General features: G+C 42.5%; 6 protein-coding genes across 6 annotated transcripts; all 6 read right to left on the bottom strand.

The window, feature by feature from the left end:
- Window positions 1–43399: 43399 nt before the first annotated feature.
- On the bottom strand, window positions 43400–44416 carry LOC311050343 (malate dehydrogenase, mitochondrial-like; the record flags this gene model as incomplete). Its single annotated transcript, XM_084064358.1, has 1 exon — window positions 43400–44416. The coding sequence occupies one exon, from the start codon at window positions 44414–44416 to the stop codon at window positions 43400–43402; it is 1017 nt and encodes a 338-aa protein (XP_083920484.1).
- A 3352-nt stretch (window positions 44417–47768) lies between these two features.
- LOC311050020 (electron transfer flavoprotein subunit beta-like) lies at window positions 47769–48518 on the bottom strand (the record flags this gene model as incomplete). The annotated part of the gene is made up of 1 exon (XM_084063987.1): window positions 47769–48518. The coding sequence occupies one exon, from the start codon at window positions 48516–48518 to the stop codon at window positions 47769–47771; it is 750 nt and encodes a 249-aa protein (XP_083920113.1).
- A 257-nt stretch (window positions 48519–48775) lies between these two features.
- Window positions 48776–50635, bottom strand: LOC311050019 (serine/threonine-protein kinase VRK2-like; the record flags this gene model as incomplete). The annotated part of the gene is made up of 2 exons (XM_084063986.1): window positions 48776–48805; window positions 49460–50635. 2 exons carry the CDS (start codon window positions 50633–50635, stop codon window positions 48776–48778), a joined length of 1206 nt encoding a protein of 401 aa, XP_083920112.1.
- Window positions 50636–61586: 10951 nt separating this feature from the next.
- LOC311050450 (pyruvate dehydrogenase E1 component subunit alpha, mitochondrial-like) lies at window positions 61587–62750 on the bottom strand (the record flags this gene model as incomplete). The annotated part of the gene is made up of 1 exon (XM_084064532.1): window positions 61587–62750. The coding sequence occupies one exon, from the start codon at window positions 62748–62750 to the stop codon at window positions 61587–61589; it is 1164 nt and encodes a 387-aa protein (XP_083920658.1).
- A 2986-nt stretch (window positions 62751–65736) lies between these two features.
- Window positions 65737–66156, bottom strand: LOC311050811 (profilin-2-like; the record flags this gene model as incomplete). Its single annotated transcript, XM_084064975.1, has 1 exon — window positions 65737–66156. One exon carries the CDS (start codon window positions 66154–66156, stop codon window positions 65737–65739), a length of 420 nt encoding a protein of 139 aa, XP_083921101.1.
- Window positions 66157–69263: 3107 nt separating this feature from the next.
- LOC311050461 (proteasome subunit alpha type-5-like) lies at window positions 69264–69989 on the bottom strand (the record flags this gene model as incomplete). The annotated part of the gene is made up of 1 exon (XM_084064547.1): window positions 69264–69989. One exon carries the CDS (start codon window positions 69987–69989, stop codon window positions 69264–69266), a length of 726 nt encoding a protein of 241 aa, XP_083920673.1.
- Between the last annotated feature and the right edge of the window lie 2100 nt (window positions 69990–72089).

Here is a 72089-nt window from a genome sequence, read left to right as displayed (position 1 = left end):
GCTCCTCGGAGCACAGGTCTCCGCCAGGTCAGGTAGGTTATTGTGGGCCAGCAATGTTCAGAATTCGCCAATCAGGATGTAATACGAAAGATCGGATGAATCCGTCTTGATCACTTGAGTATAGAGATAATAACGTGTACCGAATTGCGTTATGTTTGGACAAAATTTGTGGGAATCATGTAAAAGAAAATGTTTTGCAAAAATCGGTGGCACTATGATAGGACAATGTTAAAAGGGTGGCATTTGTTCCTCAACATAGTGCGAATGTGTGTGCAAAGTTTCACCGCAATCGGACGCTGCATTCATGATTTGCGGAATTTTGTTCAAAACGAGCCACTCAATGTCAATCTTAGCCAATCAGGATTGAATATGAAAAATCTAACACATCTGTCTTGATCACATGACTATAGAGATCATGTGTACCGATTTGCGTGAAATTTTGATAAAATCTGAAGGAGTAATTTGACCTACTTTTTTTTGCATAAGTCGGCCTCCTGGTGGCGCTATAAAAGGCAGATGTGAAAAATGCAGGGCACAGGTTTTTCCTTGGCCTCTAGGGAGTTCACATACAATATAGCTGATTCTTCACCCCCCCCCCCCCCCTTTTTAATAAACTCATAGAGTCATCGATAATAAAATCAGGTTGCATAAACGGAGCAATGTTCCTCAAACCTCCTGCCACTATTGCTGCTCCTCAGTGACCCCTTCTCCTCTTGTCCTCCATCTCTCCCTCCCTGCACTGTCATCATCATAGAGGATTATATGTCACAGAACGACACGTTCAGCTTGAAGAACGACTAATTTTGTTTTGAATACAGGCCTGCCTTGAGATATTGAAAATGTTCTTTTAATACTGAAGCTGTCACCTTGTGAAAAGACTGTCAGAGGTAGATTTAGACCCCTGCATTAACCCAAGGAGTGTGCACGCACAGAAGCACGCACGCAAGCATGCATGCATGCACGCACGCACACAAAGGACTCAAACAGCATAAAGCGTGGACAGGACAAAAAAAGAAAAAAGGTCTTACCCTTCATTCACATATGCAATATTGGCTTTTTTGCAGATGTAATGTCCAACTCTTAATTTCCAATTCTGATATCCACCGATACCAATATATGCAGGCTTTTTTTTCGCGGGTATTATCAGACATCTCTATTCACATCCTCCAGTCCCTTATCCAACTTGTCATCATCATGAAGTGTGTTTAAAATCCCAACCAGACTTACTGTATCCTCTTCCTATCCCAATTTATTTCCATCCCAATTATCATCATCATCATCATCATCATCATGTTCTTCGCTGTCAGCATCACAAAATGTGTTATACTATTTACAATTTAGGTATTTAGCAGATGCTCTTATGCAGAGGGATTTACAAAGCAATGACCAGAGTAAAATTACAGTGTTCAAAGTAACTGAATGCCAGCTAAACGTAAAACAGCCTCTGTTTTAAGCACTTACATTGTTTTCAGCCTGAAACCAAGCCATCTAGGCTCCTGGTGAATCATGACCATAAAACATGTTATTCTGTGTACACAAATATATTTGAAAAACACAAAAAATAAAATAATAATAATATAGTATATATATATTTCTTTATTTTTAGAATGAAGGGTCGGCCACAGAACTGGACTCCTCAGAGATTGACAGGGAATGCTTGGTCCACACCATCCTTAATTTGCTCCATCTACTGTATGGCCTGATCTACTCACAAACCTCCTCTTCTCCTTCAACATGTCCTCTTCCGTTCCTTTCTTTACTTTTCACGATGTCATCATCGTGCATACATTTGTGTTCTAGAAGAACAGAGCATAATAACATGAATGAATATGTGCTCAACTTCCGTCCAAAACAGAACACACATAGTCTTGAAAGAAAGAATGCGAGCTCAACTCAGTCACAACTACTAGTCAGAAGACTTAAAAGAATAAAAATAGAAGAATGCCAACACTGACAAAAATGTACTCCAGGTACTTTTGGACGTGTGCTGCCCATGCCAATGTATACCTGAAGGACATTTCCGTGAGTGCTGCATTTTTCAGTTTTTATGGAGCATGCAGTCTCTCACCTCCATCTCCTTATTGTCAGGGTGTGAAACCCAGACAGAACCTGTTGAAATAAACAAAACAAAAAACACAATCTGCCCCACGACATTCTGTGAGCTTAAAAATATGTTCCCGATAGTTGCTCCTATCTTCCTTAAGGCTGTATTCCAAACAAAGTCAAACTTTCTTTTCGATTTCAGCAGGTCAATAAGAACAAAATGACGTCATTGCGGAGAAAACAAACACATGCAGTGCCTTATATTTATCCTATATTAAAATTGCCTTGTGGGTGGATGGTGGGTGGTGAGTGGATGGTGGGTGCCACAAAAGTAACAATCTCATTTGGGGTATTTATCTTTTTGTCACAGTAAATTTGCACATTGAAATTTGTCCTAAGTATTTACCAATCCTAACTATAGGAGCAGTTGGCGTGTGTGAGCTGTCAACAGGTGTTGACTGATTGATTGGCAGACAGACAGCTGTCAATCAGTGACTGTCAATCAGCCTGGCTGCCCAGTGAGAATCTTACTCTCTCTGCTCTTTGGATACCTCAATACATTTATGTAGAGTGTACATGGAAAAACAAGACAGCAAAAAATGTGTGATATGTTTTATTTTATTTTCCAGAAGCGATTATTTTACAATGGTCTCAATCATTCAGATATAATGTTTGTTCATGAGCTGCTCCAGCCGGCTCCATCCACTGCAATGTAATTCACCAATCTTCCGGTGCGAGTTTTGCCACCCGTGAGTGTCATGTTATATATCTAGAGAATGGACGGACTTTATGTCCTTTCCTTTCAAAAGCTTCCTTGTACCGGGTACACCGGCTCGCTGGTCGAGGCTTTTATGTTTTAGCAAAACTAAAACATAAAAGCTTGGAGATCGAGGCTACTATAACTATGACTCAGTAGTGTGGTGGAAACATTTGTTCCACTACACATGTAGAGTGTAGAGTCGAGGATGTGATCAATCTGACAAATCTTGTAGCTTTCTTATCATAGGGAGCCAGTGTTATGCCATGAGCGGATGTGTGCAAACAGCAAGGACATTATGTTATCATTCATATAGTAGGAGATACAGTATTTATATTTGTCCTCCCGTTAGAGATGATACTGATAGGAAAAATTCAGTTTCATGCCTGAGACAGCTCTCTGAGTCTGAACTGTTACTGGCAATAGTGCCCCCTTGTAAATGTGAAATAAACAATGAAGGCCATCTTTTTATTATAGCATTTCCACCACACCCATGATGTCAGATCAGTCACAACAACTACAGTACCATTGTTACTTTTTTCATCATCTCTGATGCCATTTTTGAGTTTGTTGTTCTGTGCCTTTTCTCCCCTGTCCATCTCTCCCACTGTTTTTACAGACATTATTTTATGTCCTCAGTTACTTTAAGAATTCAGTGCACTTTATTATCCCTCTGCTTTACAGTATGTGCTTACCATTGCCATGTTTGTAAGGATTCCATTGTGATGCACTTTGGAACCATATGGTTAGAGGTATAAAACAAGAAAAGAATGACATACAATAGATGTCATTGTGACTGGAGAGCTAGGACATATTATCCAATGTGAGAGTGTGTGACGCGTTGTGGGCTTGTAGATCTGCTATTTACAAAAACTTTTGACAAAATGAAATGAAAAACGTGGAATGTTTTTGCAAACATTTTTAGACCACAAATGTTATGCTGGTCCCTGGCACTAACCTTGTGGTTGGACATGGACATACAGTCAGTGGAAAAAGCATTCACATTTTTTACTTTAGTAAAAGTATCAATACTACAATGTAGAAAATGTAGAGATACTATGTTAGAAGTAAATGTCCAGAGTTAAAAATGTGCTTGAGTAAAAGTACAAAAACATTGGTATCTAAATGTACTTAAAGTACCAAAACTAGAAAGTAGGCTACTCATTATGCAGAATATCCCATTGCACAAGTTGTCAAATGTATGACATCTTTTGAAAATAGCAGATCTACAAGATCTGTGAGCTTGTAGATCGGCTATTTTCGAATGGACGAAATGTATATGAAGGTGAAGTGGTTAATGTAAGTTTTGTAATAACTAGAAGCTTGGCCCTGCTACGCAGGGCCTCACGTCTAGCCCGCGGCCACTCCCACGTAGCGCCCGCGGCCACTTGGCAGGGCATATAAGTGGCGTAGCGTCATGAGGGCCAGTGGGGCCGTGGCTCGGTCAGTGAAGACCCTGTAGCGCGGATGATATGTGGCATAGAGGGGCAGATTTTAAATCTCCAGAGGAAACATCCGTGGGCTACCATTGGTTCAGCGATGTGTGCGGTCGCCCTGCGGCCCCTCCTCCTCCACCAATGTGCAGTATTGAGAGCCCTGACGTCACAACATTTGGAGCGATGGGCACTGCACTCTGGTTGGTTAGGGTACACCTAGGGCCCAGGTAGAACCCAGTTAAAGCCTGCATGGGCAAACCCAGTTAGGACCCACCTCGGCCCCACATAGAATTGCCTAGGTGGGTCCCACCTAAGGCCCAGGTAGAACACACGTATGTCCCACAAGGGCATCCCAGTTGGGACTGAAGTGGATCCTGCTGACATTGCTGACATGGGGTCCATATGGTTTAGCCCACCTTGAAACCATATGGGAAGTATGCTGGCGTGCTGGCTGGAATGCAAACGCTGCATCATACCTGTAGTGTGTAGTTTGATGTTGTGTGTGTAACAGACATACCTGCAGTGTGTAGATCAATGTCCATATGAAAGTCAATGCCCAGCAGTGTCTTTTTTTTCTCCAGCAGAGTTTCTAGTGTCTCTATCTCTCTCTGGAAGAGGTTGCACATGAACTCTGCAGCCGCACTGAGGCGCTCCAACACAAAGACTCTGACATTAAGCTGCTTCACACAACAAACATCAGCACCACGCTGCTGTTTGTCCAAAAGACACAATATCTCCTCTCCCACCGACGTCATGTGTTCATTTATCGACAGCCGTACAGACTCCTTTTGACACATTTTACCTCGTTTATCCAGCTCTCACTGACTCTCCCCTAATACAGTGGTTCTCAACCTGTCGGTGGGGACCCCCGACAGGCCAATGTTAAAATGGTAGCACTTGTTCCTCAACATAGTGTGAATGTGTGTGCAAAGTTGACCGCAATCGGACGCTGCATTCATGATTTGCGGAATTTTGTGCAAACTTTAGATGTGAATCTTAGCCAATCGGGATGGAATATGAAAAATTAAACAGATCCGTCCTGATCACATGACTATAGAGATCATGTGTACCGATTTGCGTGAAATTTAGATAAAATCGGAAGGAGTAATGTAAAGAAATATGTTTTACATAAGTCGGCCTCCTGGTGGCGCTATAAAAGGTAGATGTGAAAAATGCAGGGCAAAGGTTTTTCCTTGACCTCTAGAGAGTGCACATACAAAGTTTTACACAGATTGGTGCAGTTATAGGTAAAAACACAAATCGGACTGTTATAGCGCCACCATGAGGCTGATTACAAAAATCTCAAGTGGAATTTCTTCCTCGGCATAGTGGGAATGTGGGTGCGAAGTTGCACGGAAAGTGCATGCTGTGTTCATAATTTGAGGCATTTTGGTCAAAACGGAGCAGTCCTGCAAACTTTGGAAGCCATTTTTAGCCAATCAGGATGGAATATGAAAAATCTGAAAGACGTTTTTTTTTAATGACTATAGGAGATACTGTGTATGGATTTGCGTGATGTTTGGACAAAATATGTAGGAGTACTGTGAAAAAATGTGTTTTGCAAAAAGCGGCCTCCTGGTGGCACTATAACAGGGCCATGTGAAAGAAATGGGGCAGAGGTTCTGAATTGGCATCCAGGGAGTGTGTGTGCACAGTTTCGCTGCGATCAAGCCAACGATGCGGGAGATTAGCTATCCACAGACGGACGGACAGGGGGTAAAACATATTCTCGCGCCATGCCTTTCGGCCTGGCGGAGACAATAAAAAAACTAAAGTAAAAGACCATTACTGCAACAAAAGTAGTCAACAAACTATACTATAAAACATTGGCCACATTGTCAAATAATATAAGAAAGAGACAAACATGTAGAAAATAGCTGATCTACAAGCTTACAACGCCTCTCAACGTGAGGCGTTTTACCCCAGCCAGCAACAACAATAAAAGCAACAACAATTCACCCCAGCCAGCAACAACAATAAAAAAAGATTGTGGCCTACCTTTCTTTGAGGTAAACTGTGAAGAATAATATTGCAAAAATAGTTCCAATCCAGTGCGTAACACACAAACAAAAACTCCTCATTTTGAGTCACGAGCGAAGAAAAAGTGTAGGCTTAATGCGTGTGTGCAACATGTGTGTGTGTTGTTGTCACGTGACTACTAGCAGCGTGCCTGCCGGCAGGGCGCGCACATACACACAAACACACACACACACACACACACACACACACACACACACACACACACACACACACACACATATACTTTTGCATGAGCGATTTTTGTAGCAAGTTGGGAGAGAATTGGCCCACTCCTGTGGCCGTGGGGGTTGATTAAAACATGTTGGGTTCCAAAAGGGTCCTGCTCTCTGATTGAGTGGTAAGGATTCGGTGCGCAACACCGTCTAACGTCGGAGCATAAATTGGTCGTTACTAGATTGATTGCAGCTGCTACTTGTGCAGAAAGATATATATACATACATACATACATACATACATGCATGCATACATACATACATACATACACACACACACACACACACACACACACACACACACACACACACACACACACACACACACACACACACACACACACACACACACACACACAATGTCGTACACTGTCTCCATCTCAGCTTTTGTACTATCACGATATCTACAGCGTCAACAAAACTGTCATAGACATAGGGATAGGTATCATGATTCCAACATTGTTCCCCTATAGACGGGTTTCCGAGCGACGTCATCACAGAGCAGAATGCGCAATCTGCGCATGCCTGGGGGTGGAAGGCGCGTTCGAAAATACAGCCCTGAGCGGCAGTGAGCGCACTGGCCAATACAAACTAATAGCCGAGTGTGCTCCGGTGCGTAATTTCCAAACGCACCCATAGGCTTCCCCCCGCAGCTGCGCGGTCATATTCCTCTCAATGTTTACTAACAGGAAACCTGTCTATACCACTGTGTGGATTTGCTTAATATGCCATTCACTTCCACCTGGCTTCCGCTGTGATATCACATACATGCAGGGACATCTGAATGTAGACCCAGGAAGCAGTATTTTACTGCCTGTCTCCTACAGTTTATAAGCCACCCTCAGGGCTTAGGCTACATGTATTAGACATACATGTCACATAACATTGCACACACAATGTTTGCTGTTAGCCCCATAAGCTGCTCACGTGTCATACCACAAATACCCTGCAAGAAAACACATTTTACGCATGCACGTACAGTAGAGTGTACTGTCCCTGCTAGCAACACATACTACAGTATGTGTTGCTAGCAGGGACAGTAGCTCCCTGTCAGCTTACATCACACGGGTTGCAGTGGCACCTCGCCATAAGGTTGTCAGCCATACCCTGCTCCACGCATTGATCCACTGAGTACCAATGCTCTTTTTTCAGAAATGCCCTGAGTGCAGTCATACAGTTATCGTTATCAGGCCCAGATTAACCATGTGTGGTGCCCCAGAGTGGTGACCTCAAGTTGAAGTGCCCCCCCCCCCCTCCCACACACACACACTTTACATGTCATTTTGTTTTACTATGGCTATAAACACCATAGATTTGCATGAGATTATAGTTACAGTACAAACTCACCAAATATGACGCCATAGCACGCACGCACGCACGCACGCACGCACGCACGCACGCACGCACGCACACACACACACACACACACACACACACACACACACAGCATTTCTCTCTATAACCACAGAGGTGTGCTGGAAGTGGTTTTCAGGGGGGGCTGGGGGCTGCCAACATACCAATGTATGTATCTGAATGGTTAGTGAGCCCGCTCCCCCTCCACACTCCTCTGTGGGCAGCACTCAGTTGGGTGAAGCTGAAAACTGAAGTTCCCCCGAGGGATGTGATAGGTATAAAAAAAGGTATAACTGTTTTTTGCACATCATACAGTAGCACCTATCTCAATGATGTGCACTCGCTATGTTTACAGCAAAAGCCAGGTCCAGAATAAACTAATACACTAACAATGTGGCACAACAACAACAAAAAGCCTGGATTAAAACCAAAACTACACAGCGGCAGATTTACAAAGGAGAAAAAAAGGCTACAGTCCTGCAAGTAGGTTAACTGCACAGTGCACAGTTAAATAAAGCCATTTCTTACCTTGCGCCAAGCATGGCCTTGTGTTCCTTTGTGTGGTATACTGTTACTTTGCATAATTATGCAAAGTAATTACACAGACAGACAGCTAGATGTATATATCTAGCCATATGTCAATTGTCCATTTCTGGCTCATCAGGTGTTAATAACGCAGCTGACATAGGGAGGCACACACAACATTCAACAAACATGTCTGCCAGCCTCATTGAACAGCGCCGGAAACGTAGTTGTCCTACGGATGTCTGTAGTTAAACCCAGGTGGTAAAGGTATATTCCGCTGTGAAACAAGTGTTTAATTCAGGTATTTAGATAAGCCGTTGTCATGTTTGTTTTAAAAAACAGACGTTCACAGTCGCCGTGATTGGTTGAGAAGGTTGTGTAAGCAAATCCCAAACCAGTTGTCCTCAATATCCTGCCATCCAGTTGCTGTGATTGGTTTAGATACGCAGACGGAGTATTCAGTGCTGGAAGCCATGCAACGGGTGATTCAAATGGTCAAAAAAGGCGAAGTTCCGATGGTTTTTGTTTGTTTTTGTTTTCTTAATCACGTGGTGCCCTCATTGGCTGGTGCCCCAGGGCACTCACCCCCTACGGCCTATGGATGATCCGGCCTTGATTGTTATGCTCACAGGCGGCTGAAGCTGTCAAATCAGAAAGCAGTCCTCTACTTTGCATCGCTAAGCCACTCCACTCCAGGGGTTAAGGGGACTCAGGGACTAATTGGTCATGGGCAAAAAATAGGTTTTATTGTTAAAGGAAAGAAAATTACTTATTCCATCCAGTTATTATACCCAGTGACATTTAGTTTGACCTTTTGAGCTTACAGTATCTTGACTTTCTCATTGAAAAAGGGACATTTAGTTTATAATACACTAAATAGAGTCTGAAAAAAACACGTGTTGTGTTACAGGAGATTAGACACATTAGAGCTGACTTTTGTAGTTTGTAGACACTTTTAAGTCAATGCTGAAAACATATGTCTTTTCTCTGGCCTTTGAGCACAGCGGAAACTGGCACCCTAGGACCCGAAACCCTGCCCCACTGTTTTCTGCTGTGTGTTTTTTTAATTTGTTGTATTAATTTGTAGTATTGTTTGTCAATCTATAATAAATAACGTTTGAGTTGAGTTTAGACAGTAGATGCTTTGGTCACAAAACTACAATCCTGGTCGTAACTTGCTTTCATTTTATTGTTGAGTGTCATGACATCTAAAATAGTTTTTGCTATTTTTGAAACCATTTGAAAAATCTTGAACATGTTTAAAATGCTGGACCCCCTCCAAAGCACATTGCGCTATTATGTCCCTGCGACATACTAGCATCATGTGGGGTGTACTTGTACATCATTGCTGGGGGATATACTTGTGCATCAAGCTGCCTCACGCTACAGAAACAGGAGATAGGCTCCTGCTCTATGGGTCACATGGCTCTGGAACCGTTGGCTCCCAAGGCAACTCACCTCCAAACAGACAAGGCTTCATGTAATGTTAACGGATGCAAAATGTTCCTGTGATCTTTGGACCCCATGTTGGGTAACACTGACGTAGATTGTCATCACTCACAACATGAGCTGACATATCGTAGCGTACAGTATATCCTGCATGCATCTTAGATTAGTTGCTTTTCTTCCATTCCCAGCGGATTAGCCTACAGAATGTCTCAGATTATTTTTTGTTTTTATTTTGCCGTGTTCTGTACTGGCCACAGCCACGCTTCTTATTTCCTCTCTCTTCTACTGTATCTCTCTGCATGCATCATGTCACACAGGGCAGTCAAGTGTTGCATGATCTTATCATATCACAATCTGCCTGTGGCTGAGCTACGGTCGTCAGAAGAGATGGAGTATATGATAGCTGAATATGTATGGCTATCATGTACGCCAGCCGTCACAGCGTATAACGTATATGTCATTCATGAAATGGGCACAGGGTAGCGTGTATGTATCGCTGGGGGGCATTCAAGTCAACCGTCACTTCACATACTAATTCATCTCTTTCACAATGTGATGTGAGGAGCAGTCCTGGCTACCAACCAATGTCACGTGAGGCCCTCAGAGACACCCTGTATCTACAGTATCTGGCCCTTTATTTATTCCTGAGGACAGAGGCTTGTTGAATGTACAGCTGCCAGTCGTCTGTTACTGGCCACCAAGCCTAATCCTACCCAAGCAATTGGTGCCTCATGGGCACCTCCACGCAAGGAGTGGAAAGCAGTTAGCAGATACTTTCCATTTCCACTTTCATGAAAAAAATAAGAAAATAAAAACTATCATAGCTCAATTACAATTTTTCCTTGAAGTCATACATGGATTATTTTAGGCAATTTATGCTTATCTTTATTTGACCCACAATGTGGAACTATTGTAATGAGGCTGTTTATCTGTTTACTCTTTCTACAAATGTGTCCACCAGAGCAACGCACGTTTAGTCTGCATTATGGGTAATGTAGTAATTTCAGATAATATCCTATTAGGTCCTATTAGGGGAGAGTCAGTGAGAGCTGGATAAATGAGATAGAATGTGTCAAATGGAGTCTGTACGGCTGTCGATAAATTAACACATGACGTCGGTGGGAGAGGAGATATTGTGTGTTTTGGACAAACAGCAGCGTGGTGCTGATGATTGTTGTGTGAAGCAGCTTAATGTCAGAGTGTTTGTGTTGGAGCGCCTCAGTGCGGCTGCAGAGTTCATGTGCAACCTCTTGAGAGATAGAGACACTAACTCTGCTGGAGAAACAAAAAACACTGCTGGACATTGACTTTCATATGGACATTGATCTACACACTGCAGGTATGTCTGTTACACACACAACATCAAACTACACACTACAGCATGACGCAGCGTTTGCATTCCAGCCAGCACGCCAACGTAGTTCCCATATGGTTTCAAGGTGGGCTAAACCATATGGACCCCATGTCGGCAATGTCAGCGGGATCCACTTGAGTCCCAACTGAGATGCCCTTGTGGGATATACTTGTGTTCTACCTGGGCCTTAGGTGGGCCCCACCTAGGCAATTTTATGTGGGGCCGAGGTGGGTCCTAACTGGGATGCCCATGTGGGCTATAAGTAGGTTCTACCTGGCCCTTAGGTGGGCCCCAACTAGGCAAGTTTATGTGGGACCGAGGCGGGTCCTAACTGGGTTTGCCCATGTGCGCTTTAAGTGGGTTCTACCTGGGCCCTAGGTGTACCCCAACCAACCAGAGTGGCCATCGCTCCAAATGTTGTGACGTCAGGGCTCTCAATACTGCACGTTGGGGGAGGAGGAAGGGCGCAGGGCGGGCGCACAGAACGGTGAACCAATGGGAGCCCACGGATGTTTTCTCTGGAGATTTTGAATCCGCCCCTCTATGCCAGATATCAGACACACTAGAGGGTCTTTACTGACCGATAGAGATGCGCGGATGGGGTTTATCGTCACCCAAATCCGTATATACATGTTCATTATCCACCCGCCATCCAACTGCGTTAATTATACCATCCTATTTCTAGATCCGCACCAACCGCAAAGAATTATTATTAATTCCTGACGTTAGTTTTCTTATAAACAATGTTACTCACCACTGTCTGTCGCGATGTAGTGACTGTAGGCCTATACAATCCATATCTATGGTAACGACAAGACGGAGTTTCATTCATTTTTCTTTCGCTTTGTTGCCATGTCTGCTTTTATAAGCGACTTTTTGGCTAATTCGGCGCTTGTTTTGGGCTTGTTTTCATAGACCTGGTTGCTTATTTCTCTCACAGAATCTGGCAACACTGGCTGCCTGCTGTTCAAATACCCCTTGCCGGTAAAGCAACGTGCTGTAGGCGGCTAATTTGTGCCTGATGTAAAATGACGTAATACTACAAACGCACGCACGGCAAGATTTCGTGCTTTTCAAAAGCTATTATAGGCCTATAGATTGATATCATTAATTAAATTCCTGCAGTATTTCACCCGCGGTTTATCCAATATTAATTAATAATTATATTTGATTGACTCAAATCCACCCAAACTGCGGCGGTTAACTGCGGCAACCGTGGCTAAAACCGCGATCCGTGCATCTCTACTGACCCCATTGGCCCTCATGACGCTACGCCACTGATATGCGCTGCCAAGTGGGCGCTATGTGGGCACGGGCACTAGAGGTGAGGTCCGCACAGCGGGCCACTTTTGGTGTTGTCACTAATGTCTTCCTCAGGGACACTTTGTCGCATACACTGGGTGCCGGAACAGGAGGCAAACTGGTGACATTCTGATTCCCTGGTGCCTTCTCTACCCACTCAGCCCTTACATACAGTATGTTGCGTTTGTTCACATTTTGTCTAAAGTCATTATAATGATACCTGACTTAAATGGATAATTGAGTCAATGTTGGCTAAACATCATGAATCAATAAGTACTGGCATTTGAATTATTTAATGTGTTGGGTTGCCTGTTGTTTAAAGTCTCTGCAAGTTGATTGTATACGGATTGAAATGAACGTGAATCAATAGCTTCCTCGAAAGCATACAAAGCTCGGTATGCTTTGGAAAATGGATAGCAATCTGTCTTCGTGTCTGGATATCTCAGTCGGTTACAGCACTCGCCTTTTGGACCACAAGGTTCTGGGTCTGTGATGTAACGTAGTAACAGCGGGCCCCAGTGCAGGCTATTTAGGACCCCTACTTCCCATATAGTTATGCCACTGTTCTGGGTTCGATCCCAGGAACCACCAACTCAGCGTATGAATAGCACAGCTTGGGTGCAGCAAGTCGTGCAGTAAGTACCGGGAGTTGATGGTAGGTGTTCCGCTCCACCTCAGCAATCCAGCTCCCAGGGGTCTGGCGTATTGAAAAGGGGTTAGACTTCTACGTTCTCAGCTGATACCGACAATAAGCCTCTCTACTCTTACTTACTTAGTGATAATTTCAAGTAGCATTGGCAGTGATGCCGTCAGAAATGAGGCACTTCACTGAAGTACTAATACTGACAGTAGAGCACACCCTCTCAGGTTATATATTATGAAGATTATACAATGGTTACAAACAAAATGAAACAAATGATCAAAATGTATTCATATTGTGGGGCAATTTAAAGAATAAGAACTTTTTCCTAGTGTTATACCTGTTTCCCTGGAAATACTATGGGGTCTGACTGAGACTATTTCTAATCCCTATTGAGTCAGGAAGACAGCTGGAGAGAAAGTTTTCTTTTAGAGATTGTATTTGTAATCAATGGCAGAGTAATATCGCATATAGTGATGAGGCATTTTTAATTTGAGCACTGCTGGAGAGCTTATTTCAACCAATCAAATGCAAAACTTACCCATTGTATAATAACAGTGTGCAGAGATCATGTTATATATACTTTTGCTGTATTCATTAACCACTTAAACCCTCTATTCTTGGTGAAAAACTAACCTGAGTTGGAACAGTACTTGGACTGCTTTTTCCTCTCTACATCAAATGTCTTCGCCAAAACATATTGCGACGCGTTGTGAGCTTGTAGAGATGTTATTTTTGACAAATTTGACAAAACTCAAGTGGTTGATAAGCATCTACACTATCTATTTATTCATTCATTCATTTATGGGTATATTTTATGCATTTTCTATGCATTTCCTCTGAATTTCTGTGTAAATGTACAATACACATACATTTGAATTTAACTTAACTTTACATAACTGTAAATAGCATAGCCTATGGTTCTCAATCTTATCTTCTCTGACTTTACATTCAAAGACAGAGCCCCACTGGGATGCCTTTAGGGCTGATGTGGAATGAGAGTGTGCTGGTTCAAAGGTCTGTGTGTTCTTCTAAGGGCATGTCAGAGTGTGTACAGAGGTCTCACTGTGACACAGGAGAGAAGGTTCTTGTGGGATTTGATCTGAGGGCAGCTGGTTTATATTGTATGTGCTGCTCCAAGCATCTTAATCAATGAAGCTCTATAGCAGTGGTTCTCAACCTGTGGGTCAGGACCCCCAGGGGGATCCCCACATGATTTTTAGGGGGTCCCCAAACACCTTTAAACCCATTTATCTGTTTTCTTTTTTTTTTCGTCGTTACTGCACACTTACTGCAGTGTAACCACAAGTAAATAAAGAAGACAATTTGCATTAGCATTCGAATAGTGTAGCCTATATACTGGCATCTCTGTTGTGCATGAGAAACTTTCCGTCATTACATTGATTTATTTCTGTTTTATACTGTACCTGTGTTTGCACATCATCGCCACCTAGACTTGGCGGAGTAACACAACACTTGATGTTACATTGAAGCACCCATGAGGTTCAATGTATACCGTTACCGGTCTTTCCAGAGAGTTAGCTATAGCAGTCACTAAATTAGATACCTTTCAGTCAAAGGCAAACAGCAATAAGAAGGCAATTGTGCACATTGTGTTTTTGGTTGTCTGTGTGTCAGCCATAAACTAATCTTCACATCCTGATCAATACTAAATCAACAGTTGATTGAGTTGATTGAAATAATGAAATCAAAAGTAGGATATAATGCACGAAACATGATCAGGTCTCAGCAGTCTATCTCTATAGAGTCATGGGAGAGAACAGTGTGTTTCTGTAACAGTAGCAGAACACAGACCCTGATGTCCACATTTACCAACTTACTAAAGGCTGATTTACCTAAAAAGGGCTAAAATAGTCGATCTACAAGCTCATAACGTGTTGCAATGCAACGTGTTGCAATGCACTGTGTTGTAAGCTTGTAGATCTTGCATGCAAGCTGCAGAATTTATATTGGGCTATGCTAACACATGTGAACACATGTGAGCCCTCGAATCTAAGATATAGACAGTCAACTATAATGACATTAGGCTGAAGCATGGGACACTATCTCTTTCTCACATGTCTGTGAGAGAGAGATTCTGCATGTGTGTGTGTGTGTGTGTGTGTGTGTGTGTGTGTGTGTGTGTGTGTGTGTGTGTGTGTGTGTGTGTGTGTGTGTGTGTGTGTGTGTGTGTGTGTGTGTGTGTGTGTGTGTGTGTGTGTGTCACGGAGCCAGTGGGAGTACGGTGGGTTGGAACTGTCATCAACTGTCACAGCAGCTGTGATGCCGTACTTACTAATGAACCCACAGGAGGTAACATGTCATTTTGCTACAAATAAACACATCAACAAAGACACGCATGCAGTGCCAAGAACGGATGCACGCAGGCACCCAAACACACAACACACAACACACACACACACACACACACACACACACACACACACACACACACACACACACACACACACACACACACACACACACACACACACACACACACACACACACACACACACACACACACACACAGGCATGCAGACATAGAAAAGTGCATGTTTGAAACATACAGAAACTCTAGGAACAAATATCGCGAGGCTTCACTTCACTTCACTGTGTGTGTGTGTGTGTGTGTGTGTGTGTGTGTGTGTGTGTGTGTGTGTGTGTGTGTGTGTGTGTGTGTGTGTGTGTGTGTGTGTGTGTGTGTGTGTGTGTGTGTGTGTGTGTGTGTGTGTGTGTGTGTGTGTGTGTGTGTGTGTGTGTGTGTGCAGTGGTGGAACAACTAAAAGCCGGGCCGGTAGGCACAGCACAGTGATCAAAACAACATTAAGAGCAGCAATCCTTGGATTGCTGCAAGAGCAGCAATCCTAACCTGCGGACCCAGGCTAGTTCACATTCACCTGGTGTCTGAGGTGTAAATTAGTCCCTAATTAGATAGAATGAATGATTAAACAAATCACCTGGGGTTACAAAATACTGCCCACATCAACCGAGAGAGGTTGATGTGGGCAGTAAGAGTTTCACTGTAATGCAAATGTGCATGCAAAGTTTCACCGCAATCAGACGCTGCGTTCATGATTTTCGGCATTTTGTTCAAAAAGGGCCACTCCTGCAAACTATAGATTTCAATCTTAGATTTCAAGGTTTTTCCTTGGTCTCTAGGGAGTGCACATACAAAGTTTTACACAGATCTGTGCAGCTATAAGTAAAAACACGAATCGGCCTGTTATAGTGCCACCATGAAGCTTGAGTGGCATTTCTTCCTCGGCTTAGTGGGAATATGCATGGATAATTTCACGTAAATCGCACACTGTGTTAATGATCTGAGGCATTTTGTTCAAAACAGAGGAGTCCTGCAAACTTTGGAAGCCAATCTTAGCCAATCAGGATGGATATGAAATATTTCGAATATTTCATTTAATGGCTATAGAGATAATGTGTACCGATTTGCGTGATGTTTGGACAAAAAAGGGGTACTGTAAATTTTTTTTTGTGTGCAAAAAGCAGCCTCCTGGTGGTGCTATAACAGGCCCATGTGAAATATCTGGGGCCGAGGTTCTGCTCTGGCATCCAGGGAGTGTGTGTGCACAGTTTTGCTGCGATTAAGCCAACAGTGCCAGAGATTAGCCGTTCACGGACGTAAAGACGCACACACACACACGCACGCACGCACGCACGCACGCACGCACGCACGCACACACACACACACACACACACACACACACACACACACACACACACACACACACACACACACAAACACACACAAACACACACACACACACACACACACACACACACACACACACACACACACACAAACACACACACACGCAAAACATATAGTCTCGGCCATGCCTTTCGGCCTGGCGGAGACAATGAAACATTGAAAACAGGTCAGAAGTATCAAATATTCCCAATGAGTAGAGTGAATATAAATAAGTTGAATGGGTAAAGAGAAAAATGCACAACCATATATAAGGTACTGTAGGTAGAATAAAAATATGTTGATGTAAATGTTTTTTAAACATAAAACGTCAGGACTGCTTCACACGTAGGCACAAGACAAACTGGTTAGGTTGACGGACAACACAGAGATACTATATATAAACAGGGTGACTTCACAGCTAGAAGGTCCTGCGTTCGATTCCCGCAGGGGACGCTGTGGGCGCTGGGGGTGTGTTCTCTCCTCCGCGTCATCAGTGCCCATACCCTAGGTGGGGTTGGTGAAAAGGCCTTTCTGTGTGGAGTTTGCATGTTCTCCCCGTGTTAGGTACCCTAACAAAAACAGGCAGTAATCTTGGTCACTATACTGCCTCCCCCTGGCCAGCCGGGGGCGCCTGATGGAGGGGAAAGGAACAGTTTGGAATAACGTGTTCCTTTAACATGCTACGTCCAACCAGGGAAACTCTCCCCTGTCAGGTGACAAGAAGGTCAGTTGGCTCTCATACATCGAAGGAGGCATGAGCTCGGCCCTGGCCTCCCTAGGTTGGCAGAGGGAGTATAGTGCCCAGGATTACATAGACAATTGGCACTGGGTGTAAAAAATGGGGTTACAAAATCGTGGGATAAAAAAAGAAAGAAAAAAAGAGGAGAGGCAGGTGAGTAACTAGGCGGGGAACGCACAAAGACAGGAACTAGCTGAACCGACAAGACAGGTGAGTATAATCAAAGATCCTTAACTTACTATCCCAGACCTTGCCAATAGGTACTAAATGGTACACAAATGGTCTCCTAAGTGGGCGAGGTCGCTCCACTTCTCCACAGGAATTAAGAGACGCTCGCAGGTCTCCTAAACCCAAGTGACAAAGATACAGGAAATCAAGTTGGTTCATCTTGGTTTCCCATTGTCTTGTCTTGAGACAGACTATTGACTCACACATGTTTCAAATGATTCCATCATAGAAACACATACATTGGAAGCGATAAAACAGTTTAAGGCAGTTTCGTATTTGCAGTCGTGTAAATAATTCCCTCTGTAAATCAAATTAGTTGAAGCATATCAAGCTTGCTGCTTAGCAGAAATGGAAATTCTAAAACATATTTTAAAGATACATATTTTTTTACATGTTTTCGTTTACGGAAATAACGAACAACGACAGCTTCCTTTGTGCCGCTTTCAGCGGGTGTAATATTATTATTATTATTTTATTTTTTTATCCCATGATTTTGTAACCATATTTTTTAGACCCAGTGCCAATTGTCTATGTAATCCTGGGCACTACCTTCCATCTGCCAACCTAGGGAGGCCAGGGCAGAGCTCATGCCTCCTTCAATGCATGAGAGCCAACTGACCTTCTTGTCACCTGACAGGGGAGAGTTTCCCTGGTTGGACGTAGTGCGTGGAAGGAACACGTTATTCCAACCAGTTCCTTTCCCCTCCATCAGGCGCCCCGGCTGGCCAGGGGGAGGCAGTATAGTGACCAGGAGTACTGCATGTTTTTGTGAGGGTACCTACCCTAGGGAACACGGAGAGAACATGCAAACTCCACACAGAAAGGCCCTTTTGCCAACCCCACCTTGGGTATGGGCACTGATGACGCGGAGGAGAGAATACGCGCCCAGCGCCCACAGCGTCCCCTGCGGCAATCGAACCCAGGACCTTCTAGCTGTGAGGCGCCAGCGCTACCGACTGCGCCACCGTGCCCCTCAGCGGGTGTAATTACCGACTCTAGCATCTGACGATTGTGTGATAGATAAAATGAGATTTATTGTATGTTGTTTTATGTTGTGATGTTTTATGTGGACCCCAGGAAGACTAGTGACCGTGTCAGCAGATGCTAATGGGGATCCGAATAAAGGAAGAAAGGAAGGAAGACTGTCTTTAGTACAACAAAACAGAATGTGACTACAAAATAAAACAGGATAAAAGTAACTGAAAGCTGACAACAAGAGAACAAATCTACAGGCCAGGGACATAACATCCTCTCCACATCAACCACACTTTTAATATAGCCTGCCTGCACTAATTTGCACCAGTTGGTGCAGAAATGACGAATGACGAACGAATGTAATTAAACACACCTGTATTTCCTTCTGCTATTTGTGCAATCCTCCTTTAAATGCAAATGAGAGAGGTGCACTTTGTGATGACATGCACTTGAAATGACAAGCAAACTACGTTTCTAGGTCAGTGTGCCTTTTTGATAAATAAGACACGTTTCTAGGTGCAGAAGACATCCGAAATTAGATGCAAAAGGCTTAACCCAGAGAGTGTATATGCATGTCCCCAAAACTCTACTCACAACAAGATGGAAAAGCAGTGCGGCACAGTAAAACAGCCATATTATGCATGAAGGCATTGCATCGATAAAACATGCTACAAAATGGAACCAAATGGACAGTGTAAAATGAGAATGAAACTCTCACAACACTCAAACATATTGGCTATTTTCAAAAAACGATGCTTTTACAGGACTTTTACTTGTAATAGAGTATTACATTGTTGCACTTCTACTTTTACATATTTCCATCAACAATGAAGGAATCTGTCATATTACAAATAATTACACATTCTTTCAAATAGAATAATTAGAAACTATGCTCAATAAAGTCTGATTTTTCATATTGTCACTGTTGCACAGAAACCTATGTACCTTTAATCTTTTGTTTCTTAAAAAATAAATTGATAAATTAATGCCCTGGTATAATTTGTCATATAAATGACAGGGAATTACCATAGATGACAGGGAGGCACCATAGAATACAGGGAAGCACCATAGGAATCACCATAGAAGACAGGGAAGCACCATAGATGACAGATGGAAGGTCCCAAAACCTTCCATCCGCCTCCATTATAAATCTCTGAACTTTTAAAGGAGTACAATTCTAAAACTACGCAACACTTCAAAGATTCCTTTTCAGGCAAACATGTCCACAGTAAGATGAACATTTTAAAGTATGAATGAGGTTACTAGGCGTAAGTATGTAGTTGTAAGCCTGCCTTTAAATGTCCATTGCCGCATCGACAATACATGGGGCGCTTAAAGTTAAATATCTCCATAACTACAAATGATTAAAAAAAAAAAGTTTCTCAAGTATGCATGTCCACAGTAAGGTGGAATTTTTTTAACTGTGAATGGAGTTTCTAGGTGAAAGTGTTTTTTAAGTTCCCAAAACCTTCCATCCGCCTCCATTCTAAATCTCTGAACTTTTAAAGGAGTACAATTCTAAAACTATGCAACATTTCAAAGATTCCTTTTCAGGCAAACATGTCCACAGTAAGATGAACATTTTAAAGTATGAATGAGGTTACTAGGCGTAAGTATGTAGTTGTAAGCCTACCTTTAAATGTCCATTGCCGCATCGACAATACATGGGGCGCTTAAAGTTAAATATCTCCCAAACTATAAATGATTTCAAACAAAAAATCTCAAGCATGCATGTCCACAGTAAGGTGGAATTTTTGAACTGTAAATGGAGTTTCTAGGTGAAAGTGTTTTTTTGAGGTCCAAAAACCTTCCATCCGCCTCCATTATAAATCTCTGAACTTTTAAAGGAGTACAATTCTAAAACTATGCAACACTTCAAAGATTCCTTTTCAGGCAAACATGTCCACAGTAAGATGAACATTTTAAAGTATGAATGAGGTTACTAGGCGTATGTATGTAGTTGTCAGACTGCCTTTAAATGTCCATTGCCGCATCGACAATACATGGGGCGCTTAAAGTTAAATATCTCCATAACTACAAATGATTTAAAAAAAAAGTTTCTCAAGTATGCATGTCCACAGTAAGGTGGAATTTTTTTAACTGTGAATGGAGTTTCTAGGTGAAAGTGTTTTTTAAGTTCCCAAAACCTTCCATCCGCCTCCATTCTAAATCTCTGAACTTTTAAAGGAGTACAATTCTAAAACTATGCAACATTTCAAAGATTCCTTTTCAGGCAAACATGTCCACAGTAAGATGAACATTTTAAAGTATGAATGAGGTTACTAGGCGTAAGTATGTAGTTGTAAGCCTGCCTTTAAATGTCCATTGCCGCATCGACAATACATGGGGCGCTTAAAGTTAAATATCTCCCAAACTATAAATGATTTCAAAGAAACAATCTCAAGCATGCATGTCCACAGTAAGGTGGAATTTTTGAACTGTAAATGGAGTTTCTAGGTGAAAGTGTTTTTTTGAGGTCCAAAAACCTTCCATCCGCCTCCATTATAAATCTCTGAACTTTTAAAGGAGTACAATTCTAAAACTATGCAACACTTCAAAGATTCCTTTTCAGGCAAACATGTCCACAGTAAGATGAACATTTTAAAGTATGAATGAGGTTACTAGGCGTATGTATGTAGTTGTAAGCCTGCCTTTGAATGTCCATTGCCGCATCGACAATACATGGGGCGCTTAAAGTTAAATATCTCCATAACTACAAATGATTTTAAAAAAAAGTTTCTCAAGTATGCATATCCACAGTAAGGTGGAATTTTTGAACTGTGAATGGAGTTTCTAGGTGAAAGTGTTTTTTAAGGTCCCAAAACCTTCCATCCGCCTCCATTCTAAATCTCTGAACTTTTAAAGGAGTACAATTCTAAAACTATGCAACATTTCAAAGATTCCTTTTCAGGCAAACATGTCCACAGTAAGATGAACATTTTAAAGTATGAATGAGGTTACTAGGCGTAAGTATGTAGTTGTAAGCCTACCTTTAAATGTCCATTGCCGCATCGACAATACATGGGGCGCTTAAAGTTAAATATCTCCCAAACTATAAATGATTTCAACCAAGAAATCTCAAGCATGCATGTCCACAGTAAGGTGGAATTTTTGAACTGTAAATGGAGTTTCTAGGTGAAAGTGTTTTTTTGAGGTCCAAAAACCTTCCATCCGCCTCCATTATAAATCTCTGAACTTTTAAAGGAGTACAATTCTAAAACTATGCAACATTTCAAAGATTCCTTTTCAGGCAAACATGTCCACAGTAAGATGAACATTTTAAAGTATGAATGAGGTTACTAGGCGTAAGTATGTAGTTGTAAGCCTGCCTTTAAATGTCCATTGCCGCATTGACAATACATGGGGCGCTAAAAGTTAAATATCTCCCAAACTATAAATGATTTCAAAGAAACAATCTCAAGCATGCATGTCCACAGTAAGGTGGAATTTTTGAACTGTAAATGGAGTTTCTAGGTGAAAGTGTTTTTTTGAGGTCCAAAAACCTTCCATCCGCCTCCATTATAAATCTCTGAACTTTTAAAGGAGTACAATTCTAAAACTATGCAACACTTCAAAGATTCCTTTTCAGGCAAACATGTCCAGGGTAAGATGAACATTTTAAAGTATGAATGAGGTTACTAGGCGTATGTATGTAGTTGTAAGCCTGCCTTTAAATGTCCATTGCCGCATCGACAATACATGGGGCGCTTAAAGTTAAATATCTCCATAACTACAAATGATTTTAGAAAAAAGTTTCTCAAGTATGCATGTCCACAGTAAGGTGGAATTTTTTTAACTGTGAATGGAGTTTCTAGGTGAAAGTGTTTTTTAAGGTCCCAAAACCTTCCATCCGCCTCCATTCTAAATCTCTGAACTTTTAATGGAGTACAATTCTAAAACTATGCAACATTTCAAAGATTCCTTTTCAGGCAAACATGTCCACAGTAAGATGAACATTTTAAAGTATGAATGAGGTTACTAGGCGTAAGTATGTAGTTGTAAGCCTGCCTTTAAATGTCCATTGCCGCATCGACAATACATGGGGCGCTTAAAGTTAAATATCTCCCAAACTATAAATGATTTCAAAGAAAAAATCTCAAGCATGCATGTCCACAGTAAGGTGGAATTTTTGAACTGTGAATGGAGTTTCTAGGTGAAAGTGTTTTTTAAGGTCCCAAAACCTTCCATCCGCCTCCATTCTAAATCTCTGAACTTTTAAAGGAGTACAATTCTAAAACTATGCAACATTTCAAAGATTCCTTTTCAGGCAAACATGTCCACAGTAAGATGAACATTTTAAAGTATGAATGAGGTTACTAGGCGTAAGTATGTAGTTGTAGGCCTGCCTTTAAATGTCCATTGCCGCATCGACAATACATGGGGCGCTTAAAGTTAAATATCTCCAAAACTACAAATTATTAAAAAAAAAAAAATCTCAAGCATGCATGTCCACAGTAAGGTGGAATTTTTGAACTGTAAATGGAGTTTCTAGGTGAAAGTGTTTTTTTGAGGTCCCAGAACCTTCCATCCGCGTCCATTATAAATCTCTGAACTTTTAAAGGAGTACAATTCTAAAACTATGCAACATTTCAAAGATTCCTTTTCAGGCAAACATGTCCACAGTAAGATGAACATTTTAAAGTATGAATGAGGTTACCAGGCGTAAGTATGTAGTTGTAGGCCTGCCTTTAAATGTCCATTGCCGCATCGACAATACATGGGGCGCTTAAAGTTAAATATCTCCAAAACTACAAATTATTAAAAAAAAAAAAAATCTCAAGCATGCATGTCCACAGTAAGGTGGAATTTTTGAACTGTGAATGTCCTGAGCTCCAGAGCTCGATGAATGTTAGGGACCAAAAAAAAAGTCACTACCAATCAACTTTAAATTGCCTGAAACGTACTCCTAACAGGTTTTTGGGGGAACAAATTTTTTTTTGGCCTCCACACTTAGTTTTTTTTCGGATTTAACTTATTTTCGGTAGTGACACAATGGTGTCACTACCGAAACGAAAAAAATAAAAACTAAGTCCAGAGCTCGATGAATGTTAGGGACCAGAAAAAAAGTCACTACCAATCAACTTTAAATTGCCTGAAACGTACTCCTAACAGGTTTTTGGGGGAACCAGTGGCGTCAGTTCAGCAAAAGTTAGGGTATGGCAGCTTGCACGCGACCTCATAAACGCGCGCGCAGCGCGCGTGCATGAGGTCACCCCTGCGCGCGCGCAATTTTTGTGCGGTTCTGGGCGGGTTGGGTTCGTTTTTTTCCAGTTTTTGGTTACTTTATTTCGGTTTTAGGGTTAGGATTCGGGTTAGGTTAGGGTTATGTTATTTAATTCTCATTTTTGCCTGATTTTCCCGATTTATTATCAAAAAAGTACTTCTTTTTTTTTCTCCCCTGGAGCCAGGGTATGGCAGCTGCAATAGCCTGCCATACCCAATTGACGCCCCTGGGGGGAACACATTTTTTTTTGGCCTCCACACTTAGTGATTTTTTCGGATTTAACTTTGTTTCGGTAGTGACACAATGGTGTCACTACCGAAACGAAAAAAAATTACTAAGTCCAGAGCTCGATGAATGTTAGGGACCAAAAAAAAAGTCACTACCAATCAACTTTAAATTGCCTGAAACGTACTCCTAACAGGTTTTTGGTGGAACAATTTTTTTTTTTGGACTCCACACTTAGTGATTTTTCGGATTTAACTTCGTTTCGGTAGTGACACAATGGTCTAAGTATGTAGTTGTAAGCCTGCCTTTAAATGTCCATTGCCGCATCGACAATACATAGGGCGCTTAAAGTTAAATATCTCCATAACTACAAATGATTTAAAAAAGAAAGTTTCTCAAGCATGCATTTCCACAGTAAGGTGGAATTTTTGAGCTGTGAATGGAGTTTCTAGGTGAAAGTGTTTTTTAAGTTCCCAAAACCTTCCATCCGCCTCCATTCTAAATCTCTGAACTTTTAAAGGAGTACAATTCTAAAACTATGCAACATTTCAAAGATTCCTTTTCAGGCAAACATGTCCACAGTAAGATGAACATTTTAAAGTATGAACTAGAAACAAATTTCCTACGAAAAAGTAAGTGTGCCTGCATTGGCTGAGGGGCTTTGCCTCTATCAAATTATTTTACTCAGTATTTATTTTTAAATATTTTTTGCTCATTTTATATACTTGTTTGCATTTTTACTAATTTTAACAACTTTTAATACACACAATGAAGTATCTTGACTTATGAGTATATGTTTAGTACAAACCAGTTTGTGTGAGCTCTGTAAAAGATCTTCCTATTTTTTCGTATGTATGTTTGTATATTCATATTGATGCTGCAGTATGTTGTCCGTTGGTGACAGTTCATGGAGACAGAAACAATCGTATAAGGTTAGCCCTTTTTAGATGGCATATTTATTAAATATAAAACATACAGCAATGTTATTTTCAGAATGCAATATATATGTCAATGAAAAGTACAAGCTTGTTGTCGGATCAGGTTCAGTTCCACAGCAGTCTTAAGGAGCGCGCTCAGCCACCAGGTCATGTCAGAGTAGGTAGAAAGAATTCCAGCCCCCCAACGATGTGCAAGCTCGTTTATACTTTGCACAATTGAGGGGTTTCACTATAATGTCTGGTCTCACAATATTGAAATAACCTCATGAGCACGTAGCTAGACATATTAGAGTTTTGATACAATGTATTATATTTATTCTAGCTTAGCGTGGTTTTGATCAATTCAGCATGCTGCCATCTTGTGGCCTAAAGTGTTATTGCAAGAATCATTGTGTGCGTGTGTGTGTGTGTGTGTGTGTGTGTGTGTGTATGTGTGTGTGTGTGTGCGTGCGTGCGTGCGTGCGTGCGTGCGTGCGTGCGCATGTGCATGTGTATCTATATATATATATATATATATATATATATCTATATATCTATATATCTAATAGATATATAGATATATAGATATATCTATATATATATTATCTATATATCTATATATCTATATAAAACATCTCACCAACATACAGACAGTACTTAAAAGCTGAAAATGAGCTAAAAATGCTATCTTTCGCTGTATATTGTTGCTTAAAGGCCTATATTTGTGAATAAAAATAGATTGGACCACGGGTTATTTTTTTCTATTTCCCGAAAAGTAACGGCTTTGGATATATACAGTTCTGCCCGACAGCAACAATATAATTGTGATACTATATTATGCTAAGAAAACATGTCATTTGTAAGAGTAAATTGGGTAGCACTTTACAATAATGACCCGTTATAAAGCATTTATAAACGTTTATAAGTAGTTTGTAGACTATTAACAAATCATTAACAACCTGTTTGTTGACATTCGTAAATGATTACTAAAACCTTTATAACTACAGTTACAAATCATTTGTAAAGTATTAGTAAGTAGTGAACTATTCATGAATAAGCCATTTATATACATCTGTAAATGATTATTAAATCATTTGTAACTGATGTTACATAATATATACAAGCTATTGGTAGCTTGTTCATGTTTAACATATGCTTTGTTAAACATTCCTAAAGTATCTATAAATCCTTAGTACATGTTATTATGTGCCCTATAGTAAAGTGAAGACAGTTCATCATTTACAACTGTCTGTTAATGTGTTTGTTCATGTTTAACATGCTTTGTAAAACATTCCTAAAATATCTATAAATCCTTTGTACATGTTATTATGTGCCCTACAGTAAAGTGAAGACAGTTCATCATTTATGACTGTCTGTTAATGTGGACTTTCTCCTTACCTGTTGCAAACTACCTGGCTTTCATGAATGCAGACACCAAACAATTACTAGAATTATCATTCATGTTAAGCAAATGATGCGTAAGACATTCGTAAAGAGTATGTAAACCATTTGTGGTGTTAGGGACCAAAAAAGTCACTACAAAGTACTACCAATCAACTCTAAATTGCCTGAAACGTACTCCTAACAGGTTTTTGGGGGGACGATTTTGGCCTCCACACTTAGTGATTATTTCGGATTTAACTTTCGTTTCGGTGGTGACCAACTTTCGTTTCGGTAGTTTGATTACAAAATGTAAGTTGTGTAAAAAATAATCTGACTATACTAAGTTGTTATTTGTTTGTTTAAATCAGGCTATACTCTACTCAGAGTCATAAGTTTACAAAATGTACTAAAGTACAGTGAACGTCTGTGCGGTTTGTCTTCATCACTGAAAATAACGTACATGTAAACTGATGTCATGTGCAGTTGGGGTGAAGAAACACAACCATTTCACTCCTAATAATACCTATTTGATTTGACATCCTGACTTGCTGCTGTAGCTGAGGCTTGAACCTGTTACCTGCGGCTCACTAGTCAGTGACTCTATCCATTCACCTACAGCTGTTTCCTTGGAATCTGTGGTTCTGAAACGTTTTGTTGTCAACCCCCCAAATTGACATGTATTTGGGCAGTGGACCCCAATGTGAAAAGATGTAGTGTCAGGGCCCCCCATGAAAAAGATTTATATTTATGCTGTAACACATTTATTTTTTTAAAGTTATTTGTCATGTGTGTTGTTCGAGACAAAGCACCAGGAAGGCTGTATTTGTCAGCCATCTGTTAGCTCAATGGGTTGAGACGCAGTATTCATGATCCAGAGGCCATGAGTTCAAATCCCATTGATGTCTTTCCTATGATTCTTTCCTTTGCAGACTGGCTTCCAGAAGATCAACTGAAAACTACCAGGAAGGCTGTACTTGTCAGCCATCTGTTAGCTCAATGGGTTGAGACGCAGTATTCATGATCCAGAGGCCATGAGTTCAAATCCCATTGATGTCTTTCCTATGATTCTTTCCTTTGCAGACTGGCTTCCAGAAGATCAACTGAAAAGTACCAGGAAGGCTGTACTTGTCAGCCATCTGTTAGCTCAATGGGTTGAGACGCAGTATTCATGATCCAGAGGCCATGAGTTCAAATCCCATTGATGTCTTTCCTATGATTCTTTCCTTTGCAGACTGGCTTCCAGAAGATCAACTGAAAACTACCAGGAAGGCTGTACTTGTCAGCCATCTGTTAGCTCAATGGGTTGAGACGCAGTATTCATGATCCAGAGGCCATGAGTTCAAATCCCATTGATGTCTTTCCTATGATTCTTTCCTTTGCAGACTGGCTTCCAGAAGATCAACTGAAAACTACCAGGAAGGCTGTACTTGTCAGCCATCTGTTAGCTCAATGGGTTGAGACGCAGTATACATGATCCAGAGGCCATGAGTTCAAATCCCACTGGTGTCTTTACTGTGATGCTTTCCTTTGCAGACTAACTTCTAGAAAAACAAGTTAAAACCACCAGGAAACCTGTAACTCTCAGCCAACAGCTTAGCTCAACTGGTAGAGCGTCTGTCCAATAACTTGACTTGAGTGGGTTCGATTCCCACTCGAGTCAAGTGTCCCCGGTAACTTGAGGCAACGGATAAATTGACTGATATCCTTAGTGATGCTTCCCTTTGCAGACTAACTTCTAGAAAAACAAGTTAAAACCACCAGGAAACCTGTAACTCTCAGCCAACAGCTTAGCTCAACTGGTAGAGCGTCTGTCCAATAACATGACTTGACTTGAGTGGGTTCGATTCCCACTCGAGTCAAGTGTCCCCGGTAACTTGAGGCAACGGATAAATTGACTGATATCCTTAGTGATGCTTCCCTTTGCAGACTAACTTCTAGAAAAACAAGTTAAAACCACCAGGAAACCTGTAACTCTCAGCCAACAGCATAGCTCGGCGTCTGTCCAATAACTTGACTTGACTTGAGTGGGTTCGATTCCCACTCGAGGCAAGTGTCCCCGGTAACTTGGGGCAACGGATAAATTGACTGATATCCGTAGAATAACTTGTAGGAGTGGGAACACTTGCCTCGAGTGGGAATCGAACCCACTCAAGTCAAGTCATGTTATTGGACAGACGCCGAGCTATGCTGTTGGCTGAGAGTTACAGGTTTCCTGGTGGTTTTAACTTGTTTTTCTAGAAGTTAGTCTGCAAAGGGAAGCATCACTAAGGATATCAGTCAATTTATCCGTTGCCTCAAGTTACCGGGGACACTTGACTCGAGTGGGAATCGAACCCACTCAAGTCAAGTCATGTTATTGGACAGACGCTCTACCAGTTGAGCTAAGCTGTTGGCTGAGAGTTACAGGTTTCCTGGTGGTTTTAACTTGTTTTTCTAGAAGTTAGTCTGCAAAGGAAAGCATCACAGTAAAGACACCAGTGGGATTTGAACTCATGGCCTCTGGATCATGTATACTGCGTCTCAACCCATTGAGCTAACAGATGGCTGACAAGTACAGCCTTCCTGGTAGTTTTCAGTTGATCTTCTGGAAGCCAGTCTGCAAAGGAAAGAATCATAGGAAAGACATCAATGGGATTTGAACTCATGGCCTCTGGATCATGAATACTGCGTCTCAACCCATTGAGCTAACAGATGGCTGACAAGTACAGCCTTCCTGGTAGTTTTCAGTTGATCTTCTGGAAGCCAGTCTGCAAAGGAAAGAATCATAGGAAAGACATCAATGGGATTTGAACTCATGGCCTCTGGATCATGAATACTGCGTCTCAACCCATTGAGCTAACAGATGGCTGACAAGTACAGCCTTCCTGGTACTTTTCAGTTGATCTTCTGTAAGCCAGTCTGCAAAGGAAAGAATCATAGGAAAGACATCAATGGGATTTGAACTCATGGCCTCTGGATCATGAATACTGCGTCTCAACCCATTGAGCTAACAGATGGCTGACAAGTACAGCCTTCCTGGTACTTTTCAGTTGATCTTCTGGAAGCCAGTCTGCAAAGGAAAGAATCATAGGAAAGACATCAATGGGATTTGAACTCATGGCCTCTGGATCATGAATACTGCGTCTCAACCCATTGAGCTAACAGATGGCTGACAAATACAGCCTTCCTGGTGCATTGTCTCGAACAACACACATGACAAATAACTTTAAAAAAATAAATGTGTTACAGCATAAATATAAATCTTTTTCATGGGGGGCCCTGACACTACATCTTTTCACATTGGGGTCCACTGCCCAAATACATGTCAATTTGGGGGGTTGACAACAAAACGTTTCAGAACCACAGATTCCAAGGAAACAGCTGTAGGTGAATGGATAGAGTCACTGACTAGTGAGCCGCAGGTAACAGGTTCAAGCCTCAGCTACAGCAGCAAGTCAGGATGTCAAATCAAATAGGTATTATTAGGAGTGAAATGGTTGTGTTTCTTCACCCCAACTGCACATGACATCAGTTTACATGTACGTTATTTTCAGTGATGAAGACAAACCGCACAGACGTTCACTGTACTTTAGTACATTTTGTAAACTTATGACTCTGAGTAGAGTATAGCCTGATTTAAACAAACAAATAACAACTTAGTATAGTCAGATTATTTTTTACACAACTTACATTTTGTAATCAAACTACCGAAACGAAAGTTGGTCACCACCGAAACGAAAGTTAAATCCGAAATAATCACTAAGTGTGGAGGCCAAAATCGTCCCCCCAAAAACCTGTTAGGAGTACGTTTCAGGCAATTTAGAGTTGATTGGTAGTACTTTGTAGTGACTTTTTTGGTCCCTAACACCACAAATGGTTTACATACTCTTTACGAATGTCTTACGCATCATTTGCTTAACATGAATGATAATTCTAGTAATTGTTTGGTGTCTGCATTCATGAAAGCCAGGTAGTTTGCAACAGGTAAGGAGAAAGTCCACATTAACAGACAGTCATAAATGATGAACTGTCTTCACTTTACTGTAGGGCACATAATAACATGTACAAAGGATTTATAGATATTTTAGGAATGTTTTACAAAGCATGTTAAACATGAACAAACACATTAACAGACAGTTGTAAATGATGAACTGTCTTCACTTTACTATAGGGCACATAATAACATGTACTAAGGATTTATAGATACTTTAGGAATGTTTAACAAAGCATATGTTAAACATGAACAAGCTACCAATAGCTTGTATATATTATGTAACATCAGTTACAAATGATTTAATAATCATTTACAGATGTATTATACATGGCTTATTCATGAATAGTTACTAATACCTTTATAGATGATTTGTAACCGTAGTTATAAAGGTTTTAATAATCATTTACGAATGTCAATAAACAGGTTGTTAATGATTTGTTAATAGTCTACAAACTGCTTATAAACGTTTATAAATGCTCTAGAATGGGTCGTTACAAATGATTTAATAATCTTTTACAGATGTATATAAATGGCTTAGTCATGAATAGTTCACTACTTACTAATACTTTATAAATGATTTGTAACTGTAGTTATAAAGGTTTTAGTAATCATTTACAAATGTCAACAAACAGGTTGTTAATGATTTGTTAATAGTCTACAAACTACTTATACACGTTTATAAATGCTTTATAACGGGTCATTATTGTAAAGTGCTACCGTAAATTGTTGACAGAGCACACCGGAGCTACAGTATTCACCCTGGGGAAACAACAAAGGATACAAACAAACATCTAATGTACAAAGTGTTCACATCCACACATCCCCAAACAGCTCATGTTTGTTGAGAAAACAATGCTGCAGCATGGTGCAGTGCCACACAGTAAAATCCTTATTGTTAATTTGACTTGGCGAGTGTATAAATGGAACCAAATCGACCCGCAAGGGTCCATCTGGAATGGATGGAATGAGAGGAAAAGTAAATGACCTGGAGAACAGAACAGAAAATAGCAGGACATAACTTTAGAGAGCGTGGCTCACCCCTATTAATCTAGGTGCCAATACATACAGTGATGAGAATGCACGCACGTACGCACACATGCTACAAACGCACAGACACACGCATGCACACACACAGACACACACACACACACACACACGCACGCACGCACGCACGCACGCACGCACGCACGCACGCACGCACGCACGCACGCACGCACGGACGCACGCACGCACGCACGCACGCACGCACGCACACACAGAGGATGTACAGTATGTACATGTCTGTCCATCTTGTGCCTTTCCACATCGACATGTGCAATTTCTCTCCTGACATGGCTACTGCAACGGCAAAGACATTTCTGCCATTTGCTGATGAAGTCGTCTCACCAATTCTCGCAATACGGCTGACTACCGCAATTGGCACACTTTTAAATGGACATGTACTGTAAATCGTTAAGATAGCAACGTTTGTGGTTCAGAGGATGGACTATACGTTGAAGAGAGGGTGAATATGACCTTCTGATGAATGCAAGGATCTATACAGGCATTTTGCGCTTTGCAGTCCAAACCTTTGGCTCCATCAAGCCAGCTTATTGATAGACCTTTATTGATCTTGTGGGGGAAATTCAGTTGTCATGGCATTACAGCAGTTAAGTACAGGACAAATCTTAGGTACAGCCAGGAGTAACAAATAATAGAAAATACAGGCTGCGTGGGCATTGGGAAAAAGCAGGTGTACTGTAGATAGTGTAAAGACATCATGGCCGATGAGCATAAGCATTTGACTCACGGTCTGTGGAATTCAAAATTAAGGAGTTGGTGAAAAATCATAATAGTTCACTTTTCATATAATAAATAAGTAATGTTCAATGTTCATCCATGCAAGGAATATCTCGGCAACAAGAACGCATTTTTTTTTTCACAAAGTGGCAGAAAATTGAACTGTATGCCAACTGGAACAGTATTACTTTGTAAGTCTATAGGTTCTGTAGTGTTTACAATCACCTACAGTATATTAGCCAAGTATAAAGCCTTATAGAACACAGCAAACAGTATTTATGAGACAATTGTTACCTGACATTAGTTACAGTATGTGCTCTTGTCTGAAATAACCACACGTGGACACAGAACCAAGCCCGTCAACGTTACATGTTACTATGTCTTTGTGGTGGGGGCCACTTGATCTAAACATACTGTATTCCTTGCAGGACCAATGATGCTTTTTATTTGTTATTAATCAAAACACTTTTTTAAATCGATGACCGGGAGTCACATGCTTACAGTACAGTATGTGACATTTTGGTGCATGACACTATCGTCCGAAGGGGCATACATTAGGCACAAGACATGTTGTGGTCTTAAGCCTGATTGATATCATATAAATGAAGCATTATGGCTATGAATATTGACTGCTACATTTTTAGGGACAATAAAATACTGAGGACTGCATAGTGAATGATGAAGCCTTTTCCCAGATAACAGAGTAAAGACAGCTGCAGGTAATAAACTTAATCATGGGCACGTTTAATTTATTGTAACACAGCAAGCATTGAGAAAACAGAAAACAGTGCTGGCTCACCTAAACCAAACAGACTTATTAATGTAATTCACTGAAGCTGCCTTTACCCTTTTATGACACATCAATACAAATGGTTAGGTTATGAAGCAATTCATGAATACATTAATGCAGAGGGTAAGACAAGTAAAAAAACACAGTCATTTCTTGATGTAGGCAGACGAAGGACAACAATGCAAATTGGCCCAGTGAATATATAAATTATGCAAATCTATATTTGTGTGTGTTTGTGTCCTTTGCGTATCTCGAAAACCGTAAGCAAATCTGTGTGTGTGTGTGTGTGTGTGTGTGTGTGTGTGTGTGTGTGTGTGTGTGTGTGTGTGTGTGTGTGTGTGTGTGTGTGTGTGTGTGTGTGTGTGTGTGTGTGTGTGTGTGTGTGTGTGTGTGTATGTGTGTGTGTGTGTGTGTCTCTCCTAAGCGCATCTTAAGAACCGTTCAACCAATCGTCTTAAAAAGTGAGGACTCTAGGGAGTGCATTGTTCAGTTCAGTCTGATCAGCGGTTCTCTACATCTATCTATAGATCTACACATATATGTGTATCTGACTGTTTGTGTGTCTATATGTCTTTGTCCCTTTTATGCCCATATGGAGATCCCTGATATTGTCAATATGACATAGTACTGATGTCATAGACTGGCCTCCATGTACTATGATAATAGGTATACTGCGCTAAATACTCTGAGAACTAGCAGGTATGCAATAGTGTTGATAATAGGAGTAAATAATGTAACGACCCAGATGGCTAGTGGTTAAAGACATACTTCCCAGCATGACTAAATACATGTTCAGTGTTCTATTGTTCTGTTATTGTGTTATTATTTGCCATGGGAATGTGTTGGGGGGGCTGTATGTGTAATTTGTGATTAATGTTGTTGGTTTATGGACATTTTACCATTAGTTTGATGTGTGCAATTTGGGGGGAAACTGTGACAAATAGTGGTAGCTGAGTGTTAGTGTTTAGTGTTGTGTGTGTGATAACGAGAGTATTACTATCAACAAGTTGCCAATGTGCTTCATTTCCATCACTCTTCACAACAGGGAGGGGGGAGGACACTGAGATCTTTCGATTTGTTCCTCGTCTTCGATGAAGCACTTTGTGACCGACAAGGAAATAAATCGCCATGCCATAATTAAAAACACGACAACCAATAAAGTGACCACATGACACCTCCGATATCTCTCCCTCTCTCCTTCTCTCTCTCTCTCTCGCTCTGTCTCACAAGATACAAATCCTATTAAATGGATAATACCTTGCTCTGTCACAACAAACATGCACACACGCACAGATGCGATATTGAGTTGATATCTGGCACAAAACAAACACACACACACACACACACACACACACACACACACACACACACACACACACACACACACACACACACACACACACACACACACACACACACACACACACACACACACACACACACACACACACACACACACACACACACACACAGGCATAACTCTCTAACTTACTGTCTTTCACTCAGGGTCCATCCCTTCACCACCACCACCACCTGCGAACAAGAAGGATGGTCAAAGCCATGAGGCTTCTAATCGGCCTGCCCATCTACATCAGAGAGAGAGTCCTCTGAGCTCCTACATCTTAATGCCATGCATTACATTCACAACAATATGTCCATCCCACGTTTATCACATTCATTAAGTCTGTCAGCTCAGAGAGTACCGTGGAGAGACGATTAGTCATGCTGATTAGTGTCTCACACGCACGCATGCATATTTGTAGGCTCAGATTTACATTATGTGCACATGCAACACCTGTTAATGGACACAACTCACAAGTAGCAGTCGGATGTTATTGCTCAACAACACAAATAGATTTGTGACCTGGTATTAGCATTATTATTATTATTATGGCGAAAAAGAGAGAGAGGAGGGAGAGATGTACAGTAGATAGAGACAGAGGAGGGGTGAGAAGTACAGAGAGAGTGAATATAATGGAGGATAGCCACAAAGGTACAGAGAAAGTGGAAGAAACATTGGGGTTGAATTACCACCCACTGTGTGCCGCCAGCTCAACTTAAACAAACTGCTGTATAACATTACATTGTAAAATCCTCTGTGTAACTTTTACCCTGAGAGTGAACACATATAGAACCATGCCATGTGCATGTGTGTTAATGTTGTATCTGTCTACCAAAATAAAGGACAATGTTCGCATCATGCACGCACACCGCAGCATGTAGCCACGCACACACGTACGCACACGTGTGTAACTGTACACAAGCTGGTACTGTAGCTAAATGGAGGCGTTCTTCAGGGGCTAGCCTCCGGGCCCTGTGCATGTGAGCATGTGAACACGTGTGTGTTTTGCTGTTGTGTGCATCCGTTGGTACAGGTCCCTGCCAACACACACACACACACACACACACACACACACACACACACACACACACACACACACACACACACACACACACACACACACACACACACACACACACACACACACACACACACACACACACACACACACACACCGAAATGTGCGCGCACATGCATGTACACAGCCAGGTAGCTGTCTGTGCCTCTAAACGGAGGCATTCCTCAGGGGCTATAGCCACTGGGCTTAGTTGAATCACATCACATTTTTCACAGTGTGTACGTGTGAAACTCTGTGTCTTGCTGTTGAACTAAACATTTTAGAATGTACTAGGTCAGTGAAGAGAGACAGGAAACCAAGGATGTAGAGAGAGGAGAGACATACTGTACGAGACAAGATAGGTGTTGGATTTGAACCCATGGGTCAGGCTCGCTAGGAGCATTATGGTCTGACAACCATTTTAATATTAAACAAATCAAATTATATGTAATGTAAACGGTGAGGTTCTCGCATAAGCCCCCCTAGGGTTTCCTACCTCACCGGCACAACAACTAAATCCTAAACTATCCCTTGGAAAGAATTAACATGTCCTGTATATGTATACAAAACATTTTGAGCAAATCAAATAAATCATGAACCAACCCTTGGGCATACGTGACCCAGCATGTGAAAAAGGGGATCATTGTGGTGCTGCAACTCTTACAGGAGAGGACAAACACTATGACATTTTGGTCAAAAGGGAGTGAAGTGCAGATTTAGAGCATAATCTAATATTTAGCAACAGTAAATATAAAGACTTAAATTAATATGAAAGCAATACATATATCATGTCAGGTTTAGTCCATGATGATATCGCAGGGGACAATGGTCAAGCTCACCACTAGGTTGTTAAATTAAAGTGCAGTAACATCACAAGGTCAACCCCATGCTCAACTACTTATTTTGTTTGCCATGAAACTTGCAGAGCATTTTCATACTCGTGAAAGCAATGTCGGTCAGTTCGGACAGCTTGGCTGTAAGCATATTCATTAAATAATGTTGAGTGATGAGTTTGAGTCCCATTAGGATGCTTCTGCAGACTCCATACCACTAAAAGATTCTGTGCCATTATGCAGTACCGGGACGAAGGGTCGACAACGGCTACTTGTCAAAATCCACATAACAACCCATCAGAAACACATCAAGGCTAGAAATAAACTTTTTTCACCACCTTCCCAAGACAGTCCCTGATGCATTTTCAAGAACTATTGCAAATGATTGCTTTTTATTTTATTTTCAATGAATATTTTAGCTACACAAATAAAAGTGGGCTGTTGGAATTAAACAATAATGGATTAAAGACGTAATATTTAGGCTTAGAGAACTCTACTATGACAATACACTCATCCTCACACAGTCTAATCCCATGCTGGCCATTAAAATAAAATAAAAAGTCATTTGGAAATGTTTAATTAGGTAATAAATCAAGTTCGGAGCAGGGTAATTTTATGATAGACTCCTATACAATCTGACTTCTTTTTGCACCAGTGTAGTCACCCCCCCCTGACCATTGGAGAGAATGCACATTGAAGTCACTAATGCATTGGCCTCAATGCATTGGTTTCAGACCGGAATCTTCCCCCTTGGATACAAGGAGACACACAGCCTCTAGGGTCCACCAGAGGGACATTTAGATTTTAGTCATGTTTAGTCACCATTTCCCCTCTCTTTTTACAGCGTGGCTCTGTAGGAGGCGAGCTGTAGAAGAGGTTTGTGAGTTATGTCTCATTTTGGTGCGAGTGTCACACTCATGAATAATAATAGTGTTTAATAGTGTTCAGACTAGGAGTTAAAATAACTTACTTATACTAACTTAAGTTACACAGTAGTATGACTTTAAGAACATTGAGGAAAATGTTCACAATCTGCCAAACTACACTTTGGTAAATTACTTAATCCATCCATCAAGCCACCTATACAGTAGTTCAGTGAAAATACAGAGCCTCAAATAAATTGCCATTGGATCCTTCCCGGGTTCAGCTGTCACAAACACATCATCAGCGGATCAATGTTTACTGCTTGGCAGACTACAGCGGGAAAAACGTTGGACACGTTCCAATCAGTTAGTGGCAACCTGTTAAAGGCACCTTGCCGGACAGGTAAAATAAACTTTTCCTGAGCTACTTTTTGCGAGTTGTTTTAAAGGATGATGCCGTTTCATTGAATGCTGGCTCCACCATGGAGATGTACGAGATGTAGATGTTTGTCCTCACAGAGAGGAGAAAAAAACATTAACTGAACCATAAATACCAAGGAAAAAGAGGGTTACTGCAGCAGAATCTATTTTGCTGCAAAGTTTACCGTATGTACACTTGTCTCTGCAATATGATTAAAACCTGTCCATCGGGTAATGGACAAAAACAAATTAAGAAAAAATCCATTTGTCATAAATGGATAAAAACAGCAGCTGTACACTGTGGTCCCTCACCAATAAAAACTAAACGCAAATTCCAAGGAGATGGGGAAGCGCTTGATAAGGAAGCCCACTTCTGCCACTGAGTAAAAATGAAATACATTCAACTTGCTTGCACTAGCTTGCATAAACTTGCACAATGACATATATAACAGCATTCTGAGTTTGTTTTCATCTCAATTGACCATCTCAAAATTGTGCGAGAAAAAACTTAAGAAAGTACTCTGAGATTATTTATTTTTTTTACAAGTCAGGCCTTTGTATTTATTCAGTGGCAGAAATGGGCTTCCAGGGGAGCCCGCTGGCCTAGCGGTCCAGGCGCAGACCATGCTGGTAATCCAGCTTGACAGCGTGTCGCAGGTTTGACTCCCGATCCCGACGACCTTTGCTGTGTGTCACCCCCCATCTCTCTCCCCATTTCCTGCCAGCCCACTATCCTATCAATAAAGGTGGAAAAAGCCCTAAAAATATAATTTAAAAAAAGAAAGAAATGGGCTTCCATAGGTTGTTGACAAAGAGTCTGGCTCATCTGTACTGAATCCAAGTGTGTTTGGTCATTGCACAGTCCAGTTGTTATGGCTGCTTGGATTAGATAATATGAGTCAGATCATTAATTCTGGCACAGACAGTCAAAAATGTAATGATTTTTCCCAACATTTGAATTGTGGAATATTTTGTGAGCAGCCTCACACTTTCCCTCTACCTTCCCCTGCTTCATCTCTGTCTCTCTCTCTCTCTCTCTCTGTCCATCTCTCCCTCTCTCCTCCTTAGGGGTGCCTGGCAGGGTCTGCTGATGTTATGAGCTCATTCAGAGATGTCCATCTGGTCAGGACCTATTCCAAGCACGCACGCACGCACGCACACAAAGCCTGCAGGCCCTTGTCAGCGTCAGTGTATACCAGCTCATTCATATTCGTCATACAACTAAACACACACACGCACGCACACAGAACATGTATGTTAGAAGAGATGCTGGGCAGTATTTTAAATCACTTTAACAAATTGACTGTATAATTGGCAAAAAAGTATCATTTTTTTGCACTTTAATTTTGTACAAAAGTTATTGTACAAAAACAACAATTAATTGTAGCCTACATCACATTTACAACATTATCTCTCTCTAGGTCGTCCTCAGACGAGCCCTCCATCGTTGCTTCCAGTCATCCCGATTCTCCATACATCTGGCCAGCTCATTGGTGCTATGGGCTCCTGCATCCTTCTTGAGCGTGTCCACGTATGTTAGTGTGGGGCGTCCTCTTGACCGGTGCCCATGTGTTGGTTCCCACAGCACCAGTTTGCTGGCTGGCAGCTCTCGGTGCCTTTGGCAGTGTCCTGCTAGTCTCATTCTCCTTACAGCAATCTTCTCGCTCACCCTTGGTATTCCCTCATACAGGATTCTGTTGGTAACATGCGCACTCTTGCTGATGTTAAGCACTGCACGCAGCATCCTGGTGTAGCACCCGTCCAGGGACTTCTCAAGGGCTGGTTTCAGGGTCCAGCATTCACTGCCATAGAGAAGAACGGACTCTACTGTCGCGTAGAAGAAGCTGAGTTTCATTTGGCGGGGGAGATTGGAGTTCCATACACTGGTCATGCCATTCAGGGCCCTCCATGCAAGTGCCTTCCTCACTTTAAGATCTTGCTCAGTTGAGTTGACCCATGCGCCCAGGTATTTGAAGTCCTCGACTTCTTTCAGCACAGTGCCTCCTGTTGTAGTCAGAGGTTGATGTTCTGGTGGAACGTTGTAGGTGAGGACCTTAGTTTTCTTGGCGTTTAGCCTGAGGCCGACCTTGGCGCACTCTAGCTCTACCCTGTTCAGTAGTTCTTGTGCTTGTTCCACGTTGTCAGAGAGCAAACTGATGTCATCCGCATAGTCAAGGTCTGTGAGGACCACTGCGGGGTGTCGCCTCGACTTCCTTGGCGTTAGTGTGAAGCCAAGTTCCTGCTCTCGCCCACTGATTGCTTTCCTGAGCGCATAATCGAGGACTATAATGAAGAGAAAGGGGGCTAGTGTATCCCCTTGCATAACCCCAGCCAGGATGCCAAACTCCTCGCTGTTGCCGTCTGGGGTCACCACCTTGGCCCTTGTTACTCCATGGTTGGCTTTACTATGCTGATAGCGGACTGTGGGGTGCAACTCCTCGCAGTCCCGGTTTTAAATCAGAGTTACCTTCTCCTAGACAGGTTGCCATCCAAGGCTATGAGCCCCATCTGCCCATGCCTTTTGACCCTTAGCTGGGACAGTGGTTGGCAGACGCCAGGGCGTGTCCACACACCGGTGGGCCTGCACGTCGTGCCTCTGGGGTCCACTGCTACTCCGAGATCCCCTACAGATTAGCCTGGGACCTCGCGGAACCCAGTTTCCGTGTGTGGCCACGTGGAGGCACTGCAGGAGTCTTGTATTCTTTAAAATTACAGCTACTCTCTATCATTCGAGAGATTTCCGCCCCGTCCACTTCCTGTTAACCATTTTCCTGAAAACAGCTGTATCTTGAGTTTTTTTGCCCCGCATTTTGTGAGATTTTTTATACATTTTGAACTTCTGAAATGGGACATTCTGCACAATGAGTACTTTTACTAAGCACAGAATGTAAACATGTCTTGTTGTCTGATTCCACAGGAGACCGAAATGTTCTTCTAATGGCTTCTACATCTTAATTTAGTCAAATAAAAACCAGTATATGTGCATCTAGTTCTGCTTATTGGATGATGTGCATAAAGTCACACAGCAGCTCCTTGACAGGGTTTATATGTGTAGAAATAATCACTTGAACCAGTTTTTCTTCAACTTGTCTCTCAACAAGGCTGCAGTATCAGGAGACACATGGATTAAAGCAACAATACCTCAAGACAATAATCTCAAGACTGAAAATGTTTGTATGACCGAGTTAGTCCTAATGTGTTATTTATGTGTAACATTTTGAAAGGAGTCCCCCCCACACACACACACACAATAGCGCTGATTCCTATAAACAATTAACACAATATGTAAAATGATGTTTTTGTAATGTATGTTGTTCCTGCTAGTTTAACCGCTTCACATGCTCTAATCTTAAAATAATAACCGAAAATAGCCGATCCACAAGCAACGCATTGAGAGCTTGTAGATCGTCTATTTTCGCTGTGCAACATGCTTCAATAGACGACATGCTGGCTTCTAAAGAATGCTAATGACTGACTCGTAGCGACTCTGCATCCATGTCATTTTCATTTAACATCCATTACACTGCTTAAGATAAATCACAGAAGTATACGTAATTTCAAAAAAATGCAATGCGAATGACGCTCTTTTATGCCTGTGCGAGAATGCATGTCAAACAGCTCATATGAGAAATACAATATCTAATATAAAGTGCAGGAGTAGTGAGTGAGTGACAATACATTACATTACAGTCATTTAGCAGACGCTTTTATCCAAAGCGACTTACAATAAGTGCATTCAACATAGGTGAGCAGGCAGGAGTGAGTAATTGGAATGTGTCTGTCAGTCCAGCCGGCTTGACTCCTAGAGACTCACATATAATCCTCTCCTCCTCACTCAGAGGCGGGACTAATGCGCAAGTGGAGGACGGAGTGAGCGAGGGAAGTTAAGGTATTGGAATTTGGCTATTGTGACCTTTCACAACCTAACTGAACAGATAACAAATTAGCATCACAAATGCACTTTTTTTAATTGAACAAGTGTGCATACAACAGCCTTTGTGTTGTTGTCTATTTAGATGAGTTAGTAGCAAAGCTTAGAGAGAGATACTGTAGCTGAGGCATAGGAGGAAGCTATTAACGAGATTTGACTCTTGGCCCAGCTCAGATAATATGAAGGACCCGGGGAACATATCTGAAATTAATTAAATCAGAATTTCTGTAGTTAAATAGAGGAAATGAGCACTGCTATATTATCCACACAACGTGCCACTTCTCCTCTGTGTCCCAAGTTGCCCTGCATAATTTAAGCTGATCTATCATGATTTCTCAAGTGTTGTTTTCCGTTTGTTTACACCATATGGCGTGAAGATCGACCCAAAACTGTGACAGCAGAACTCAGCTTGGCTTTGTGATAGATTCTCGTTTTTCCCCGAAAAGAGCTTCATGAAGGAGGCCACCCTAAGTGGAGTGGGGGAGAGTGAGAGGGACAGAGTAAAAAACGGAGGCGGAGAGACAGAAGTGGCACATTTATGGACAGACAGTCAAGCACAAATGTTTTAATGAACTAACTGAGAGCAGCTGATTAACATGTGAGCCAGGGTGTAGTATTACTGTTAGTGTAAAGTATGTTAGGTCCTGCTGTCTCCGTGGTTTTATAGCTAGTTTTAACGCGATAATCTACCGACTTTTTCAGACTTGCAGAAAACTTGTTCCATTTCAGTTTGTCACATGGCTACCTGCATATTTGCTCACAATGGGCCTCGCTCACAAAACTTTCAGATTTGATACTAACGCAATCATACAAGTGTTTCCACGAGCATAGTCTGATTCATCAATCTTTTTAGCTGAATTTGATCATTAGGCACACACAAACTCATGTCTTATCACAGACAGTCTCAGTTTGTTAACATTAATATATGATAATATATTTGTCATCTCAGTTAAGCTCCTACCCATATACTATCCAATGTATAGTACCTGCAATAACTAAGCATCCATTATTATACACAAACAAAATAATTGAAGATACATTGTGAGTGGTTCAGCTCGAGATATTGATCTCCGGAAGGTGGTGTCCTGCCTCGCAATCCTCTGTCCAAACTTTGTCAGCCAGTTGTCAAATTGAGATTTGTCTAGCCTGACAATTCTTCCATCATATACAGTAGCTCTTGCACAAGCCTGCGGAACTCCCTGTGTTACTCCTGTGCTTCATCACGTACTGACATAGACTGACAGCTCCTCCGGTAGGCTACTTCCATGCTGAGTACAGCTCAGCAATCATAACTAAGGCATATAGACCAACCAGCCAAGATGCAGGGATTTATAGCCAATGGTTCTCTGGTTCCCCTTGGCATCATTATCATGTAACACACAAAACCTGGGTGAAACGTGTTAAGGACCTGGCTATTGGGCCAAGACTTTTCAGCCCCACTTCTCTTTTAGTGGCGCTAGCCGCTCTATACCTTTAGGTATAGAGCGGATCTTGCTCTATACCTGACTTTGTCCGTGTTCACCGTCAACGTTGTGATTGATCAGGTCCGTCAACAAAGTGATTGGTCAAGGTTCACATGACACGTGGCTATAAACACATTATAAACACATATCGATGACAAAATGTATCGCCGCTACCTTCACACAGGGTGTGATTTTTATTTTCTCTCTATACAGCAACTCTCCCTCTCCTCATGCGCCGTGTGGTGCGCACATATAGGCACGTGAGTGTGAGTTACTATGGTTATGGGGACGGCCTGCTCTGTCTCTGTCGTTCTGATACTTTCCTTGGCGGATCTTGCAAAGATTTGGAGCTAATGACCAAAATACTAGGGGAGTGGGGTAGGTAAACATCCTTTGCAGTAAATAGGTAGGTGCAAACTGTAGGTACATGGCCCACCCTACTTCATGTTGGCCGCAAAATCCTCACCCTTCTTGATAGAGCCCTGAAGCTCGCCTATGGCGTCGGCCAACAGCTTCTCCTCAAAGGCGGACAGCTTCCCTAGCCCAAGATTCTTTTCAATGCCATTCTTCCCAAGGAGGAGTGGTGTTGAGAAGTATGTGCACTCTGTCTCTTTTGACCTGACGAACGCACACTCAACCACGCCCTCTTTTCCATTCATGGCTTCCAACACAGAGAAGGTAAAGCGGGCGCCTGCGTAAGCCATGGCGAGAGTCGCAGAGCCGGCTCCAGCCTTGGCCTTCACCACCTCAGTACCAGCCTCCTGTATCCTTCCAGTCAGAGCCGCCAGCTGGTCAGCAGCAAATTCTACTTTAGGTGTGCACTGTGAGATAAGGGGGATGATGGTTTTTCCTGCATGGCCACCAATAACTGGTACATTGACGCCTGCTGGGTCGAGGCCCTTGAGCTCTGCGACAAAAGCATTTGCCCTGACAATGTCAAGGGTCGTCACACCAAACACTCGGTTGGGATTGTAGACTCCATGCTTCTTCATCATCTCCGATGCAATGGGGATTGTGGAGTTGACAGGGTTAGAAATAACACAGATAATGGCTTCGGGGCAGTGGCGAGCACAAGCATCAGCCAGGGTGGCCACGATGGAGGCGTTGGTGCTGAACAGATCATCACGAGTCATGCCTGGCTTTCTTGGGACCCCAGCAGGGATGACCACCACGTCACAGCCTTGAAGGGCAGTGCTGAGCTGGTCAGGCCCCATGTGGCCCGTGACCTGGGCCCTGGTCTCAATGTGGCTGAGGTCGGCTGCCACCCCCGGGGTGTGGGCTATATCATACAGGGAGAGGTGACTCACCAGGGGACTGCTCTTCAGTAACAGGGATAGCGGCTGGCCAATTCCGCCTGATGCGCCGAGTACCGCCACTTTTGCTTTGGTGCTCTGTGTCGACGTGGACAGGCTCCGGCTGACAAACATCGTGGGTCTCACTGTGCCTGAGAACATTCTTTCATCGGCAGAGTATGGATCTTAATTATTCCCGAAATTATGATTACCGTTGTAGGATGCAGAATGCTCAACTCTATGGCAGGTTTTTGAAGGAGTCTTGACCTGAAAACGTGCTTGTTATACAGTATACTGTCCGACTGCTTGCTCTTGTCATCACAGAGTTCCATGTCAGCCGTGCCCAAATATGGAGACTATGACATCAGTACTGTGACGTCATCCTGAGGGATCTCCATATATGGGCATGAAAGCGACAGACAGACAGACACACAGACAGAGTGACATCGTACTGAGGGATCTCCATATATGAGATCCTTCCATCCATGTATGCCTTCTAATGACACTTAACTTTCAAACATATCACAGAATGAAATGATTCAGTGCTGAAGAAGTCACTTGTGTTTCTCTACTTGTGCGTTTGTGCGTGTGTGTATAGTGTACGACTAAATGTTGTTTGGCTAGGGCTCACTGGCTGGTATTTACAAAGGGACAGCCAGACCTTTAGAACAGCCATATAGAAATGTCAGACACTAGATAAATCATTGTGTGTTTATGCGTGCGTTTATGTATGTGTGTGTTGACAGGATGACAGGGCTGAGAGATCGAAATGCTTGGAGGTGGCAAGGGCATCACACATACACAATGTCTCTCTAACCCTATCATTCTCTCTGCATTATTCAACCTGTTGCCCTAGAGATGGGGCCATTTTTCAATTTTTGCAGTCTTAGCCCCGGCAAGCGTCTCTCCCCCTACACTCCTCACTCCCCCCCCCCTCTCTCTCTCTCTCTCTCTCTCTCCCCCTGTCACCGATAAACCGACCAAATAAACAAGCACACAAACGCAGACAGTGCAAGTGACAGACCTGAATTCGTACTGCCATTGTTTGCACACGTGCACTCTTACTCCATGCATTATTCAACCTGTTGCCTATAGCTAAATTCCAATCCCCCAAACTCGGTCACTCGCTCACTCTCCTCGCTTCCTCCACTCGCGCCTAAGCCCCGCCCCTGCGAGGAGCCGAGGAGTATTTGCGAGGACAGAGTGGTCGACCGGTTGGCCTCACAGGATCGGAATTCACTCAAGCGTCATTTCAAAGCGACGGCAAATTCCGCGATCACTTATGACGTTTCATACAGCTCAGCCGAGGCCGCCAGATTAGACCCGGGGCGAGGGTTTTTTAGGACGACGGTTCTTCCATTTCAGAGGTGCGCGAGCAGCGCGATGGAGACCAGCCAATGTTTTCCTTTTTGCTTGATATTGTTTGATGGCGAAATAAATCATGACTGATAGACATGAAAGAAGACCCTTCACAACTAATAGAGAATTGAGAATTTTAAGAATCGGTTCAGAATTTAATGAGTACGGCTATAGTTAAATAGCGTGAAATGTCCTCTTTTTGGGAATTCAGAATTTGGTCACCCTACATTCATTCCACATATAAATAAAATACATTATTTTAAACATAATCTTTGTCATAGTCATTTTTAGTAGTCCGTGCACTGCATTGAGGCATGCACGGAGAGAAATTAACTATCAGCTTTTGAGACAGAAGAAGTGTGCACAATATATTACAATGTATATAATTGTATTATGCTTTATATCATACAACGCAATAAAGTTAGTGGCTTGTTGCGGTCCTTTCAGTTACTTTATCAGCTGAAGCTCTATAATTGAGCATTAAATGTGTGTCTTCACATCGCTTTTTAGTAAAGCGTGTGTGTGTGTGTGTGTGTGTGTGTGTGTGTGTGTGTGTGTGTGTGTGTGTGTGTGTGTGTGTGTGAGAGATCATATGCGCAACTAATGAGTGGCTTCATGTACACTCGCTCAATGCGGAAGCGGAGAGCCTCCTCGCCTCCTCGCCTCCTCCACTCGACTCCACTCGCCTCCTCCAAGAAGAAAATGAACAGTGGGAGTGAATTTGGCTTTTGAGATGTTTCAGGTCTCCTCCCCAATATCCTCTCTTTTCCCCTCCTCTCTTGACATTTTTTTTCTCCCTCTGCCGTTTTTGTCTTTCTCTGACAGCCATGAATTCTCACAGGCTATATTTACACGCACGCACGCACGCACGCACGTACGCACGCACGCACGCACGCACGCACACACACACACACACACACACACACACACACACACACACACACACACACACACACACACACACACACACACACACACACACACACACACACACACACAAACTGAAAGACTGTGTCATTTCCTGCTGACAGCTGCCCTATTTTCTGCAGCCATTCACTGTTGTTTAACCATGGAACAATGGCACCTGGGAAATGCAGTTTCTAAGATCGGAAACACAACGACGCAAATCCCTCTGATCTCAGTGTTCTGGGATTTGGAAGAGTGACAGAATGTGTGTCAGCTAAGGCACGCACGCACAAGGACCCACATTTAAATGAACATATTTACTGTGCACAACTATTCTTTGTGCTTTAAGTCAGAAGTCAGGAACACCTGGACAACAACAAGGACAGCACTAGGAACCTATAGGTTCCTAGTGCTGTCCTTGTTGTTGTCGTCAGTATAGAGTGTTTCCCAGTATAGATACTGGGAAACACTATGAGATCTAAATACAAGGAATCAAAAAATCTAGGATTAATGACACTCACAGGCAACATTCAAACAATGAACTAGGCAGGAACTGAAAAGGACTAACCAGACACAGGTGAACTAAACTGACAAACAACACATTACTACAACATAAAGGGTACACAACTGTAAAGTAAAACCCTTACTAAAACTAAGGAACAAGGAGGATACTGTACATTACTTCAATATTAAAGGAACACAACTGTAAAGTAAAACGCTAACTATAACTAAGAAACATAACCAATTAAACCCTACATGTATGTCTGTAATAGGAATAGAACATGCATCTTGTTCATTGTGCACAGATGTCAGTCTCACTGATAAAGTAAAGTATCAGAAAGATGTGATAGAATTTAGTTTCTTTCATTGTAATGTGGGTGGCCCATATTGTTTGGGAATGTGGCACTTAAAAAAAGCCTTTGTTTGCACTACACATGTGGTCTTCTCATATGCCTCCACATTTTCTGGTTATCTCCCTACTGGTAGATGGCTGCTACAAGAGATGTGTGTCTCAGCATTACCACACCCCAGTAAACTTCTCGTCTGAACTACCATAAGACACAGTTCAATCAGAGGGACTGGGTGGATTAATATTGAACAACCCAAAGCCCAATTTATATTGTCATACAACATTGTTTCACTTCAAAATTAGCCAATCTACTGTACAAGCTACAACAGGTCGCGGAGGTAACAGCTTAAATATGTGCTAATTCTGGTCTGCGATACAGCATAAATTAGGTATGATCCCTTATATCCTCCCTGCCTCCTTGAGTTTTCCCACCAGTTCCTCTACCGTCTCCACCTTCAAGCCGGACTTTCTATGGGGAGGCTCGTCCACTCGCAACACCTCCAACCGTGATATCAGGTCAACGCCCAGGTCTGCCGGCTTCACGTTAGATATCTTCTTCTTTTTGGCTTTCATGATATTGGGCAGAGTGGCGTATCTGGGTGTATTGAGTCGAAGGTCTGCAGTCACCACTGCAGGTGTGTTGATCATAATGGTCTCCTGACCACCATCGATTTCTCTCACCACTTTCACTATTTCTCCCTCCAACATCACTTCAGATGCAAAGGTGCCTTGAGGCCAATCCAGCAAGGCAGCTGTCATCTGACCTGTCTGGTTGCAGTCATCATCAATGGCCTGTTTGCCGAGGATCACGAGTTGAGCTTCCTCCTTCTTGGCCAGAGCCGCCAAGATCTTGGAGACCTGCAGGGGTCTGATTGTATTGTATTCTTTCGCTGACACCTCCACGTGAATACCGCGATCCGCCCCCATGGCAAGGGCAGTACGGATGGTCTCCAGTACTTGTTGCGGCCCGCAACTGACTGCTACCACCTCCTTTATCAGCTTCATCTCCTTGAGCTTGACTGCTTCTTCCACTGCAATCTCACAGAAGGGGTTCATCGAGTGCTTCACGCCATCGGTCACCACACCACTGTTGTCTGCCTTCACGCGAATCTTGACTGCATAGTCAATGACAGTAACCATAGAAACCATATTTTAACTGTAATTTAATTATTATTATTTTCATATGAAATGGGCCCCTGATTAACCAATGTATTAATATTTATTAAAATATTGAATGCATTATTTTATTATTATTTATTATATATTTATTATTTTATTGAATTGCTTATTTTGTACCCTTATACATATAATACATAATGTATTTTTGAGCTCCTGTGGGCGATGTTCATCAGGCAGTGGTCCAAGTTAATTGAAAATTGACTGCCTCAGTCATAGACAACACCGGGTTACAAGTTTCCCTTCTTTCCAGCCACTTCCTACATGCCCACACATGACCATAGGATGTAGCAAGTTGGCACCTTGCCCGTCGCAATAAGTGCATAATGAATGGAGACCGTTGTGATTCCCTCTGTGTATACCAGGCTTCCAAGGTTCAGTGGGTCCTCTTCTTGCTTAACATTGAATGCATTTCTTCTCCCATTGTTTCTGTGATCACTCCTCAATGTGCTTTTGGGTCGCATCAGTCTTCTTTGTTGACCGGCGGAGTCTCCGGTAGGTCTCCATTTAGCCTCCTATTGAACGATGACCCGGTCATCAAATTATTGGCTCAGGAATGCGACAAAAACAAAAAAATCTCCATGAATTCAAGCTTCATGGGGTGTCTAATTGATGGAAAATAAGTAAATGTTTTGGGTGAACTACTCCTTTAAAAAAAATAATGCATGAGTAAAAAGCAGTTATATATTTAAAATAAGAAAACTTAGTACCTTGCCTAATAAAAACAATATTGAGATGACCAAGCATAATTGACAAAATGTTAGTTTAGCCTGGGGTCTGTGGCCGACCGGTGCCCTGCGGATATAACATGCATCAGTAGGGTTGGGTCTTACCTCCCCTTCCCAAACATCTTCGCTATCAAAATAAACTTCAACCTGTACAGGCATTGGCTTTGATCTGGCTGATTTTCTGACCGGGGCTGTGGTTTTATCAGCCTTCTGTTTTGACGGCCTGGTGATGGGTGGACTCCAATGCACACCATCTTCACCATCCATCTCCATGGCCACAGCCTTGGGTTGGGAAGACAACCGTTCTCGTCCTGCTATTCTGCCCCTGACTGGAGGCTCCAGCACCTCATCAGAGGTGGACCCCTGTGTCTGCCCTTTGTGTGGCCTAGACAAGTCAATTCTTCCTTTGGCACCGCTAGCCAACAAGTCCCTAAGCCTGTGGTAGTCAGGGCGTTCCTGGTACCCCAGAGATCTGACATACAGTAGGAAATTGGCCAACTCATCTGTACTGGTTCGACTTAGAGACAGCTGCTGGACTGAGCCTGGCAGGTTATCCATCAACATGACCTTGGCCTCCTGGACCTGTGTTGGGTTCTTGAGAACTGCACCCCAAGGAAGTGTTCCACACAGCCAGTGAAGAAGACAGAAGCCTAGAATTTGGAGGTCCCCACGCCTGGATGGAGCGACTCCATTGTGTGCGTCCAGGCTGGTGTATTCTATGGTTCCATTATGGCCCTTCTTTGGGTTCTCCTTGTACTCTTTATGCACTCCATCAGGACAGTACCTGTAGGACAGGCCATAGTCTGCTAGGTACACCTTGTTAGGGTCTCTGTGACCCAGCATCAGGTTGGCAGCTTTGATGTCGGCGTGGACATACTCATTGTCATGGATGTACTCCAGCATGTCCACCAGTCCTCGGCCGAGCTGGAGCACTGTAGCCTTCTTCAGCCGACCTCCAGTGTGTTGGCTGGCCTTCTGCAGGTCGCTGCCCAGGCGGTCCATTACCATGAAGCGGTACCTGGTTCCATTGTGATCGGCCAGCCCCGATCCCCAGTAGGCTGGAATCCCCAGAAAGTCCAGCTTCCTGCTTCTCATCCATTTCTGCATGCTCTCTTGCTTGGCTGCCCTCTGGTAGAACTTGAGCTCTGAGAATAGGGGCCCATTTTCGTGGTACTCAACTTTTATGACAAAATCGCTGTCAGCTGCAACAGGTGTGTCCACATCCTGTGAGGCCAGATAGATCAACCCAAAGCCTCCTTGACCAATGACCTTTCCCAGCCTCCATCTCTTCTTTTCTGTGTCAGTGAGTAGAAAGCCTTCTGGGAGTGGTTTAGGCAGAGCTCTTTTCCTTGGAGGTGCCATAAATCTTTAGAGGTGAGGCAGATGTTTTTTAAACATAGGCTTTATGTGTCTTCTGTTCAAGCTCCCCATCTGGCACTGCTGAAAGCAAAACAAAAACAAAACTTGATTGGTGTTGATGTCATATGTCCTCCACTGCATTGTCTAAATGTTGGTATTCATCCAAATACGGACATCTGCGTCCACCTCATTAATATCGACACCTACGTCATGGCAAATATGGACATTTATTTCCCCGATCCTTATATATAGTACATCATGACAAGAAAACTTTCGAACACAAACCCTAAGAAGATGTAACAGTGCACAGGACCACTTGTTAGAGTGGAAAAATTGAATCCTTGGACTCTGAATTCCTCAGCCCAGATCAATAATAGTGTTCTGACCTGACATCCTGAAGACATTGTTGCCAAGCGTTGTGCCAGTGGATAGCATGCAGGCTTAAAAGCCTGAAATATCTGTAACGGTGCTTAGTTAGTCCACATTCTCTGTTGAGAAGTAAATACATAATATAAATATTCTATCTCATTTCTGCTTTTAAGGGCTCAGCTAAGATGTGGCAAAGTATAGTGCTCACAGTGCTGGTCATTCAGGCCACAATTATGTGTGTGTTACTCTTCATACTTTTTGGTTGGTATGTAGTTTGGCAGCTTTTCCTGTCCAAGTTCAACTTCTTGTGTGAACTGCAGACAGAAACTCAGACGTCCAAAACCAGGACTGAACATTCTGCTAATGCTGCTGGACGGAACTGGCTCAAGAATGGGAGAAAAAAAAAGGCGAAAAACATGCAAAGAACCACAAAACAGTGTTAAAAGACACGCATCTGGGGTGCCTAGCGGTCCGTGCGCATACCATATATACTGTAGGCTCTAATGCGTTGCGGGTTCGAATATCCTCGGAGCACAGGTCTCCGCCAGTAGAAACAACAGTGGTCATCACAGTGATGGAAGCTCACTTCAAAAAAGTGGTGCTATTTATAGGTTTTTATTTCATCATGCATCTCGCTAGCCAATCAAAGCATTGGTGACAACATATTGTCACGTGTCATCAAGTGTTTATGATTAATTAAATATTTAATTTGACATTTTTGGATAAGGCTTGCTCCATCTGACATGCTTGCAGATCAGAAAAGCTGATGCAATTTGTACAATAATGGTGTGGCGTCATGTGAATCTCGGACTTCATGTAACCAGTCTGTGACGTATCTATGAAGTATGATTCCATATTTGGGCAAGGCCTCAAGCCATTCTGACCGCTAGCTCTGAAAGCACACGCACGCACACACACGCACACACACGCACACACACGCGCACACACACACACACACACACACACACACACACACACACACACACACACACACACACACACACACACATCATACACGTGTCATAAAAACACCCCCGAGTGCAAGGACATTTAGAGATAAATAATTATTTATCTCAATATCTCTGTCTGATCTCTGTCTGACACCCCCTTACCTTTCTTGTGTATTGCATGGTTAAAATGTGAATGATCACATAGCTGACTTTAATAATGCACACAGAATAAATATATGAAAGAGTAAATTGTTGATAGTCTGATCTGAAGGAAATAACAGCATGGTAAGACGAACACAGAATAGCAGAACTACAAAGTTTAGTTGGCTCTGCTGTGTTAAGTTTGTTGCAAACAAAATCTGTTTGCAACAAACATGATGGAGAGGGAGTAAACTATTCTGGGGACATTTTGTTCTCAACTGTGTGTGTGCGCGTGTGTGTGTGTGTGTGTGTGTGTGTGTGTGTGTGTGTGTGTGTGTGTGTGTGTGTGTGTGTGTGTGTGTGTGTGTGTTTGTGCGTGTGCGTGTGCGTGCGTGCACGTGCGTGTGCGCATGTGTGTTTGTGTTTGTGCTAGCATGCATGACAGATTTTCTCTGTTTTTGAGAGGTCTCTTGAACACATGTTACCCCAAGTGAGGCTTCTATCAGGGTCGTGACGCCACATCCATTACGCCCAACCAATATATCATTGATCTAACCAACTGGGTCATGACAAATATGTACTTCAACTTGAATGGAGATGTTCTTTTATCTACAAGTGTCTGGTACAAGTAAGGGCTCTATTTGTGTGGTATCTGTGTATATCAAGGTGATGAATTGCAAGGTGTTTACAATATATTGAACCGTTTTAACAGTAACATGTAATTACAGAATGCAGTGAGCAAAAGGTTAATTTGCTTGACATGAGGGTCATTAACAAGAATTAATTGGATAACATATTATCCAATGTGAGAGTTTGTGACACGTTGTGGGCGTGTAGATCTGCTTTTCCCCCCAAAAAAATTACAAAATGTGAAAAACGGAATTAAAAATGTACTTTAGTAAAAGTACAAAAATATTGCTATGTAAATTAAGTACCAAAACTAGAAAGTAGGCTACTCATTATGCAGAATGTCCCATTTCACAAGTTGTCAAATGTATGACATCTTTTGAAAATAGCAGATCTACAAGATCTGTGAGGTTGTAGATCGGCTATTTTCGAATGGACTAAATGTATATAGGGGTGAAGTGGCTAATGTAAGTTTTGTAATAATAATCGAAATCTACAAAGTAACAAGTAACTGAAGTTGTCAAATAAAAAAGGTAGGCACACTGCGCACATAGCCTTCACATAATGTAGGCCTACATAGACCTACTGCAGTGTGCACATAACCAGGGGTGCACATAACTTTTTAGGTCTAGTACTCAGAAGAGCACCTGGAGATGTGACTTGGTGCGCACCAAATAAATGGTCCCGTTCCGTTTTGTCAACGGGGGGGTGCAGCACGGTGCCCACCGGACAGTTTGGTCAACGGGGGGGGGGGGGGGGGGGGGCGGGCGTCCTTTTTTCGTGGTGCGCGAGAAAAAAGGACGCTCTGCTTCCAAATTCCGCCGATTTTCGCCGTTTTTTCTCTCACACGCCGTTAGGAGAAGCCCCCAAGGTTGGTGCCCTGTGCTGCGCTGCTTTTAACCACCTGATTGGGACCCATCACGCCATATTGATCACGGCATATTTTGCACCGTTACGGTGCGTTCATCATCGGTGACGAGTGCCTTTAACAGCCGCTGCTGGCTGCATGCACGCCGCGAGGCAATGCGCGAGGCAACAATCACACACGCACGTGCAGCACATAACACTATAACTAGCAATCTTAACATTAGCCTAGTACTGTAGTAGTTCAGGTGACACCTTGTCAAAACAATAACTATACCGAAAAAAAGCAACACATCACATACAGTGGAAACACGATCGCATCGTCCGTCACCAGCGTCATGGCTGAACTTCAACGTGTTTTTTTGCACTTTCTCCATTACAACCCGTACATCTACATAAACGTTCAGGTTTCGAATATAAAGTGCTTACCCCATGGCTATGGATGTTACAATTATATACGGGCCATCAGAAATACCCGTGTCTTCCGTGTTGTTCAATGAAAAGCATTCTAATTCGATCAGTGGCCTCCTTCTTTGAATTTTCTCCACCCTTTCAAGTAAGCGACCCTAGCGGTTGGGAGGTGTATTGCACTCTGATACATTGTAACTGTATGAGGAAATGGCCGTCGATCGGATTAAAATGCTTTTTATTGAACAACACGAAATAAACGGATACTGTTGAGGAACCGTACATAATTATAACGTCCGTGGCCATGAGGTAAGTACTTTATTTGAAACCTGAACGTTTATGATGTAGGACCGTAAATGGAGAAAGTGCAAACACCAGGTTGAAGTTCATCCATGACGGTCGTGACAGACGATCGTCGTAAGATCAATAGTATATCCATTGTCAAACAAACAAAATACGACACCTCTGGCACCCACAATAACGCATGCTACACACGCGCGCGCGCGCGCACACACACACACACACACACACACACACACACACACACACACACACACACACACACACACACACACACACACACACACACACACACACACACACACACACACACACACACACACACACACACACACACAGATAAACTTGCCGCGGGGGAGGGGCTACTAGCATGTTGTGGAGCTAGACTCTATAGCCCGAAGGGACAGTCATGGGTTTGATTGGTTGTTGTTGGTTGTCAGGGCAATATCACAACCAATCGGTGGACGGCCAACAAATGATGACGTGTTCCAGACCCTTTTTTAGCAAAACCGCCCCCTTTTTCCCATAAACAAAGCGTTCCTAACCAAACCCCGCCCCTTTTTCACCGACGCCCCGCCTCTCTTTATAAGCCTTCAGAGGTTAACTCCCACATTCCGATCATACCACAACCTGTGTATAGGAGTTTGGTTGTCCCAAACTCAAAAACAGCAGCACTTTGTTCACCACCCTGTACTGTAAAGAAACAGATACGAACTAGAAAAAGTGCTCCTCGGAGCACAGGTCTCCGCCAGGTCAGGTAGGTTATTGTGGGCCAGCAATGTTCAGAATTTGCCAATCAGGATGGAATATAAAAAATCGGACGGAACCATCTTGATCACTTGACTATAGAGATAATGTGTACTGATTTGCATGATGTTTGGAAAAATCAGCCTCCTGGTGGCGCTATAATAGGGCAATGTTAAAGGGCCGGTGTTTGTTCTTCAACATAGTGCGAATGTGTGTGCAAAGTTCCACCGCAATCAGAGGCTGCGTTCATGATTTGCGCCATTTTGTTCAATACGGGCCACTCCTGCAAACCTTAGATGTCAATGTTAGCCAATCAGGATGGAATATGAAAAATCAAACAGATCTATCTTGATCACATGACTATAGAGATCATGTGTACCGATTTGCGTGAAATTTGGCTAAAATCTGAAGGCTTAATCTCAAAATATGTGTTTTACTGTACATAAGTCGGCCTCCTGGTGGCGCTATAAAAGGCTAATGTGAAAAATGCAGTGCAGATGTTTTTCCTTGGCCTCTAGGGAGTATGCGTGCAAAGTTTCGCACAGATCGGTGCAGTTACAGTTAAAAACGCGATTTGGCCTTTTATTCGGTTCTTAAGTCTGACGTAATTTTGTAGTCCGATGTCACGTCCGGGTCCAAAAGGCACCAGCGCCGTCCACTCTTCATTGTAAACAACATGTTGGAACCCGTAAATCTTTTTACAATAACCTCCTTTTTCAGAAATGAACCATTGAGGGTTAATAAGGGTCTTAATGCTAATATCATAGAAGTACAAAGTATTTATTTATTATTATGATTTAACATTATTATTATTAACATTAAAACACTTGGACCCGGAAGTTATTCTAGCGGGGCGCAACGTCACGTCTTAACAATCGAATAGCGTCACCATGAGGCTGATTGGAAAATGTCCAAGTGACATTTCTTCCTCGGCCTAGTGGGAATGTGTGTGTGAAATTTCACGGAAATCACAAGCTGCGTTCATGATTTGAGGCATTTAGTTCAAAATGGACCAGTTCTGCAAACTTTGGAAGCCAACCTTAGCTAATCAGGATGGAATATGGAAAATCAGACAGATCCGTGTTGATCACATGACTATAGAGATACTGTGTACCGATTTGCGTGATGTTTGGATAATATCTGTAGGAGTAATATAAAAAATTTGGTTTAGCTAAAATCGGCCTCCTGGTGGCGCTATAAAAGGGCCAGAGGTTCTGAATTGGCATCCAGGGAGTATGTGTGTACAGTTTCGGAGCGACCGGGCCAACGGTGCCGGAGATTAGCCGCTCACAGACAGATGGACACACGGACACATGGACACACGGACACACACACGGACGGACGGACGGACGGACGGGGTGCAAAACATACTCTCTCGCCACGCCTTTCGGCCTGGCGGAGACAATAATTGGCTTTCATCCCACACCACTCAAGAGATAGTGCCTCCTAAAAGCCTGTTTTTAGCGGTGCCAACCGCTCTACTCTTGACTTTGTCTTGGTGTCTGTTTGAGCGCGACCTCAACAGCTGCACCTGATTGCACACACACACACACACACACACACACAGCACGACCTCAGCATGACCTCAACAGCTGCGGCTGATTGCGCACACACACACACACACACACACACACACGCACACACACACTGTCACACTCATCAAACAGAGTAGGCACCGCTTACTTCCACTGGGTGTGATTTTTTAGACTTACCATAGGCACCTCAACTGATGATTGTATTGAAAAAGCTGATAACATGACAGCCAGGACCATGCAGTGTGGCTACCCAGCTGAGTGGATTAAAAAGGCATATGTCATAGTGGCACTTCAAAAACCTTGCTCGGATCTCGGAAAGTCAATATGCAGTCAACCAATTGTGTTACATGTACATTACACTTGCAATTAATTAAAACAAAACAGCCCTTACTAACCTGATATGATAAAAACATATATATAGTCCCTCCCTATATCACATTGGACCCTTTTCCAGGAAAAATACTTTTCCATTAGAAATTTAAATAGGGGCACATTGACAATACTACTTGTATGTGTGTGTGTGTGTGTGTGTGTGTGTGTGTGTGTGTGTGTGTGTGTGTGTGTGTGTGTGTGTGTGTGTGTGTGTGTGTGTGTGTGTGTGTGTGTGTGTGCGTGCGTGCGTGCGTGCGTGCATGCGTGCGTGCTGGGGGGGGGGGGGGGTCTTTTGACTGATACTGTACATTTTAGAGACCTTTTCAGGGCATAACATTTTTAGGGTGCTGCTGGGATGAATGTTATGAGTACCAGCTGTCCCAGATAGATCCCTGATCATTATTCAACCCTATACAGAACTGAAGCTAGGGTGGAAAACAACCATTTTCAGGGTGAAACACAACTACAATGGTGAACTTTGTTTTCATGGACTCTTCTGGCGACATGGACTGATTGAACTGTGTGATATTCAAAACACATTTGGCAAAACACATTTATTGACAGTACTCCTACAGATTTTGACAAAATGTGTCTTTCAGATTTTTCATATTTCATCCTGATTGGCTTCCAAAAGTTTGCAGGAGTGCTCCGTTTTCAACAAAATGCCTCAAATCATGAACCCAGCGTGCAATTTTGGTGAAATTTTGCACGTACATTCCCACTGGCCCAGGAAGAAATGCCACTCAAGCCTCATGGTTTTTTTGATTGAATATTTTTTTAGCAAAAATGTAAAACAGCATAGTTACATTTAAAATACTTTGTCTAAAAGGTCTGTTACAAACATTCCTTGCGGTCTTGTTTCCATTGAGGTCCTTGGTATTCAATTCATAGTCATATATAGTGGCACCATGCCATGGTGGCGCTATGGAGCACTGAAGTCCTGACGTCACTGCCGCTAGAGGGCGCTGTTCCGCTGGTTCGTGGCTTTATTTTTTGTGTTGAAATCCCCATTGGGGAATCTTAAATCGCCTCATAAAATAACTGTGTTTGAAAGATAAACACACCACCCCGGCGATTTTACTCATATGGATATGAAGCATTGACTGAAGGGGGAAGTGTACACATTTACCCAAAGAGTAACACATTAACGCTAGAAACGAGTCTAACGACCCAAAGACTACATTTCCCATGAACGCAGTTGCTGTAGGGACAGTGATTTTCAGACCCGGAAGCGTAGTTCTTAAGACTTTCAAGGCAGAATTTATTCAATTTTTGCCAGAAACAGGCTGTATCAAATGAATATCATAAACGATGCAGAGCCACCCCCCTGACAGAAACGCTGGGGTGGTGTGTTTATGTTTGGAACACAGTTCTTATATGACGTGATCTAAGATTCTCCAATGGGGATTTCAACACAAAAAATAAAGCAACGAACAAGCGAAACAGCGCTCTCTATTGGCAGTGAAGTCAGTCAGGTTTTTACCTATAACTGCACCGATCTGTGTAAAACTTTGTATGTGCATTCCACATGGGGGCAGAGGTTCTGCTCTGGCATCCAGGGAGTGTGTGTGCACAGTTTTTACACATGATCTCTATAGTCATGTGATCAAGACGGATCTGTTTGATTTTTCATATTCCATCCTGATTGGCTAAGATTGACATCTAAAGTTTGCAGGAGTGGTTCGTTTTGAACAAAATGCTGCAAATCATGAACGCAGCGTCAGATTGCGGTGACACTTTGCATGCACGTTCGCACTACGTTGAGGAACAAATGTCACCCTTTTAACATTGCCCTATGATAGCGCCACCAGGAGGCCGATTTTCGCAAAACATTTTGTTCTTTAATTACTCCCACAATTTATTTCCAAACATCATGCAAATCGTTACACATTATCTCTTTCATCAAGTGATCAAGACGGATCCGACAGATTTTTGGTATTCCATCCCGATTGGCAAATTTCGAACATTTCTGGCCCACAATAACCTACCTGACCTGGCGGAGACCTGTGCTCCGAGGAGCACTTTTTCTAGTTTTTACTGCTTTACACACAACTGTGCAGATGGTATGCACCTAGGTCACTCAAAGTGAAGATGAGGCCATTATATTTAAGGGTCTACAACTGTTGAAAGAGTTCTTGAAATACATTTATTTTGCTGGAAGAGGGCAGGCACCATCCAATCTTTTTTCTCAAAGATGATAGCAAGGCAGAGAGAGACAGAGAGACGAGTGCTGCACCAAACATTTCCAGAAGCAACCCTGCTGCTTTGTTTATAGCCTGTGTATAGGGTTAAAGTGGTTAAACACATTTTTATGCAGCATTCACACATTTTGCTGGGGACCCCCGGAACTCCCTCAAGGACCCCTGGGGGCCCCCGGAACCCACTCTGAGAACCACTGTATGTATGCCAATGAAATGCCAGTGATGGAGCAACTGTAACCAAGCCTTAGCCAATCCAGTGTTGATGCTAGTGCCGTGTAACGTCATTGTACGACTGTGTTGTGCACACGGAAAATAAATGATTGCAGATCAACTATTTTCAGAGTGCGACCGTGTCGTGCGACTACGTACAAATCAGGTTTAACAGCACAGGAGTTGTTGAGCTTGTTGAGTTTGGAACGTAAATTACATATAGGTCTAAATACATTATTAACGGTATTACCGTCATTTAGTATAGTTTCACAAAAAAGTATTATACATAATCGTTTTGGTTTCTGGTTTTCCCACTGTTGCATAATATATAATCATATTTCAAGAATATTATACCTCAATGACCCACTTGGAGAACCTATTATAATCTGGAAGTGTTGGTTTCTCAGTTTCAGGAAGGACATGCCAACACGTGGAAATAACACAAATAACTATCTAGAGGCAGCAATGAGAGTCTTTAGATCCTCCAACGCAGTGGTTCCCAACCTTTTCAGGCCGCTACCCCCGAAAATAATTATATTTGAACTGGGGACCCCACACCTTCAAGCACTTGGAATTGTAGGAGTTGAGGCATTACATTTAGGTTAACTCGGTTCCACAGATAAACATAGTGTGTGAACATAGCTGATCTGCAAGCTTGTAGATTAGTTGTTTTCACACTTTCTTATTGTTTGACAATTTGGCCAATGTTTGACCATTTTTATAGTATAGTTTGTTGATTACTTTTGATGCAGTACTGGCCTTTTTTTTTGGTATTAAAAAGGTTAAAGGTTAATACAATTCCTTAAATTGTCACTTGACTGTCATGTGATGACCCCCCTTGGAACTCACTAGTTGGGAACCATCTGCTCCAGTTGACCAAGGCCTTCAAACTCCCACATCTTTTTAACCTGCTGACCTCCAGACTTGAGGTGCATTATGCATTGACTAATTTGGTCTTGGGTGCTTTGAAGCTTTCCGGTCCCCAGAAGAACAACATTGACAATTTTCTTTTTTTCCCATTTTCTTTTCTTTTTTGCGAAATTCATTGTTTTTTTAAAACTGATGTTGTTTATAACATTTTCATTTTTGAGTGGTGCCAACCACTCCTACATTTGACTTTGTCCGTGTGTCCGTATGTCCGTCCGTCCGTATGCCCGTCCGTCCGTATGTCCGACCGTATGTCCGTCCGTATGTCCGTCCGTATGATTGGTCAAGCTTACAACATATTGTTGCTGATTGCAACACAAGGATGCAACCAGTTACACTTTCAAAGGCACCACTCTCTTCACACTGGGTGTGATTTTTTAAATATATTTATAGATCAGGGCAGGGCATCGAACGGAACAGATCCTTGAGGCTTTTCTGGGCTGCCAAGATGTTGTGGAGAGGATGACTCACATTGTCCATTATGGCCCGCATCTTATTCTGTGTGCATCTCTCCACAACATACTCCAGTGACGGCCTCTCACCCAGTTCTGAGCCAGCCTGCTTGAAGAAGATTGTTGATTGGGGAGAGAAGGTTTGTGGTAAGAGTACCATTCCAGGACAGGCCTTTTGAGTAGACATGGAATTGTCTAGTAGGGCAGAACGGAAGGAGTTGCTGCGTCAGTCAATCAATCAATCAATCAATCAATCAATCAATCAATCAATCAATCAACCAACCAATCAATCAGAGATTGCACATAAGCACATTTCCAGAAATGTTTTAAAGATTTTAAACCTGCTGCTTGATTCACTGTCAAAATAGTAAATTCTGCATCAGTCTATCAAATAGATACATAGATTGTCTGGGGCCAGAGTTACAGCAATCACATTTTATTATTAGCCTATTATTATTATTAATAATATTATTTTTCCATTCTTTTTTATTTACAACTTTTAGGTTTTACCTTTTTAAATAGATAAAACTTTAAACGTCTACCAATGAATTACAGGTATTCATCCAAAATTGGTTTATGCTGTACTTTCTTCTCTCTTGTACAATACAATACATATTTTGACTCATACCGTATGCACAGTTTTGAATTTGACCTCTTTATGTTACAATTTCTAATTCAATACTAAACAGTGAATCCAACAGGTGAGTGAGGGTGCTTAACTGATAGCTTACAGTATGCTATCATACAACAGATCTGTTTGAATACTGTAGATTAGGGGTAGGGCCATAGCTGAAAGTGATCATTTAAGTGAATACTAGAAAGAGGTATGTGAGAGATGAGAGGGACAAACTTTAGCTAACAGATTTCAGCTTGGTCCAAGGGTTTGTGCCTCTCACTTCTAAGGGCTGATCATTGCAGAATATGTGGTTGCACAAATCCTCCAGAGGGGGCTCTGGATCTGTAGTGGCAAACAGCGCTGCTTCTTCAATTTCTTCCTTCACCTCTGCATCAATCCCCTTAAGTTCCTCCATGCTGGTCATATCATTGGTCAGCATGCGGTCCTTGAGCATGGAGATGGGGTCACTCTTGCTGCGTACTGCCTGGATCTCATCACGTGTACGGTAACTGACACCAGGATCACTCATACTGTGTCCATGGTAACGGTAGGTCTTCAGTTCCATGACGACAGGACCCTTCCCAGATCGGCAATGATCAGCTGCAAATTTGGTGGCTTCCCTGACACCAAGTACATCCATTCCATCTACCCGAAGGCCGGGAATGAAGTGAGCCCTCTTGTAGTAGTCAGTGCTGGCGGCAGCTCGCTCTGCAGAGGTACCCATGCCATACTGGTTGTTCTCACAGACAAAGATGACAGGCAACTTCCAAAGAGATGCCATGTTGTAGGCCTCGAAGATCTGACCCTGGTTGGCTGCACCATCACCATAGAGACTGACACAGATCTCGCTGTTTTCCTGATATTTGCAAGCAAGGGCTACACCAGCTCCCACAGGAACCTGAGCTCCCACAATACCATTTCCTCCATAAAAGTTTTTACAGTACATATGCATAGAGCCTCCCTTGCCCTTGGCAATTCCTCCTCTTCGACCAGTGAGCTCGGCCATGATTTCTCTCACTGTCCCACCCCTGGTGAAGGCGTAACCGTGGGAACGGTATGCTGTTATCAGGTGGTCTGTTGGGTTAATTCCTGCCTCAATACCAACTGCACATGCTTCTTGGCCATCGTACAAGTGACAAAAGCCCCTGATTAACTTTTGCTTATAGAGCTGGTCAGACTTCAGCTCCATGCGCCTAATGGTCTGCATGGTCTTGTAGTATTGCAGACCCTCCTCACGGGTCAGGACCGCCTGGACAGGCGGGGCCTCTTCAAATGTGTGGACGTCACATTTCTTTATGTCAAAGGTAGCCTTAGAGATGAATGTACGTGCTGATATGACCGCTGCAGTGCCATTCCCTTGAGCACCCTCTCTCAGAACTTTAGAAATATTGGCCAGCATCTTAGAAATGATGATTCTTATCGGATCCAGAGTTGACGGCTCGCCTCCGTCCTTGTATGGAAGAATGTGTTTAGATCAATAGGTGTCGCAGCAATGACGTCAGGAAGTATTTAACAATGCTCAGGTGAAGTGAGAGACAAGGAAGGAATGAAGATTACAGGGATTCAATTTATCTACTCAAACCAATGCTCTTATGGACTGTGGTAGCTCCTTGTGGGTTGTGAGGGGTTTCTTATCAGAGATTTTCCTGTTCATTTATATACAGTAATCCTTCTGGCGGACCACGTCATCACGCTCATGTCACTATATGACTCAGCCATAACTATAAGAAGTTCCCAATGCAGCCACGCCCAAATATGGAGTGGGTTGTGTAACCTCAATGTGTTGTCATGGCATCAGGTGCAAACAAATCAGTCAGCTATTTTCAACACCTAACTAATGAAAAGAAAACCTTATCATAAACCTGTGACCAAAACAAAAACAAATACTAACCCTACTTACCTAACTAAATAATAAACAGGAGAAAATAGGAGGGGTATGTGATGTGCCCAAACAAAAAGCACCCCTACATAATATTTGCAAGGATTACATCAAACAATGCTAACTGAAGGAAACAAAGTAACAAGGAACAACTTAACTAAAACAAACTATTAACTGAGATCAATGGTTACTAAAGATAAATGTTTAACGAAGACACATGAGCAAACTGAAACAAAATAAAGGTTACAAAGTTTGGCTGGAGGATGAGAGGAATTGAGTGTGTTGCTGTGCAACTGCCGGTCCTCCGAACTGTCAGAGTAAACTGAGGCTTTTGAATAGTTGGACCCAGAGCCACAGCCAACCAGCGGCCAGGGTGTGAGAAGAGCCAACCAATCAGGTGTGGGGATCAATTCCCCACTGGTAGAAGCTGGCTCTGGCAATCTGAAACGCTGCCTGCATTCAATCTGCCAATCATTCCACCATTCACCACCACACCCAACTCTCCACCATTCACCAGCACATCCATTCTGTACCTATAATATATATATAAAGTAATTAATACAAAACAAATACAGCTGGCTGTAACAAAAACTAATGGAATGTAAAGGAATAGTAGGCTATACAAAAAATGTACAGATTCATCTTGCATAATGGGAATTCATTATATTAGGCTACAATCGCGCAGGTTGTGAAATAATGATTTCTCAATAAGGTGTTGCATCATTAGTTTCATGCCAAGACATAGTCTAAAAACAGTGGTTCTCAAACTTTTTCAAGTCAAGGACCCCCAATGAACCGTATATATACAGTTTATTTTATACGTGTGTGTGTGTGTGTGTGTGTGTGTGTGTGTGTGTGTGTGTGTGTGTGTGTGTGTGCGTGTGTGCGTGTGTGTCTATCTATCTATCTATCTATCTATCTATCTATCTATCTAATCTAATGACATTGCTGCATGTGTACAAGAGATGTATTTGTCCTCTCTAGAATTTTTGTCCACACCGCACACGGTCGTACTGCCATTGTAGCTCCCCAGCAGGTGAGACAAAATATTGCTTAAATGTGTCTCGAATGTCAAAAGTCTCATCAGATGCCCAGTTGCCCCTTGGCCTCTGGGTGTCCTGCAGAGCCACGCCGCCCTCGCCGTCATCAAAGCGGTCATCCTTGCCGGCTTGTCCCTCCACCCCTGGGCGCAGGTAGTTGCATAACACGCAGGTTGCTTTGATGATGCTGTCTACCAGGTCAGGGGTTCACCTCAAATGGCCTTTTCTAAACCCTGAATCTCTGAGTCAGGATGCCAAACATATTTTCAGAGATGCGACGCACTCTTGACTGGTGGAGTTTGAAGATGTGTGTGTCCTCATCAAGGCGCTTTTCACCGTCGGAGCAGGTATGTCTTCATTCAAAAGCCTCGTCTGCCACGATGACATGATTGACCATCCCCAGTTCAGGTGCAGAAGGTAGCTCCAATGGGGGTGGGACAACCAATGTTCCACGCTGGAGGCCCCGTCCCAGCGCAGAATCAGCGGGTATGCCACCGTCGCTGTTCCCACCATAGCTCCCCGCGTCGATGGTAAGGAAGCGGTGGTCGGCATCCACTAAGGCCAGGTGGACAATGGGAAAAGTATGTTTTAAAAAAAGGGAACTTCAGGGGGACACCAAATATGTATGTGAGGATTTTAACCACTCGAACCCTAGCATCCCTATTCTTGGGGGAACTTTTGCCGAAAATAGCAGATCAACAGCTCACACCATGTTCAGCGAGTTGTGAGTGTAGTGCTTACTTGTGCCACTAGTGGGTGAGTGACACTTCTAGTTGTAACTTATAGTACCCAAGGCACTATAGTGTAATCTGGGCTAGTCTAGTTTTAGTGTAGGTTCAACTGCTGGAGCTGTGGGGAATACTTAGTGAGACAAAATGTTAACTGATTGCCGGCTATTTATATTGAAAAACAATAAACATATAAAACAAACAAACATGTAACATCAACAAGGGAATACAAATGGTACCAACACTGTGGCAATTGCTTGGCCACTTTCAATTCTCAAGTTCACTGTGTCTCTAAATTGGGTGCACCCTTCTAACCCTTTTTGACCTTCAGTCAATCGAACCAAACCCGCACCCTAACCCTAACCGCACGCGGATGCCACATAAACTTGATTCAGCACTGTTTACGTCGGAGAAAAGGTCTGTCGGATTAACGCATGCCTCCCCAGTCAATCAACATTAAATTCAAGTTAGTTTCTGTTCCAGTTCAATCAAAACAAAAATCACAATAGGACAATTGCGTCATACAACCATAAACATCCACCCTTTAAATAAAGTAATTATTTCCACTCATTCACAATTCCCAATTTGAGGAGGTAAGGTAAGTATCAGTATGTGTGTTAAGGTTCCAGAATTCCAAGGATAAACCAGGAGGGTAGGTATCAGTACACGTTTCAGAGTTCCAGGTTGGTTAGTTAGGTGGTAAGGGTGAGTGGTAAGGGTGGCTGGGTAGAGACTTCTCTAATATCCAGATCTCCTCAGGTAGTCAGCTGTGGTAAACGCTTTCTGGTTGAGCAGTCCTCCATGGATACCTTCCTTCCCCATGACTATAACCAATACTGTGTTGGCTTTTCCTGCGGAAATGTTGTATGTTGGCTCTCCTCCTTGACTCTTTGTCTTGATGTCCATTGACCAGTCAGTGTCAACTTGAAGGCTGTCTCTGATGACGGAGCATTTCATATGGCCTAAAGTCATCCCGCTGGTGAAGAAACCTTGTCGATCCTTTCCCACTATGATGTCAATTTCTTCACTTGTTATGTTGACAAATGTACCACCAGGAAACGATGCCCACACATATTTGGCGTCCAGGTACCCAACAATGGCCGCGTCCTGGCAGATGCCATCAGCCATCAGGTCATCCACGTAGCTTTGCCAGGACATAATTTGTGAATGAATTCAAAGGTGGAGAAAAATGTTTGTCAGATTAGTTACAGGTATTCGCAAGTGGTGAAGAACTGTGGTCAAATGTTTTTTTATTGTCATCGGTTTCAAGGCCACGTGTCCTCGCTTTCCTCTGCTAGAGCTCTGGATACTTTACATGTCTAACTTTTTATAACTATTTAATGGAGAGGCAAATATGGAAATGACTGACATCATATGACGGACATCATAGAGGACTGACGTCATACACTGGCCTGCCTCACTGCCATCTGATGACTGATCTGGCTTTTCTGAAAGTAGTGAACACAACAAAGACATCTTTTTCCCCAGATATATTGATTGTCTTATAACTGGCATAGCTTTCAGCATCAATTACAACAAATGAAGAATTTTACAGTAATAAATGACACATCCAATGCATGATTATATTGAGCCTTTGATCTTTCCACAACCTTTTAATGCAATAGTAGTCCCTTAAACTTCCCCTTTGTATGAGTATTGCTGCAATAATCTATCCTGCTTTGGTGACATCCTTTTAAACACGCCTTTATGCAGACTGTAATAGGTTACTAATACAAAAGAATAAATAAAGAAAAGAAAAGAAACTCATTATCCATCTATACAAAATTGTATACATTATTGTGAGTGTCTTCACCTATCAACCAACCTGCCTTGCCAGTCTCTGAGCCTGCTGCTGCTGCATCTGAACCCTGGTACTCGAATGGTCCAGTTACACACTGTGTGTTGTACTCTGCAGTACTGTCTTCCCGCACCACAACCCCATGTTACTGCTGGTCTCTCTCTCAGGGTAATAAATGGGTCAAGGAAAGACAGGACCCCAGAGTACTTAAACATTGCTTAGCTGGCCCTGCACCCTGCTGCTAACCCAATCTGTCTCTGTCTCTTCTCCTTCAGGTCGGTGACCCAGGCCCTTCCAATTTTTTCGGCATATCTCCTAGAAACACATAGCCTAACACATGAACTGTTGTATCACTAGTAAGCCAGGCAGGTAGCCAGCTGTACTAACAGTTGTGCTAACTGGCTTAATAAAGTACGAGCAATAGCTGGAATCAAGTAACAGATACATAATAAGCTCTGATTTTCTCTCTCCTGCCCTCATTTTTCGACATGCTGATCACACTGCAATTGGTGGCATTTATCATTCTATCGTCACTTTGACGTGAGCGTACCCAATGCACAAATCTCATATCAGGTCTCCAGGTGTACACAAATCCTTGACATGCAGTGCAGCAATTTCTAACGATCCCATAGGCATCTAAACATAATGCAGCAGCCAATCATTCAGTTATAATGATGTAAATAAACATCCAAAAACTCTACATATTCCTAACATAAATAGGTAGTTGCACTTAACAGGTGACATAATCGAGGTATTAAAAACAATCTATCATATCAAGTTAGATGCTTAATCAGTTATCCATTTAAACAGCAGTGCACAGACGTGTCCAGGGTACATGTCAGCTGGAGTCATATCAGTGCTGGGTGAAATTAATATTCAAAATGCATTCCAGTCATTACATACATTTCAGTGTGAGTTGTGCAGGCTGCTAAAGATTATTAACTCACGGATAGCCTTAATAATCCCACTCGCAGACATTAGTTCAGATATGCACAGAGGTCCGGGTCACTCTACTGTACAGGCCAAGCCGGGTAAGGTTGCAGACATTTCTCTGGCCGTGAAAAAAAAGGGTTATATTAAGGTAATATTATTGAATTAACTGGGTGCCATTGGATGTTCCGATATAGCCAGAGCCAACGTCTCAACTGGAGACTGTGACAGTCCTCAGACGGGACCTGATTCACTGCTCACTGAGTAAGGGAAACAGATAATGCAACATCAACACATCTGGAACAAACTCCCAGAAAACTGCAGGACTGCTACAACAAAAAAACCTTTTTGTTTGCGTTCTGCCTTTGATTGAGATGTTGTTGTATTTCTTATCCTTCTGCACTGTATGTAGCCTTTATTCTCATTTTTCTGTATTTTGTTTTGGTCTTACTTTTTTATATTGTGCTTTCTGCCCTGTGTCCTGAATAGGTGTTTTCTATGAAGCAGAATACATTTTTTAAAACTCTTTCTTACCCACCCTTTTCTTTCTTAATGTTTTCTTTACTTGATGATTTGGGTAAAGCTCATTGAATTGCCTTGTTCTATACACATATATTTGCCAAGCCTTGCCTTGAACTGAGAGCTTATGAATAAACACTATATACAGTATATTTATGAATGATTACGACCTTTGTCAGATAATCAGTATGGGCAGTATTTCCTTTGGCAGATTCATCAGGTTTCCAGGCTAGACAGCCTGGAAACTCACTCTGTGCTCTTCAGACCAATACAATTATATAGTAGGCCTACATCGGAAAACAAGAGACCAGAAAATGTTATATGGCTTCTTTTATTAGCCTGAACAGATTATTTAATGCAGGTGGCAATAAGTGAAAAATAATATTTATTAATTTACTTTTACTGCAGGCTCCATTGACTTCCGGAACTTCCGGCTCCAATGTTCTTCTGGAATTGCAGGACCAAGAAAGTGAATCTTTCTACCCTATCCTTCTGTTATAATAAGCCTAGGTGAAACAGGGACTTGGCAGTTCTCAGGCAATTGGTGAGCGGTAGAGATCTTGGGCAAGTACCTGCTTGGATGTTACATTGGTCCACAACGTACAAAGATCTGCATGGCAGTGCTGAATCAAGTTTATGTTACTTCCTTCATATTTTAATGCAATAAAATAAAACAAAAACTTCTGAATGTTCAATCTTATAAATGTATTTAATATTTTTAGTCATATGTTCCCTACATTCCCTACGTGATAATGGGCAAACATTTGTCTAAAATGGCTACAATTCAACACATTGTGAGCTTGTAGATAAAAAAAAATTGGCAAAGACATTTGGTTTAGAGGGAAAAGGGGAGGGGACCAACTAGTACAGATGATCCCTGGGGACTCCGGTCAATGAAGTGTATGTGGTTAACATAGGATGACGGTGTTGGTCCTTGGAAATGCTCGGTGGCAGGATTTCTTTCAATAGGTCAGAATGCGACTCCAGTCCTTCCTTTGCTCTCTATGTCGTTGATGCTCTATATGTCCTTGATGACATCCTCCATCTCTTCTTTGGAAAACATGTGGAAGGTCTTCCCTGGTTCCATTGTGGCCAGCTCGATGTTGGTGGCGTTGAGCTTCTCTTCCATCACCTGCTTCAGAATGGTGAGAGAGGCCTTGATGGCATCTTTTAATGTCATGGACTTATGGTAGACCTCCTGTAGTGAGCTCTGAGCTCCCTCGGCGGCAGAGCCAATGGCCCGTGCATCACACTGCACAAATGTGCCAGATGGATCCATGTGGTACAGCTGGGGTCCTTTCTCATCTAGTCCCCCAAAGAGAAGTGCTACACCAAAGGGCCGACTCATGGCTCCAGCTTCTGCATCCTCTTCTCCAAACTGGAGCGCAAGTTTGGACACGGCCTGAGTCACACTCTCCACAGTCATCGTCTCATTGTAAGTAAACCAGTGGTTCTGTGTTTCCACTCTTGCTTTGTCAATGAGAGTCTTAGCATCAGCTATCAAGCCGCTCATGGCACAACCAATGTGCGAATCGATCTCCACAATCTTTTCGATGCTGCTTGGCTCCATCAGAGGAGAGGTGATCCTCTTTTCTACAACCAAGCACACGCCCTCTGATGTCTGGATGCCTATGGCTGTGGATCCCAGCTTTATTGCTTCAATCGCATATTCAACCTGAAATAATCTTCCTTCAGGGGAGAAAGTATTGACCCCCCGGTCATATTCCGCTCTTGTCAAAAACATTTTAAATGATATTGAAGCTCCTCACCAGACCCTTAAATTTTGCTTGGTTCCCTATATAATACAGATTATTGCCAGGTACAGAGTTGATGCTCTGTGAGGTGTTCCTTATATACACTCTTGATGATGTAGCCATGATGTAGACGTCCATATGTGTATATCGGAGGTCATGGATGGAGTCATAGATGACTGACGTCATAGAATGGCTACATGATAATGGCTACAGTACATGATGTCTGAGGTCCAAACATCCCATGATGAAATCAATGTTCCATCTTTTGAAAAGGCAGGATCTCCATGTCTAAACCGGTGCCACACCAATAGTGCTTGGTAAATAAAATAAAATAAAAAGAAATACCTTTAGTTGGTGCTTGGTGCGCTCAATGGCCCATTTATCAACGGGGCATACAAACCAGCTTAATTTCGATCCCAGGAATTAGCTTACGCCCATGTCCACGTGAGATTTATCACGACAGGTGTACCCTGTCAATTCCAGCGTGAGATTTGTCTGCTGTTGATAAATGTGGCGCAGCCTCGACCCACCTGTTTTTCGACATGAAGAAACGGAATAAGGCAGAGAAGAAGAACTTCTCCAACATGTGAAGTGGATTCAGCACACAGCTACGCAGCACATACAGTATGCCTATCATATGCGTGGGAATCATAGACTGTATAAATGAGATGGACAAACCCCCTCCGCTGCTTTCTACAGACCGAAAATGAAGCCTTTGCCTGCAAGACTGTAGGTCCGCCATCTTTCAATACGCGTCAGAATGAGTTCAGACCATTATTGGTTGGGTAACTTGTCAATCAAGAGCGGGGGGCGGGGAATGAATGCTATTGGTTGTGTAGCGTGTCAATCAAATCATCCCGCCCCTCCTAGAGAATAGCCTACTTTATCGTCAATTTTATAATAAATAGAACCATAATTTAGCAAAACGCATATCCTGATGATTGAAAGGAGACTTTAAACTAGCGACTGGAAGCATATAGAATTTATGACAATTTTTATTACAGTAAGAAAATCTAGTCTAAAGTTTGTCAAAAAACCCATTCACTTGCGCTAAAATAAATTCTTTCTGAACTCACAGGTCGGCGCAGGGTAAAACAGCGCCACTCTGGCCATTTTGTCGGCCTCATCGTAAATATCTCAGCCTTGCCCCTTGGTGGGAATGGTACACGCTATTTGCATACACAGGGCACAGACCCGATACCTGACACAGACACATCCAATAACAAAATATGACACAAATAAAACAAAAATACGACCGCATTCGTAACTGCGTGAGTCCAGTCAACTATAATGTGTCACACTATGGTCTGGTGAAGAAAAATAAATAAAACATATGCATCTTCTTTTTTAATTCTAGTAAAGTAAAAGTAAAGATGTATCCCAAACGATAACCTGAATCATGAATTAAATAATAAATAGACTAAGCGTTGTCTGTTTCCCGGACATTGTTGAATAACACTAATCAGTCATGATTGGAATTAGTTTGGGTTTTTATTTAACCCCCGAGCAGCAGCGCCCACCGATAATGGAGACACACACACTGCTGTTTTGCAAAATAAAGAAGTCCTGCGTCCTGCCGTGGTCCGGGCCCGAGAGCAGTGACACCACGTTTATGAGAGATACAGTAGATAGCCTGAGGCTGTCGTCATATGAACATTTATGGAGAGATTGATTAATGCATAATAAACATTAATGGAGGCTGGTGTGTGGTGGTCTGGTTTGGTTACCTAATAGGTAACCAAACCAGACCACCACACACCAGCCTCCATTAAAGTTTATGCGTGACTGATGCTAGAAAAGATGGCCCTCAAGTCGGCCGTTTTCAAACAGTAGAAATAAGGAAATAAGTTAGATTTTTGTGTGTGTGTTTTTTTTTGTTTTTTTTTTCATATTAACATAGTTCGAATGTTGAAGAAGGTTTGTATTCCAAAAGTTAGTCGTTTTAGAATCATTAAGTGGTTTAAATTACAGTAAAAAAAACAGCTGTGTTTTTGTGTGGGCGGAGAGTGATTTTAACGTGCAGGGACAACATTTGCATGAGTGGTTTTGGTTGGTCGTTGGCTCCATTGTCCTCCGCTTACACTCTGCTA

This window comes from Gymnoscopelus microlampas (assembly GCF_963454915.1).
Source record: "Gymnoscopelus microlampas genome assembly, chromosome: 8".
NCBI classification, from domain to species: Eukaryota; Metazoa; Chordata; class Actinopteri; order Myctophiformes; family Myctophidae; genus Gymnoscopelus; species Gymnoscopelus microlampas.
This window is presented reverse-complemented; position numbering and strand designations above follow the sequence as displayed.